Here is a 72,089-nt window from a genome sequence, read left to right as displayed (position 1 = left end):
ATATAATACATCTACAATATCATTCATTAATGTACGTGTATATAATACATCTACAATATCATTCATTAATGTACATGTATACAATACATCTACAATATCATTCATTAATGTACGTGTATATAATACATCTACAATATCATTCATTAATGTACGTGTATATAATACATCTACAATATCATTCATTAATGTACGTGTATATAATACATCTACAATATCATTCATTAATGTACGTGTATATAATACATCTACAATATCATTCATTAATGTACGTGTATACAATACATCTACAATATCATTCATTAATGTACGTGTATATAATACATCTACAATATCATTCATTAATGTACGTGTATATAATACATCTACAATATCATTCATTAATGTACATGTATACAATACATCTACAATATCATTCATTAATGTACGTGTATATAATACATCTACAATATCATTCATTAATGTACGTGTATATAATACATCTACAATATCATTCATTAATGTACATGTATATCATACGTCTACAATATCATTCATTAATGTACGTGTATATAATACATCTACAATATCATTCATTAATGTACGTGTATATAATACATCTACAATATCATTCATTAATGTACATGTATATCATACGTCTACAATATCTTTCATTAATGTACGTGTATATAATACATCTACAATATCATTCATTAATGTACGTGTATATAATACATCTACAATATCATTCATTAATGTACATGTATATCATACGTCTACAATATCTTTCATTAATGTACGTGTATATAATACATCTACAATATCATTCATTAATGTACGTGTATATAATACATCTACAATATCATTCATTAATGTACGTGTATATAATACATCTACAATATCATTCATTAATGTACATGTATATAATACATCTACAATATCATTCATTAATGTACGTGTATATAATACATCTACAATATCATTCATTAATGTACGTGTATATAATACATCTACAATATCATTCATTAATGTACGTGTATATAATACATCTACAATATCATTCATTAATGTACATGTATATCATACGTCTACAATATCATTCATTAATGTACGTGTATATAATACATCTACAATATCATTCATTAATGTACGTGTATATAATACATCTACAATATCATTCATTAATGTACGTGTATATAATACATCTACAATATCATTCATTAATGTACGTGTATATAATACATCTACAATATCATTCATTAATGTACGTGTATATAATACATCTACAATATCTTTCATTAATGTACCTGTATATAATACATCTACAATATCATTCATTAATGTACGTGTATATAATACATCTACAATATCATTAATTAATGTACGTGTATATAATACATCTACAATATCATTCATTAATGTACGTGTATATAATACATCTACAATATCATTCATTAATGTACGTGTATAGAATACATCTACAATATCATTCATTAATGTACGTGTATAGAATACATCTACAATATCATTCATTAATGTACGTGTATATAATACGTCTACAATATCATTCATTAATGTACGTGTATATAATACATCTACAATATCTTTCATTAATGTACGTGTATATAATACATCTACAATATCATTCATTAATGTACGTGTAGATAATACATCTACAATATCATTCATTAATGTACGTGTATATAATACATCTACAATATCATTCATTAATGTACATGTATACAATACATCTACAATATCATTCATTAATGTACGTGTATATAATACATCTACAATATCATTCATTAATGTACATGTATATAATACATCTGCAATATAATTCATTAATGTACATGTATATAATACATCTACAATATCATTCATTAATGTACATGTATATAATACATCTACAATATCATTCATTAATGTACATGTATATAATACATCTACAATATAATTCATTAATGTACATGTATACAATACATCTACAATATCATTCATTAATGTACGTGTATATAATACATCTACAATATCATTCATTAATGTACATGTATACAATACATCTACAATATCATTCATTAATGTACGTGTATATAATACATCTACAATATCATTCATTAATGTACATGTATACAATACATCTACAATATCATTCATTAATGTACATGTATATAATACATCTACAATATCATTCATTAATGTACATGTATACAATACATCTACAATATCGCTACCCTGTAGATTAGGTACATGTATATCTTTAAAAAAATGTATACGTGATATTGTAGTTATATTATGTACATGTACATACATGTGTGATATTGTAGTTGTATTATGTACATGTACATAAATGTGTGATATTGTAGTTATATTATGTACATGTACATACATGTGTGATATTGTAGTTATATTATGTACATGTACATACATGTGTGATATTGTAGTTGTATTATGTACATGTACATAAATGTGTGATATTGTAGTTATATTATGTACATGTACATACATGTGTGATATTGTAGTTGTATTATGTCTATATACATAATCCTTGGTTAGAACAGGCCATCGTACGTGTTTTTATACACCAACTGCCATACAGAACTGTATTATGCCTCGTACTGTATATCTCAGGCTGATAAAGTCGACCCACATCGTCCATAGATAAACACAGCGATAATATTATAAAAAAGCAGCAGGAGTAGCATATGGTGATTCTAAACATGAATGTGTAGACGGTTTGAGGTACCAGGCCAACAGTGGTTGTATTAGCGTAGTTGTTGGCCTATTGCTTTCACGTGATCTTTGGATTTCTGTGTGAATAAACACATAATTAAAACAAACAAACGAGAACACCTACACAAGCAAACATAAATTACTGAAAACGCCTATAGAACACAGACACTCAATCTAGTAATGGCCGGAGTCATGTAGACAGTACACTAATACATGTAACTAATGCCGACACAACAATGACAAAAACACTTAGTAATAGACTCACTGACTGACTCACTGACTCACTGACTGACTCACTGACTGACTCACTGACTCACTGACTGACTGACTGACTGACTGACTCACTCACTCACTGACTGACTGACTCACTCTCTCACTCACTGACTCACTGACTGACTGACTCACTGACTGACTGACTGACTGACTCACTCACTCTCTCACTGACTGACTGACTGACTGACTGACTCACTCTCTCACTCACTGACTCACTCACTGACTCACTCACTGACTCACTGACTGACTGACTCACTGACTCACTCACTGACTCACTGACTCACTCACTGACTCACTGACTCACTCACTGACTCACTCTATCCTCCGTCCGATGATGTGTCTGATGTTACTGTCATCCTCCGTCCGATGATGTGTCTGATGTTACTGTCATCCTCCGTCCGATGATGTGTCTGATGTTACTGTCATCCTCCGTCCGATGATGTGTCTGATGTTACTGCTTTGGTTTATTTCTAAACAACAGCTGAGTCATTTCGGTCGAATTACATTGCTAAAACATAGTATTGTGGTAGCAGTATACAGTAAAAACGCCAAATTCTGAAAACTAATGCATATGTTTTAGGTATGGGAACATAGCCAGTTAACCCTACATTTGTAATCTATGCAACATTGGCAATTCTAATACAGCTCGGAAGGATAAGTAAACATAGTTTATGTTGTTTAGACCTGTGTAAACACATTGTCGGAAATCCTGAAATTTAAAATCCAGAACCAATTGATTTATTTTAATTTTCACAAATGTGAAGCCTGTATGTACTGCTTCATAATGAAAATACCAAATAAAGTGTACATTTATTTTTCATTTTTTTTATGCATATCATAATACATGATTAACAAAAAAAAAAAAAAAACATCAACCATGGCCAGGCAGTCTCTTACTGTGGTCTGCTACCTGTACAGCATTGCCGAACTCGTACACGTTGTGCTCCTCTGATGAGGGTGACAGTGTTCATATCGTACTAGTCATAGAAACGTCACACATTAATTGAGTGTGTAACATAATCCCTATATATACTGTCATTATTGATTAGCATTTGTTTTTATGTTTACAGACTCAAAGGACACATTGCAACAGATACACCGAGATTTCTGGGAGTGGCGCATGCGAGACTCTCCCCAATTCATGACGGCCACGGGATATAATCAATATAACGACCTGCTGGAATCTATGAATGTCAGCATGTTTGCAAAACGCAAGGTAACATACGTTTACGCTTAGAAAAGAAGACTTACTTTTACTCAACAAAGAGCCAAGATTATTTATCTAAACATAGGTTCACATGTGTCTACGAAGAGTTGATTGTAGGAATCTTCTACCTCGAGTGTATGACAGAGAATTCTTCGGTCCCAGGGGTGATATTCTGAACAATCAAAAATAGAATCTGGGAGTTTGAGATTTATGTCACACCTCAAGGTAGGGATGATCATTCATCATATCATTAACGCCAACTATCAATGTTAATAGGACATGACCCACAAGTTTGTTATGTCCCTATTGTACTGTCTACCATACCCTAGAGGTTGACAGAGAAAGCCTTGTCCCGGTTATAAAAAGATGTGTCCGTGCATATCTTTGTCTCAGTTATATTGACATCCTTCTGTGCGTATCATTTTCCAGGTTATATAGATATCCCCCCGTACGAATCTTTTTCAAGGTCGTACTGAGATCATTTTATACGTATCTTTGTCGCAGTTATATAGAGATCCTCCCGTACGTATTAATGTCCGGGTTTTACAGAGATCCTTCAGTACGTATCCATGTCCCGGTTATATAGTGATCCACCCGTACGTATCCATGTCCCGGTTATATAGAGATCCTCCCGTACGTATCCATGTCCCGGTTATATAGAGATCCTCCCGTACGTATCCATGTCCCGGGTATATAGAGATACTCCCGTACCTATCAATGTCCCGGTTATATAGAGATCCTCCCGTACCTATCCATGTCCCGGTTATATATAGATCCTCCCGTACCTATCCATGTCCCGGTTATATAGAGATCCTCCCGTACCTATCCATGTTCCGGTTATATAGAGATCCTCCCGTATGTATCCATGTCTCGGTTATATAGAGATCCTCCTATACGTATCCATGTCCCGGGTTATATAGAGATCCTCCCGCACGTATCCATATCCAGGTTATATAGATATCTTCCCGTACGTATCCATGTCCCGGTTATATAGAGACTCTCCCGTACATATCCTTGTCCAGGTTATATAGAGATCCTCTAATACGTATCCATGTCCCGGTTATATAGAGAGCCGTCCGTACGTATCTTTGTCCCGGTTATATAGAGATCCTCCCGTACCTATCCATGTCCCGGTTATATAGAGATCCTCCCGTACGTATCCATGTCCCGGTTATATAGAGATCCTTCCGTACGTATCCATGTCCCGGTTATGTAGAGATCCTTCCGTACGTATCCATGTCCCGGTTATGTAGAGATCCTTCCGTACGTATCCATGTCCCGGTTATATAGAGATCCTTCCGTACGTATCCATGTCCCGGTTATGTAGAGATCCTCCCGTACCTATCCTTGTCCCGGTTATATAGAGATCCTCCCGTACGTATCCATGTCCCGGTTATATAGAGATCCTTCCGTACGTACCCTTCCCCTGGGTATTAAGAGATATACCCGTTTATTATCTTGTCGGTTTTATGCAAGACCTAAACTGGTTAATTAATTTCAAAAGGTAGAAATCTTTAAAATACAAGTGGGTTCTTATTTTTCTGGCTAAATTCCAGTTCTTTTGATGAGAAATGTGAATCTGGTCCGTTTTATAGGATATAGGTGAAGAAAAGTCTTTTAGTTTCCCTAGTTTCCCTGCTATCTAATCATTATACGCCTTATCGGTTACAAACCTACCTCCCGGGGAGAAAAAGTATATAAAAACCTGAACATATCTAATGGTGGCTTTTAGTGGAGAGATCGTGAGGTTTTCAGAGTTTTATAGTCCAGGATACTTAGGTATTATAATTCTTTGAATTATGTGTTTGTACCCAGAAATGATAAAGGAACTTCAATGTAATGGTGTCATGACCCTAAGGGCAGATATTATATATACATACAAAGGAGACAAACATGAATTCATGATATCCAAAATTTAATGTGGAAATTACATTCCCGCTCTGCTGACAACGTATAGATAAGGTTTGATACACAATGTAACCTTTATAGATTACAAAATCAAGAAAATGTGATTCCACGAAACAAATTATATATAATTATAGGGGGTGTTATTCCACGAAACAAATTATATATAATTATAGAGGATGTGATTCTACAAAACGAATCATATATATTTATAGAGGATGTGATTCTACAAACGAATTATATATTATTATAGAGGTTGTGATTTTACAAACGAATTATAAATAATTATAGAGGATGTGATTCTACAAAACGAAACATATATATTTATAGAGGATGTGATTCTACAAACGAATTATATATTATTATAGAGGTTGTGATTCAACAAATGTACAAAAGAATTACATGTAATTATAGAGGATGTGATTCTACAACCGAATTATATATAATTATAGAAGATGTGATTCTACAAACGAATTGTCTATATACTTATAAAGGGTGTGATTCTACAAACGAATTATATATAATTATAAGGATGCGATTCTACAAACGAATTATATATAATTATAGAGGATGTGATTCTACAAACGAATTATATATAATTATAGAGGATGTGATTCTACAAACGAATTATATATAATTATAGAGGATGTGATTCTACAAACGAATTATATATAATTATAAGGATGCGATTCTACAAACGAATTATATATAATTATAGAGGATGTGATTCTACAAACGAATTATATATAATTATAGAGGATGTGATTCTACAAACGAATTATATATAATTATAGAGGGTGTGATTCTACAAACGAATTATATATAATTATAGAGGGTGTATTCTAGAATCGAATTTTATATCATTATATAGGGCGTGATTCTACCAACGATTTATATATAATTATTGAGGATGTGATTCTACAAACGAATTATATATAATTATAGAGGATGTGATTCTACAAACGAATTATATATAATTATAAGGATGCGATTCTACAAACGAATTATATATAATTATAGAGGATGTGATTCTACAAACGAATTACATATAATTATAGAGGATGTGATTCTACAAACGAATTATATATAATTATAGAGGGTGTGAATCTACAAACGAATTATATATAATTATAGAGGGTGTATTCTAGAATCGAATTTTATATCATTATATAGGGCGTGATTCTACCAACGATTTATATATAATTATAGAGGATGTGATTCTACAAACGAATTATATATAATTTTAGAGGATGTGATTCTACAAACGAATTATATATAATTATAGAGGATATGATTCTACAAACGAATTATATATAATTATAGAGGGTGTGATTCTGCAAACGAATTATATATAATTATAGAGGATGTGGTTCTACAAACGAATTATATATAATTATAGAGGATGTCATTCTACAAACGAATTATATATTATTATAGAGGTTGTGATTCTACAAATGTACAAACGAATTATATATAATTATAGAGGGTGTGATTCTACAAACGAACTACGTATAATTATAGAGGATTTGATTCTACAAACGAATCATATATAATTCTAGAGGGTGTGATTCTACAAACGAATTATATATAATTCTAGAGGGTTTGATTCTACAAACGAATTATATATAATTATAAAGGGTGTGATTCAACAATCGAATTATATATACTTATAGAGGGCGTGATTCTTAAACGAATTATATATAATTATAGAGGGTATGATTCTATAAAACGAAATTTATATGATTATAGAGGGTATAGACTAATACAGGTGTATCACATGTCCCCAATTATATATTGTGGTGGACTAATACAAGTGTATCACATGTCCCCAATTAGATATAGTGGTTAGTTATTACAAGTGTATCACATGTCCCCAATTAGATATAGTGGTGGACTAATACAAGTGTATCACATGTCCCCAATTAGATATTGTGGTTAGTTATTACAAGTGTATCACATGTCCCCAATTAGATATTGTGGTTAGTTATTACAAGTGTATCACATGTCCCCAATTATATATAGTGGTGGACTAATACAAGTGTGTCACATGTCCCCAATTAGATATTGTGGTTAGTTATTACAAGTGTATCACATGTCCCCAATTATATATAGTGGTGGACTAATACAAGTGTGTCACATGTCCCCAATTAGATATTGTGGTGGACTAATACAAGTGTATCACATGTCCCCAATTAGATATAGCATTTGACCAATAAAGACTTATCACCAGATCCCTAATTGATAAAAATGAAGACTTACATTGTATAGGCGTATCTTAATAAATTCCATTATGTACAGAGATAGACTAACAGAAGTGTAACATCAAATCACAATAAGATGTAATGGTGGACTGACACAGGGGTATTACAAATGTTAATGTTACACCATTTCCTAACTAGTTATAAAGACAGCTAACTCAATTGTTAATCCAAATCACTAGTAGTTATAGAGACCGCTAACTCAATTGTTAATCCAAATCAGTAGTAGTTATAGAGACCGCTAACTCAATTGTTCATACAAATGATTACTTGTTAGAGAGACTGCTAACTCAAATGATAATCTAAATCATTACTAGTTATATAAACTGCTAACTTAATTGTTAATCCGAATCACTACTGGTTATAGAGGCTGCTAACTCGATTGTTAATCTAAATCATTACTAGTTATAGAGACTGGATACCAAAAATATACTAATAATTATAACAATAAAAAAAACCAAGTGTAACACCAACTCCTTATTAGCTGTAGAAGCCTATTTACTCCAATGTTTCGTTAAATCCTAGTGCATGTGATTAGTAGTTATCTGAAATATTAATGTATTTTGTGTACGATCGGCCCTTATACAAGTACATCGTTTGTTATTGATTGCAGGCGGCCGTCGAGGGATTCGTTTCTCGCCTTGCGGATTTGTCACCACAAAGCCTGTCTTACCGACAACGTGTAGATTATGACATATTAAAGGATTATCTGAACACTTTCCTCGCCGGGTACAGGTGGAAGGAGTAAGTATACGTCATTGATATTGGTCAGTCATTAGGACAAATCTTTATAATTGGGATGTCGTCTTGAACGGATATTGTTCAGAATGTGTTATGTAGGACCACACATTTGTATTTTCTGTGGAGATTAAGTAATACACAGATGATATATCTTAATGATTTAGTCTCAGATAGTGTCATATGTACGTGAATGTTATTGGAAACTTTGTTTATTATACAACAATTGTGAAACAAGTTGTACCAACTTATATCAATCATTCTACGTGGCCCGGATGGAAACATGCGAGGATCCTTACTGTGTGAAGAAGTCCGAGTATCTGGATGATCCACGTGGTCGGGCAGGTGCTCCCATACATTTTCGCGTCCGATATAGGAACCAGGCCACCATCCATTTGTACGTTCGACTCCATTGTAGTAGTTTCTGATTTTAGCATTGATATAGAAAATACAATCAGGATTAGGACGGATTTTGAGGAGGAAGTACTACCACAAATAATTTCTATAGAAATTATGATTAAAGTTTTCAGTATTGCGGATTTCGTTTTAAGTATATATGAAGATAAATATATTAATATATATAAGTCAAACCTTTTTTCGCATGCCCAAGAAAACACATTTACATCTCATCAACTGGTGAGAGGCTGCCCAGACCCAGATCTGAGACATAGGACACCCAGCACCTGGTCACAGTATACTAGTGGGGGACAATAAAGCACTAGTACTTATACATTTAGCCAGGATACGGATGGAAATGGCATTGGCCACCCGGGTAACCCATAGCAACCCAAACAGACCATAGTGTATCTACATGCAACTCAACCCACCAACCATGTTACGACCAATTTAGAGAAAAAGACAACTATCTTCCTTCGAATGTCTTCCAAGACGATGCCTCACGTTTTGCCTTCAGTCTAGCGTTCGCCCCTTTGAGGAAGGCTGTTTGTTCTGTCGTCTGACCGAGACATACCAGTGTCTCAAAAAATGGTAGCCATTGCTCCTGTATGACGTCACCGGATGGTATTCCCTGCTGGGTATCTTCGGCAATATGCTTCATTAATGTATCACAATAAATTTGGTATCTGTTCCGTGCTTTCACAAGGAGATAAACACGAGAATACCGCAGCCTCCAAAAACACAATCACTTACCACAGGATGCAACTCGCAAAAAGGGGAGGCCATCCTTAATGTCCATAAGACGTGAAACAATACCAAACCAAACCAAACCTTGCTTCATCTCCAGTTCTAGATTGCAAGAGAACACATTAATTACATCAATGATGAACGAGATAATGTAATCAGCATCCAACAAACGATGATTTTGTCTAATCTTTCTAATCTAAACCTCTTTACTTGTTATCGATGAAATCTATTTTTCCTGACAGAAAATGAAAAGAGCAGTCAATGTTTATCAAATTCTGTTTAAATATATTGATCTATTCCTGATGGATAAAGGATCTTACAATCTCTGTCGCTAGGGATCTGAAGCATTTAGTTATCTGAATTCATATATGCCTAGCCAATCCTACGCGACAAAATGTAGTCCAAATTACAGAAAATCCGCAAATATATATATATATATGTATATACGGGTCAAAGAAGTAATATGAACAGTATAATCCAGATAACACTGGATCCTCACATAAATGTATGGAGGATACGAATTACTTGTAATGATTATATGGGGCAAAGAAGTAATTCCAACAGTGTAAACAATAAGGTTTGTTAAATTTTCGAGGCAATCCGCCCCTTTATCAAAACACAAAAAAATACAAATACAATCACATAAGTACTTCTTATATATATTATGTGATTGTATTTGTAATTTTTTGTGTTTTGATAAAGGGGCGGATTGCCTCGAAAATTTAACAAACCTTATTGTTTACACTGTTGGAATTACTTCTTTGCCCCATATATATGTATATATATATATATCAATTGTTTTGTTTAGATATGTATTCAAATTTTTTCCCCTAAGAAATGCTGCTGTATTATTTTCAAAACATAATTATTTCATTTACGTCGCGTCAAAAGAACCCATAACACTACTCACTGAGCGCTCAATCAAAAATGGCGTGTCACACATGTATTCTAGTCACTGTCACTATCTGGGATTACTTTGATTCGTTTAACTTCGTTGAACTTGGTGACGACCCGAACGCTGTCATGTTTACTATTTGACCAGATGTGTTCCTTCCGATCACGTTGTTTGTGTAAGTGGCCTTGAATTAAATGTACTGTTTTGTCCAGAAAATAGTCCTCCTATTACTTGTACCAAAGGATTATTTTGGACGGGGATGCTTTATTGGAGACCGAGGGATTTTCTTGAGACCTGCTAAAGGTGCACATGCCGATTCAATTTTCATTCCTTGTTGGATAATGCACGTGAGATACCCCTACTCTGTTCCGAACTAGGTCGACAGTAGTTGTTGCGACAGTTGACATTCCTGTGGCTTGTTCTTTGTACTATCTAGTTTAGTAGGAAACCAGAGTCACACAGTTTCTGAATAAGTCGCTTTCTTGCACTGAAAGTGAAAGTAAGAAAAAAATGGTTTACAATAACATTTGTGGTCCAGGTGACCTGCCCTTCCCTAGAATTGCTGCCGAACAAAGATATTGTGTAGGCCTACCGTATGCTTAAACACTCTCATCAAAATTCATCGTACTTGATTGCACTTCATTGGTTCCTATTTTTAGTCCAACAAAAAACGCCTGCCATTTGTCAGAGCGACACTTTCTTTCATTTCGGACATGACTGAGTAGAGTTTGTCGATACCATTTGGTCTGATTTGTACCACCTGTTGGCAAGGTTGTCTAAAATAATAACAATTAACACTGATATTAGCTATAAAGTTTGGAAAAATAGCATGACAAAATTCCACAATGTTGAAAACTATTTTATTTTTCTTAATGTTTTATACCAATGGACACTCTTTTTCTTTTGCATTCTGTACATTTTTGATGTATTATACTCTTGAACAGTCTTTTTCCTGTTCATTCCTGTACATTGTTATGGAACTTGTAGAAATGATTCTATAATCTAAAGCTTCTGCTGTTTTATCTTTAATTTGTCGCTGTTATATTTTTTTTTTTTATTATTGACCCTTGCTTTATTTTTAATCTTAGAAAGATTTGCATGTTGCTTATTAGTAAGAATAGTTTGTCTGGATAGTTCATGGCTGTAGGTCCGTTTGTGGTATACATATACCGGATCTTTGTTATAATCCATTGTTTCTGTGACAAAGTTAGCATAGGCCTAAGGTTCAAATGTTCTTATCTCCCGTGGATTTGTTCCTGTACGTGTTTTTGTCTGTCCTGGTTGTATACAATGTATTCTGTTCCATTCTCTACAACTGTCTTTAGTGCAATGTCACGTCATCGCAAATATTGTGTTTCCTTGCCAGGTCGCATTCCAAAATGTGTGGTACACACCATCCACATTGAGTACAGAAGTGAAGCTGGTGAATTATAGCCAAGAGTGTTGATTACAATCTGTCTACCTCCTGATCTGTCAGCTCATCAGCGGTTCTGGGTGTGTCCCTTTTCCCCATACCTCTAAGTTGTTTTTTGTTTCATTTTTGAAGACTTTTCTACATTTTTTAAACCGAAAGTCAGTAGGGAAGAGACAAAGTCGTTTTTTTCCATCAGATATCTGTCTACACTACTGATATAGGACCTTAGATATGTTGGCTCGGATTCTGTGCCATCTTTCACCCTAACTGATAACGGAAATGTTAATATGAAAGTATCTAGGTTCAAATCGGTGGTGGATGGGGTTGGGGAGTGGATTTTTGAGAGGGTTCCATCAGATTTTCTTTCATCCCCTTAAGCTGTACGATATGCATGGACAACTTTAATGTCCTGTTAAGTTTTTTCTTAGTATTCAAATTCCGCTGCTGGGACAAGAAACGGTTGATGTTTTTTGCCCTTAGATTTTCTAATCTTATTCCTTTTTCCATTGGACTGAATACTAGTGCTTGCTCTGATATTCTGTCTCATTTATGACTCCACTGGTGTTGCTGGCCTCAGCTGCATTGTCAAAAAATCCCAAATGTGGCATTTCTAACTCAACTAATTCGATCTATTGATCAAGGATTTCATTTTCCTGATTTAGAGAATACATCTTGCTGTTAATCTGAATGTCACCAGCCGACGACAAAGGCCTCAGACAAGGAATAATGTGTAAACAAAAAGTAGGTCTGCCTGTTCAGGTGCTGACGTTCATGTCGAACTTTTTAATTGGTCGATTATTTTGGTATTTTCTTATCCTTGCTTTGGTTAGTCAAATCAGCAGAAATTGACATTTTTCACTGGTAAAAACATCAAAGATTTGCTATTGTTCACTAGTAAAATGAACCTTTTTTTAATGTTATTGGCAGAAAAGTAATAGTGACCTTAAGTACTGATATATATTGTGTATAAAGTAACTTTAGTCCTGATAGATATTATATAATAGTAATTTTTAGACCTTATAGATATTATATACATATTATTTGTTGTCCTCATAGATATTGTATACATAGTATTGTTTTATCCTGATAGATATTGTATACATGGTATTTTTTGTCCAAATAAATTTTGTATATAAAGTGACTTTAGTCCTGATACATATGGAAAAAAATGTAGATCGCCGGTGGTTATTTTTAAATATACTTACAATTGATTTCAAGATACTTTATGATGGCTTATATTTCTCTGTAATTCTTAATTATTTATCATCTCTATGTTTTGATAATCTATCATTCATACTATTTTCAAAACCTATTATTCTGCTGTTATGCAATGATGTTGAAAGTAATCCTGGTCCGTTTTATAATCTGAACATGGTTCATCTAAATGTTAGATCTATTAGAAACAAAACTTCCTTACTTGAAACCGAATTTGAAAGTAACGATATTGTATGCCTGACAGAAACACATTTAAATCCACTGATAAATAGCAGAGACATTCAAATGCATTCCTTCACTTCTTCTCCACACAGGAAAGATAGAACTACAGGCCCAGGGGGTGGGGTCATAATATATTATAAAAACACTGTTATTGTAAAAAGAAGAGCTGATCTTGAAAGGGACGATGTAGAACTGCTTTGGTCCGAGGTTTTGATTAATAATCATAAATTTCTTCTTGGTTGTTTATATAGACCTGACAGTAATATCGAATACTGGAACAAACTTGATGACACTTTAACTAGAGTCACTGATACTTCTATGGATGTTGTACTTACAGGTGATATTAATGTTAATATGCTAAATGTGCCACTAAATGCTCATTTATCAAGACTCCTTATTAAACATAATCTATCCAGTCTTATTCTTGAACCTACACGAGTAACGCCTGTCAGTGCAACATCCATTGATATTATATTTACCAATAACAGTAACATAATTAGAAGCACCCATGTATCTCCACCATTCTGTAGTGACCATTCATCCGTCCATGCCCAAATTTCCTTTAACACATTTAAACATATGAGCTATAAAAAAAACTATTCTGATATATGATGAAGCTGATTTTGATAGTATGAATAATGCCATTTCTAATTATGACTGGTTAAATTTATCAATAATTCAGGATACTGAGTCATTTAATGCCACCATAATAAATTGTTTAACGGAACAGGTCAATAATTTTATCCCAACCAAAGAGATAACAGTACGACCGAATGATAAACCATGGATAAATAACAACATTAGGCTTAAGATGAGGCAGAGAAACAGAATACACAAAAAGGCTAAAATAAATAATACTCCTCACTATTGGCAAAGATTTCGCTCCCTTAGAAATGAAACTATTGACCTGATCCGTGAAGCAAAGGCAAATTACATAAAAAAAAATTGAAAACTCTCTGAACGATAACTTGGTCTCCCCAGACAAATGGTGGAAGATAGCAAAATCTATCACCAACTTCTCTAATAAATCCTCCTCTATCCCCCCTCTTGAATTAAATAACCAGGTCATTCATCACCCAATTGATAAAGCTGAAGTCCTGAACAATCACTTCACTAATATCTCTACTTCAACACCTAACCTTGAACTCCCCAAACTGCACAAAACTTTATCCCAATTTTACTAACACATATTCAAGTCACTGAACAAGATGTCTCTGATCAAATTAACATTCTTAATGCTAATAAGCCACCAGGCCCTGATGGCGTTATTCCGAAAATTGTTAAAAAACTGAACTCTTCTCTAAAACTACCACTTACACTATTATTTAATAAATCTTTAGAATCAGGGATTGTACCTAACAGTTGGAAACAAGCAAATATTAATGCTATTTACAAAGGAAATGGTTCTACTAATGATGTCCTAAATTACAGACCTATATCAATAACTTCTTGTTTTAGTAAATTGATGGAAAAAGTTGTTTTTAAATATCTTCATAATTACCTTGTTGAAAACTCTATTATAACTAAGCATCAGTCTGGATTTACACCAGGCGACTCTACAGTCAATCAGTTATTATTCATATATAATGAAATTGTTAGTAATATGGATCAGGGAAAGGAGTTAAGGTTTGTATTTTGTGACATCAGTAAAGCCTTTGACCGAGTTTGGCACCAAGGTCTTCTTCAAAAACTGAAAAATTATGGAATTGATGGTAATTTACTTGACTGGATTCAAAGTTATCTTACAGATAGATTACAAAGAGTTAGCACTGAAGGTTATTTCTCTCAATTCAAGGTTATCAATGCAGGGGTTCCTCAGGGATCTGTTCTTGGCCCACTTCTCTTTCTTCTTTACATAAATGATATCACAGAAAATGTTAATACTAATATTAAGCTTTTTGCAGATGACACTTCCCTTTACATAATTATTGATGAAAACCCCGCTCAAGCTGCACAAGCACTAACCTCTGACCTTACTAATATTAGTGAATGGGCAAACATATGGGACATCAAATTTAACCCCAATAAAACTAAATCAGTCATATTTTCAAGGAAACAAGACACAAATCACCCAACATTTACTTTTCAAAACAGCCAGATTACTGACACTACATCACATACACACCTAGGGCTTACCCTTAAAGATGATGCATCATGGAGACAACATATTCAGAACATATATGAAAAAGCATACAGCAGACTTAACATTCTTCGATACATAAAAACAAAAGTCAATCGAAAAACATTAATTAAAATTTACACTGTTTTTATTAGGCCAATATTAGAATACGCTGACATTGTTTGGGATAACTGCACACAACAATCTGCCGATCTTCTGGAATCAATACAATTAGAAGCAGCAAGAATCATCACAGGCCTTCGCTCTGGCACTTCACATATTAAACTATATACGGAACTTGGTTGGGAAACTCTGGCTGCCAGAAGAATGAAACATAAACATATTATGATGTATAAACTTATGCATGGACTCGCACCGCAATATTTACAAGATATATTGATTCCATTTACTAACAATCCTAACGATAATACTTATCCTCTCCGACACATCAGACTTTTTAACCCACCTTTATGCAGAACTAATAGCTACTTTGATAGTTTCTTCCCGTCTATGTGCCGCACAGCTAATAATACAGATACTAACTACTCTGATTATCCCTCACTTGCAAGCTTTAAACATAAACTAAATAATAATAACACATTGGAAATTGAATCTGTTAAAATCTTTAAAACTGAAGGAAACAGAAGGGCGAACATAATTTTAACTCAGCTTAGAAATTATTGCAGTGATCTAAATTTTGATTTAAACCAGGACCATTTAACAGACAATCCTTTATGTAATTGTTCAGATGACCGTGAAACAGTTTCTCATTTTTTTCTAGATTGTCCTCTACATAATGACTTGCGGATAAATTTGTTTACTTCCCTCAATAATTTTAATATTGACCATAACCATATTTGTATTAACATTATTTTAAATGGATGTCCTAGTTGTGATGGAAATATTAACAGAGTAATACTTAATGATGTCCAATATTTTATAGGAAAATCTCATCGTTTTAACTTATATAAGATCTAGAAAGCCATCATACTGTCCATCTTGAAAAATACTACTTCTTAATGAAATTAATAACTTTTAATGTAAGTTAAATATCATATATATATATATATATATATATGAACCCAGTTGAACATAGCTGATATTTATTTATGTATTAAAATATACTTGCATTGATTTTAGTTCCTGTTTTCTATATATTAAATCAGTGTGTGAATAAAGTCATTAACTACAGTATTATTAAAATTACATAAATTATATGCATAGAAAATTCCTATACAGTTCAGGTGGTGATGACCTGTGTAATATAGGCACATGGACTTCTGGTCTAGCCACCTGTTACTGTCTCTATATTAATTAACTTTGATGTCTACAATTGTTGATTTAATTCCTTCGGAACTGAATCACTGTTATATTTGTTTATATTGATATTGAAGTGTGTATGTGTGTGTGCAAGTGCTTTATGTAACATATTCTGTGTTTATCTTGTGTTGAAAAATAGTTACTTCCCTTAATTCCTTTGTTTATATTATGTATTTCATTTCAAAATATTTAGACCAATTAATTTAAAAGATTATAATTATATTCGATCACTCAATCCACCATGGAAAGAATTTATATAGGCTTGCCTGTTATTCGATCCAATTGATATTAACATCATGTCAATAAAATTTGTTGAAATGAAATGAAATGAAAAAAATAGTAACTTCAGTCCTGATATATATTGTATCTATAGTGACATAAAGTCCTGATATATATTGTATCTATAGTGACATAAAGTCCTGATATATATTGTATCTATAGTGACATAAAGTCCTGATATATATTGTATCTATAGTGACATAAAGTCCTGATATATATTGTATTTATAGTGACATAAAGTCCTGATATATATTGTATTTATAGTGACATAAAGTCCTGATATATATTATATTTATAGTGACATAAAGTCCTGATATATATTATATTTATAGTGACATAAAGTCCTGATATATATTGTATTTATAGTGACATAATGTCCTGATATATATTGTATCTATAGTGACATAAAGTCCTGATATATATTGTATCTATAGTGACATAAAGTCCTGATATATATTGTATCTATAGTGACATAAAGTCCTGATATATATTATATTTATAGTGACATAAAGTCCTGATATATATTGTATGTAGTGATCTTTAGTGGTCGTAGAAATATTTCGCATATTAACTTGTAGGCAAGATAAATTGATAATTAGTGTTATACATTGTGGATACTATAATATTCAAACAGATTATCATATCATTCGACGAATAAAGGTCAGCTTTATCTATAAATACTAATATTTGGCAGAACTCCTGCTATGTCGAAGCCCGAAGTATTTTATAGAATTCGTTTTCGTGTAATGATGGACAAAGCCACAGAAATGAATTTTGATGCTTGAAAAAAATTAGTCGTATCTTTGTAAAGAAATTGACTTATCAGTTGAACATAGTTTGGTTTCTCATCGCCCTGATGATGTTACGGGGTCCAATCTGGGCAGACGTCAATTGGTTTCAATCTGCGAAGCTGTTATCAGACATGGCTTAAATATTCGGAGTGTTTGTAATCCTGCCTCTCGGTACGAACTTCTCTGGATTAAAATCCATCTTTACACCTGCTTAGATAAGTATGACATGCATAACGTAAATTTGCTTGTGTTAGAAAAAAATGTAGATAGCGACCTTGTTGAATAATCCCACATGGTGGTACAATAGATCTGTTTGTGGTGCATGCCAAGGCGAGCGTGCACGTTGTTAAAGTTAATCAGAAAATAACGAACCACTTTTGCAGAAAGATAATTTAACTCGACGCGAAAGTGATCATGATACGAAGCAGGAAATTTGATAATAGACGTTCACATCTTGTCAATATATAATATTACAACTCTCAACCCTTGTAACACTTCATAAAACTTTCCCCGTTGTTGATAAAACTTGGAAGGGAACACAGGAAGCTGATTAAAGGATACTTGATCTGTGTTACCACCACATAACGAATTCAGGAAATCCGCTCGATTGTTTGAGGGTCGTAACAGCAGTTAAATGGTATCGGCCTTCGTAGATATTTTTTTTCTGAACGATGAATTCGAATAGTAAATATCTACATTACTGTTTGACTTTTTCATGTTTTGTATCTATATTGGATGCGGTAAGTAATGGACTCACTATACAACATCCAATTCCCCTTTCCGCTGTCTACATAACATGGACACGAAAACTGTAACATTGTGAATGTTTCCCAAGATATAAAAAATAAACATGAATAATACCTTAAAAAAAATAGACGAAATAAACCCTAACACTTAAGAGCTGGTAAGTGGAATCACTAGGACGCTGTAGGTAGCTATATGAAGTGCCAATGGTTGGCCTTTTAATATCCCGTTTTAAAGAAGCAAAGATATGAATGGAAATTTTGTTGGATTTACTTTCAATAATCTGCTTATTGATATACATTCGTACACATACAGAGAGAAGTTCAAACTTGTTTTCTAGTAATTACTTTCGATATAGATGTCTATCAATTTAATGCTTTGGACATTATAAAGTGTCCATAACTTATGAATTGTAATCAATTGTAATATTTTACTGAAATTATCAATCGGGATATTCATCAGCGACATTTCACTGCAGGTCATATCCTTGCGCCCCAAATGATACCATAAACATACCACGAATGCGTTCATTCATATTCGCAAAAAAAACTTGTTTAATCGTGTTAAAAACCATTCACACAAGGTAATTTTTTTTAAATTTGGTATTTGTTTCAATCTCGTTAATTTATGTTCATTCTATAGCCACTTTTTGTGTAACATTTATATACATCTATTACTAAATGTGTGATACAGATGAGTCGAAAACGCAAAGAAAATAAATCACTTGATCTTGAACCTTTGTCAAAGGGATCTAAATATTGTACAGTGTCTTGCAACTTGCCAGAGTCACAGAATTAAAAGATGTGAAATTCACTTATTGTTTGCAACACATTGGAAGTAACAAATAATTGATCGGAAAGTGTTGAATGCGATGTATAATGAAAGGCAAATGTCAAAATAAAAAGAAATATTCGTAAGATAACTTACATGAGAGTGTTTTGCACTGCAATTTCCAGGTGAGGTATGCAAGCCTTCCGAGTCTCTTGATTAGTTGACAAAAATGCTCGGGCGGACAGAGGAAGGATTACATTTGTTTGCGCTCTTATAATTTTGCATTGTATGAAAACATAAAATGGTTTGTTGAATTGTATGACCTTTTTTTCCTACATTTATTATATGATTTTCTTTGCTCGAATGGTTAAATTGGAAGATGTACCACGACTGTAGTGAATCTCAAAAGTCAAATTTTCATTCAAAATCAGTCGCTAGAGAAGAAAAGAGATTAATATTCTTAATTGTACATTTGCGTGTTTTGAAGTCAGATCAAAACTTACTATGTAATTATAAACATTATTTCAGTTTCCTTGCCCTGAACCCAATAAGCTTTATGGAGGGCATGCAGACCAACCCTCAGGCCATGGTAGACTCTGCACCATTCCTCACACATGGCGACTTCATCAATTACCTTACGAGACTTAAGAATTTGCCGATGATGGTAGGTCTAGTAGGTCATGTTTAATAAGGATGAATTCAAAATGTCGCTCAAGACTTAAGACAAGAAATAATGGTATTGACAAAATTACTTAGCGGCAAGGAGAACATTGTGTTTAAATGGCAGTGACAAAATCACTTAGCGACAAGGAGAAAATGGCGTTTTAATGGCAGTGACAAAATCACTTAGCGACAAGGAGAAAATGGCGTTTTAATGGTAGTGACAAAATCACTTATAATGGTATAGTCAGGTAATAACGTTAGAGTCACGAAATAATGGTGTGGATAATGTTACTATATATTGGCAGAGACAATGTTAGGGTAATGACGGAGTCACGTGCTATTTGTACGAAGGACTCGACCTATTGTGGTGCTGTATGGGTATTGGTATATTACAAGCGTGTGGTAACATGAGGGAAGAAGGTAAAAACGTTGCGATACATTTTTGGATGCAGACAATACGTTAGGTACATTGTATGTATATATTACATAAACATATCGTTGGACTGTTGTTGCTGAATTATCCGTTAAAGAGTTGCTTCCCTTGAACCGTAAATATCAGTATTTCAATTTTTCATCTGACCACAGAAGTGATTTCAGCATGTGATCAAATTACAAATTTGATTGATTTGCAGGTCGACGAAATCATTGAAAGATTGAAAAAAGCAATACAACTTAAACACACACAACACCGGACATCTGTGGTAAGTACTGTATCATTTACTGAAGGTAACCCTAACACCGGACAGCTGTAGTAAGTACTGCATCTTTTTCTGAAGGTAACCCTAACACCGGGGTCATTATGTAGGATGAACCAGGAGTTATCGGAGAAAACCTCTGTTGTTGGACAGTTGACCCTTTGCCTCGTCAGAACGGACAATCGGAACCCTATCACCTAGATGAAAGGCAAATGTGCTAACACTGTGCCAATCGAACACCTATCAATCACAGTAACGTTTGCTGTTGGTTATTGTGTATTATTACAAGGAAAATCATACATGTGTCCTTCAACTGTCTTCACATCATAACGCTACATAGACTTATATCTAAATATCATGTTCTGTAGTCCACTGGTGGTCTACTCTGATGTCTTACCAGTTACGATACAATCTAATTGGCATAATCGTGTAAATCTCGTCTTTCAGGAAAAAGTGCCGGCTCAGATTGATGCCTTTTTAAAATCAGAACCTACAGATTTGATAGTGTTTAAACCATTTAATGGGTCCTTAGATGAAATGACGCACATCACAGACGAAACAAAGTAAGTAAACGTCTCATCAAACTTCTATTTATCATGACAGGGAATTAATTAGGCATATTATCAATACACATAACTTAATTCACTGTTGACAGATTACACTGGAGAGATCTCGCTAGAGCCTACTGCTCTGACATCATTGAAGCGTTTCTGAAGTTAAAGAGATTTATATTGGACGTAAGTATTCATTCTTATTATTGTTTCATTGTTTCTATCTGGTTTTCCCTCCCTATATGGTTGTTAAGGTGAGCAGGCAGTAACCCAGAATCCGAGTGTAAATGGTTCAATTCGTAAAATTTGAGGAGGTTTAGGTATCAAGTCATAAATTATACTATATACAATAGACAGTTACATGATCTCTTTAAATAGAAGATATTCCTTTTCTTGATGAATAGCAGTTATATTTCAACGAGTGCGATAGAAACTTTGACATTTCGCACTCATGTAAAAATATCGTTTTCATTCGCGAAGATGACATATTCTGTTATTCATCAATAAACAAGGAATTTTCTATCTATGACATTTTCCAAAGTGATATATACTGTTTTGTCACTCGAGAAATAATAAGAACATGTACATTCTATTGACAAATCAAAACAAAACAAAAACATCTCGCTTCATTCAGAATTCTTTTACGTTTACCCACTTGTTTTAAAATAACAGTCGTCTGCTATCTTGAATTTTCTGATAAATACTGGTATGTATTCAATCACTGTCAATGTCAGAAAAAATAATATTAACAGTTTAAATAAATATGGCAAAATTGACATCAATTTAAATCGCGAGATCTCCTATATTGTGTGATCAACAAATCATTATCAATCCCCTCGATCATATTCCCTTAACCAAGCTGATCAGGGATCGTCTACAACTACAAGTACAGCCTTTACAGCATCAATTTAATTCTACTAGCCTTGGAATGTTCCCTGATAAACCGTAATCCATAATATGTAATGGAACAGACAGTAAAAGTCAACTTGCATGGATAACAATCCATTCTTCAGAGCTCACGTCCAACGAGCATATTTCTAAACACAATTATATCAGTCGCCTGGTAGAAATAGTAAGAAGCGCATGAGGATATTACCTGAAAGTGGCAGTGATTTGATAGACCACACATCATGTATCGTCAGAAACATAATAGATCGATGAATAAAATTTCAATTTAAATAATAATGCACATTATTCTTAGATCAAAGCTAGATGATTTGTGTTTTTGAATCAAGAAGTAAGCATTATGTTTTTTTTTATCAAAAAAGAGTTTACTTTCTAGCAATATATGGACAATACGAGGACAAATATTGGAATTGGTTCCTGGAGAGAAGGTAAGGAGCTGTACCGGGCGTGTCTCAAATTCCATCTGTCGGTGGACATGACACCTGAGGAGGTATATAGGTTGGGACAGGACGAGGTGGCCAGGATAATGAAACGAATGAAAAAGGTCAGATACATTCGTTTTATAAACTTTGCATGCCCATGTTCGTTGAAATATTTAACGTTACTTTTATAATGTAATTATTTTGAATGATATAACGAATTTTATTCATTCATGAGGAAAGATGAATGTTCATATATGTCTTTAAATTGAATCCCGAGAGAAAAGTCTTGGAGTAGTATTATAAAGAGGCATGATGTGTATGTATGTTCAGAAATCGTTTGGATTTGATCTTTCTTTTATAAATCTCGGTGGATGAAAGAACCTCTCCGTATCGCGTTATGTATAATATGTTATAACAAACAGGTTATGAAAAAGCTCCAATACGAAGGAAGTGTGCGAGAATTCTTCGACATGGTGAAACTAAACAAAGGTGTGACACATACAAATGTCGTAAGTATCAAAGTACCGCCGCGTTTTATCTTCGGTTTCTTTTGTTTAGAGTGTGTCCTCTGATCATGTTTTCATCCGGTAACTTTATCGTATACCCTCGATTCATGTTTGTTTTCCGAGTTGTCTTACATACTGAGTGCTGGTAGGATGACGTTTTAATTGGATGTTACATATTGTGTTGATAGGACGGCGTTTTAATTGGATGTTACATATTGTGTTGATAGGATGACGTTTTAATTGGATGCTACATATTGTGTTGATAGGACGGCGTTTTAATTGGATGTTACATATTGTGTTGATAGGACGGCGTTTTAATTGAATGTTACATATTGTGTTGATAGGATGACGTTTTAATTGGATGTTACATATTGTGTTGATAGGACGGCCTTTTAATTGAATGTTACATATTGTGTTGATAGGATGACGTTTTAATTGAATATTATATTTGATGTGGTTGTGATGACGTTTTAATTTAATGTTACTTTTTTGTAACTGTAGGATGGCGTTTAAATTTAATGTTACATCTGATGTGGTTGTGATGACGTATTGATTGAATGTTACATTTTATATTGACAGGATGACGTTTTAATTGAATATCGTTCAATGTATAAATATCGAATCCAACCAGCGTTATCAGAATATTTTGAAAAGTTACCAAATGCACCTTTAAGGTGAGTATTAGAATACCAATAGTCCTTGTCAGTAATGAATATATTTAAAAGCTTAAAAGATTAACTCTAGATAACCTAATATATAAGGAGTATGACGTCGGTCGTCATATTTTATTACAAGTTGTCGATTACGTCGTTCGCACATACTTACAATATAAACACTAGTTTACATTGAACTCAAACATTTCATATTAATGTTGATTTACTGCATTTGTCATAAGTGGAGGTCTAATATCACTTTATGATAAATAGGAAACTACTTAACACGAAACATATCAGTTCCATCAATCAACCTTCCTACTACACTAACACATATCTCCGTAGAGTGTCTAATGATTAATCAAACTATGGCGCAGGATAAGCTGGACTGGAGGGTCTAGCCTGAGATTAATTTTCCTTTGAGGTAAATCAGTTGCTTGCTGATATAACTTACATTCTAGTCACTTATTGATTTCATGTACAGTCGACCCCCATTCAACCTGTTTGGCACGAAGTACGTTTAAGTTGTAAGCTTTGAGTTCCGACGAAAATAATTCTATGTGAAATTGGTTACTTCGAATACTTTGGATCGCTCGGAAGTTTTTTCCGTGGTCGACGACAACGTATTATCTTTGATGTTAGACTTTGTAACACAGAGCGCCATTGTTTATCCTCTGATATATTTCGCCACTACATAATTATTTGATTATTTTGTCGTTCCTTTTACACAATACACACATGATCAATTCAACAAGACATGCTTTGGAAACGTGTACAGTTGAGCATTTGTCGCGTCACTGAGATTTGCTATTTCTTCGTTTATTAGTTATATTAGTCGCGCATCAATTTCTACAAGAAAAGCAATATAATGTATAGGATAAAGAATACGTAACATGTGGTCATGTCTGTATCGAGTCCTACTTTATATTGTAATTCCTAGGATAGTGTCGCTGCCATTTGATGGCCCACAGGGTGTGTACATGACCGGTTCGATGGATGGCGAGAGACCTGGGACATTCTATGTCAATACAAATCGACCTCAGTCACAGTAAGTTTTACCGCATGAAAACATACGAAAAGATAGATAAAGATACAGAAACATACAGAAACCTTGATGTCCTTGATGACTTGGGTTTTCACTGTACATATTTTATATCTCACTGTACACATGTTATATCTCACTGTACACACATTACATCTCACTGTACACACATTACATATCACTGTACACACATTATATATCACTGTACACATGTTATATCTCACTGTACACACATTACATCTCACTGTACACACATTACATCTCACTGTACACACATTATATTTCACTGTACATATGTTATATATCACTGTACATACATTATATATCACTGTACAATGTCAAATCTCACTGTACACACATTATATTTCACTGTACACACATTATATCTCCCTGTACACATCATTTATCACTGTACACACATTATGTATCACTACATACATTATATATCACTGTACATATGTTATATCTCACTATACACACATAATATATCACTGTACACATGTTATATCTCACTGTACAAACATCATATCTCACTGTACACACATTATATTTCACTGTACACGCATTATATCTCACTGTACACACATTATATTTCACTGTACACACATTATATCTCCCTGTACACATCATTTATCACTGTACACACATTATGTATCACTCTACATACATTATATATCACTGTACATATGTTATATCTCACTGTACACACATAATATATCACTGTACACACATTATATCTCACTGTACACATATTATTTCCGCAGCGCCATATTTACTTTCATGGCCCTGACTTTGCACGAAGCGGAGCCGGGACATCACTTCCAGGTTTGTTGTTAACAACGTATTGCCATTTTCACTGAAATAGGATATAATAGTTAATGCGTTCATTGATTTCAATTGGTGGTGGTGAATTAGTGAAGGACAAATGCCATGTTTTTATTTAATTCTTAGGTTAGAAATCTTCACTGTAATGTGAAATGACTAGTAAAACAAAAATGTTCTTTAAAAGACTTTATTCCCAATATATATCTATCTATCATATATTTGTAAATTGAGTCTTTTGTTGCAGATGAGTTATGCGGCACAGTCAGATATTCCAAAATATAGACGGCATTTGGAGATCAGTAAATATTTCCAGGTGCCATTCAACTTCCCGTTCTATACTGCTTATGTTGAGGTATGCCGTTAAAAATCTTTATTTTGTAAAATATGATTGTGATAGTCTCTTAGCTATTTTTATTCTGAGATTGCTAATGAATATACCATCGGGATAATATTCTTGATCGTCTTACCCGAAGCCTTGGCTATCAAACCAAAGACGTTGCCGAGGGAAGGATTGTCATGAATATCAACCTCAGTGGTGTTAAGGCAGGACATGATGATCTGTATTCAATGATACAATCTTATCTACAATGGGGATGCGTTTAACAAATACTCAAGAAATCTTGCAATGCAACACATTGTGGACATCTTGTGATTGAATTGTGGACGTGACGTGACTTCAATGCGTTGTTGTTCATTATCAATATGACGATAGAACAACGAGTTACTGATCGATGTGACGATATTACACCGAATTACTTATCAATGTGACGATAGAAGAACGAATTACTGATCAATGTGACGATAGAACAACTAATTACTGATCATTGTAACGATAGAACAACGAATTACTGATCAATATGACGATAGAACAATGAACTACTGATCAATGTGACGATAGAACAACGAATTACTGATCATTGTGACGATAGAACAACTAATTACTGATCATTGTGACGATAGAACAACTAATTACTGATCAATGTAACGATAGAACAACGAATTACTGATTAATGTGACGATAGAACAACGAAGTGATTAATATAACAAGAGAACAAAGGATTTTTCATTATTGTGATAGAAAAACAAAAGATCGATAATTGGGTGAAAGGATAAATGACTAATTGACTGATTCTAAAATAATATGAAATAGGTGTTATTACCATAAGGAAGCACTCTTCAATGGCATCACATCGTTATTACCGATTACCCATGGATATCCCGGTGTACGTTCTTCTATACCATCTTTTACTAATCATGGTTTTATATACCATAGTAACACAAATTACGAAGGTTGACAGCTTTATGACTTCTGCCCTGACCCGGCCTCGAACTCACGATCTACGACCCAAAAATCGCCTAGTCAGAAATACCCGCAGCTTATACCGCTGTGCCGTCATTGAATTGAATTTCCTGTCGTAGTTGTACTGTGATGAATATGAAAATATATATTATAGTTTTATTATATATTCGGCTATATTTTTTTGGTAGGGCTGGGGACTGTACGCTGAATACCTTGGAGAGGAGTTGGGCTTGTATCAAGATGACCTTGAAATGTGAGTTGATCCGTCCTATTGAATCCATATGAGACAACACTAATAAATAAAGGCACTGACATTCCATTCACGTTGTAAAAGGTGTATTTTCGATGATTGTAAAATATGGTTTGCATGTATAAATAGCACGTCACTTATCCCCTCACGATGATTCTACAAGGGATAGAAGGGTATACATAACACGTCATTTATCCTCTCAAGATGAGTCTACAAGTGATAGAAGGATATAAATATCACGTTAGTTATCTTCTCGAGATGAGACTACAAGGGGATATAAGGGTCAGCTAATACGTACGAACCTTACAACGTAAGTATGTAATGACATCTTTGCCTTACAGACTTCTTTCATTATCCATTTGTCCTGAATCTTCATACACTTCCTCAATATAATGGAATGCCGTAGCTATTACAAATGATATAAATATGCTTAATGAATTGATATAGGTAAATTACAGGATTTACCGTTATGATATATGATGTCATCATTATATGATTCATGAATAATCTATTAATGCGTTTTGTTTGGTTGGGACATTTACCTTTAACCGGGAATATTTCTTAATCATGTGATTCAATGCATTTTCAGTGGCTAACACTTGAGGGCCGCTTCATAAGGTCCCGGAAATGATAACGCGCAAGAAGTAGTTCACAGTTGTTTTTTTTATTTATTTGTGTCATACTTTTAAAAAATATGTATGGATTACTATCAATTTATTGCTTTCAAAATATAAACTTACTTTTTATTTGTTTTGATTTTTAATATTTCCACACATTCCGGCATTTACAGTATTGCATATAAATTAGCGGCATTTCACTTTAGGTCATATCCTTACATCCCACCTGATATTATGAAAAGAACACACGTGGACACAAAACAGGTCAATTCATCATCAGAATAACTTTTCTATTGCGGTAGAAACAGGTCACGCAAAATCACACAGTTTATTGTATATATGGTTATACTATCATAGCATATAATGTTACCGTTATATAATTTATTGTTATCGGTTTCACCATTATATAATTGATCTCACATGTGGTGAAAACATTTGGCCCCAACTTCAATTTGTTTTTACACTTTGTAGAGACATAAAAATGAACCATGACCAAATTATTGATTTGTCAGTATTACTACTGAATGTCGTAGTGGACCTTGCATAACATCAGGCGTAGTGAGGGGGTACCTTAACAAAATAGTTATTAATTTTTACAGGCTATTGTAGATTTGGAAATCAATTATAACAGTTTTCAGTTTAACATTAACCATTATTTTGATACCAATATGTCACATTGACGTTCACGAGCCTATACTCATGAATATTTGATTATTATTCATTATTATTCTAAATACCATTGAATAAAGGTGAATATGGTATTATGAACAAAGATATCCATATATACTAAAAGCAACAACTTAATTATCGTAATAAAACTAATAAATGTGAGATTTTTGTTTTATCTAATGTTCCCGTTCATCAATCAAAACATAATGGGATATTTCATAATATCCCGTATATCATCAATTAAATGATTCTATGTTCAGAAAGCTCACTTAGATGTAAGATGTGGTATAACTTTACCTACTACTACGGATCACCCTTTAAGCTAACCTCCTCTATAACCAAAGAAGATTTGTGATTGATTATGGTTGCAACACAAAATTGAAGGCGAACTTACATACACGGAAAACAACTAAACATTTGTATTTTGTGAACAAATTATAAATTAAGATTCTTGATGTGAAAAAGTTTTCTTTTTGTGTTTTTTTTTCTTTCAGTGCAAGACTTATTATATCTCCTTGATAATCAAATCTTCATGATTATGAGAATTCATGCAGTGGACATGCTTGACTTGCTTAGAGATGCAATATACCAGTTTTGAAATTTCCTTAAATTGATTTTGTAGAAAATGTATACGCAGTTGGATACATTTTACTTTTTGTTAAATGTTTTCATGTTTTCCTAATCAAATTGTTACTGCGCCATGCGCTTACCTCATGTATGCCAATATGACATAATGAGTATTAAAATAACAGTTAATTTATACACTGTAAATTGGTATAATTAATATCCACATCTGCATTAGCTAGGAGATATTATTCACCATTTTGTTCGGGCACCGCCTTCACCCAGCCTGGTGTTATCAGTTGATATTATGACTAATGATGCGACTATGGTTCATTTTGATGTATTTACATGTTGTGAAAAAATGAGATACATTGAAGTGGGGGCCGGCGCTAATGTTAGATCTCCATAGGCGTTGATTGCACCTTTCGAAAATGTTTTTAAAAATGGAATATATATGAGGCAAACATTGTCAATGTAGTTCAATGCTTAACATCTTTATTATATGATGACAAAATGTTCAATTTCCTCGATCTACCGACTTTACTGATAATCCAATTTTCCTCAATATTCATAACCTAACAACCATCATATCATTTACAAGTGGCCTTTCTGGACACCCAGGGCAAGAAAAGCTTGTTTTTACAAATTTCAGATTTTATCTTTCTATTTTTTTTATTTTTTTTTTTTTCATCAAACTTTTACAACTACACGCATGTATCTCTTGTCAATGCGCATCAACCTTTGACATGTCCAACACCTGATTTCCAGTGACACGTTATGCATTCGACTTGTGGGGTTATTGAAGAACAGATGCTATATAAAACATTATACTCATTCGAATAAAGTGGGATATGGTAGGTATTTCTCTCAATCAAAACGATTTACATCAGTGAATGCATTTTGGTGCGAAAGTATCCGTAAAACCTATGATGTGTTACTAGCCGTATACCTTACAATGGAGTCACCGTCTAGAGGGGAATGTGTCGTATATTATGTACCTAGTGAAATACCAATTGATCTGTTAAACATTGTTCTTTCGTTTCATAATATTGTGTTGTCTGGTATACATTTATTGTCCTGGTTCTAGGGAGATATAACGATTTATTTACCAAATCATTTCATATTAACATGTCAATATAATTCTGGCGGGTAAACCAACTGGTCATATCGCCCTACAGCTACGATGATGACTTGTTTCTTGATATTATACCGAAATAAAGAATCAATAATTTTGATAACAGTAAATTTATCTTAAGAGATATTTCGTATATATATATATGTTTTTAAAATTAACTTTGCACAAAATCATCTATTATTGTTGTAATGGAGATCGTAAGCCTCAGTTTACCATATAAACAAACATGATGTTTAATTGGTGGAAATACGTTATATATTTAGCAAATCACAAATGTCCTCGTGACTCTGCCTACGTCAAACCAGGCAGACGTAGGCGAGGTGTTCCGATTGATTTGCTTTGTTTTTCGAGCAGTATAAACTTGTTTGATATATCATAAAAAACGACAGAAAAGTTTTACGAAATATTGGAATTTCCACAGCAAAAAAATATAATTGAATCGAGTACATATCTGTGTATTTTTCCGGCATTATACATAATATTCTAAAAATTATGGAACAACCACACAATTTGCAAATTGTTTTACCCCTGACGTGTGACGGCTTGGCGTCTTTTCCTACCTTTGTTAACTTTACGAGATATGATAGTAATATCACGCTGTTACCCGAACTAGCGTTTCGTATTGCATAATATCATGTAATCTGTTTTAACTTGCAGGATTGGACGATACAACTTCGAGATATTCAGAGCATGCCGACTTGTTGTAGATACCGGAATTCACTACTTCAAGTAAGAATGATAACGATGATTCGGTATATATTGTAAAATCATGAATATGTGATATTGAAATAGCCTTTCATTTTAAAGAACATTCCGTCCATAGTCAATGATATGTATCGAATGCTCCTCAATACTAAAAACTACAAGTAACATAATCTTCTATCCTAATCATGTTTATGTTCCTAACATCTCATTCCCCATTGTGAGCGAGTAGGAGGGAACACTGTCATCAACATATGTGGTCGTGTACAGTAGTAGTAGAGCTCAATACTTGACGTACTGATGCTAAACATGAATCGCAAATTAATAGATGAGTTATGATTAGGGCCAGCGGTACAAATACATAAATACTATCCTTAGAAAGCATTATAAGAGCATCGACATCACCTGATTTCTAACACTGTTATTATACCATTTTTATGTATTAACGGTTCCTATGCCGATTTGCTCACGATACATGTCATATCGACTATAACAACAATATAACCACTGTTCGGTACTTATTGACATTGCCCTTACCATTTTCATCAATTATGAAAACCAACAAACAAATTGCCACTTGTCACATGACTAAAAATTCACCTGAAAAAAAAATCGGGGTTGTTATGTGTGGATTGTCTGTGACCTGGGAAAAGGGAAAAAAATTGACTCGAAAAAAAGCTGTTTTAAAGACTTTCACTCTCAGACTAAATGACCGGGTCCATGTCCAGAAGACGACATAATGAGATTTTCGGTACATTTGTTGACGAATATATTACTTATCAATAGGCCATGAAAGTGTACTTGAAGTATAATACATTTAAACTAAGAAAGAGTAAACATTTTTTATGGCAGATTTAATCAGGTTCAAGATAGTGCATGTGTAAAGCTCAATCAAACGAGACCTCGTTGTAGGCGGCCATCATGTTTGTTAATATAAAACAGCTCTTTGTGTTCATACACCCAATAGGTGTTATAGCCTGTGGTAGTGAGTGTTATAGGCGTATGTAGGCAACTACATCTTATTGTATTAATTGGAAAATGCGGAGCAAATGTAAATATAACATCAGAAGATTACAAACTCTTACATTACCATTTCGTAGGTCATTGTTGAGTAAGTAATGATTTGTAATATATATTATGATGATGTTATGATTGTGGTAATGATGAATGGTTATGTGTTTCTGTGTGGTAGAAAGGACGGATGAATGAATGCCTGTGATGTTTCATTTTGTATTTGTTTCAAATTAAAATGCTTCAAAAATAGAATACATTAAAAATCATGTGTATCTAACATGTTGTTTTAGCTGGTCAAAAGAATATGCAATCAACTACCTGATGAACCACACCACTCTACCCCTGGAGGCAATAGAAACGGAAATCGATCGGTACATCATGTTACCAGGGCAGGCGTGTGCATACAAGGTCGGCGAAATCAAGATACGAGAGATGCGTGATAGGGCGAGGCGGTTATTAGGTAAATAAACGAGACGTTATAGTTCGTATTTCCTTGTGCGATATTTGAAAACTAAACGATCTTTTTTTAGGGGGATATTTAATATTCGAAAACCAATACTTTTAACTTACTTTTAAGTTAAGACTTAAAATTGAATAATGTTCCATTCGAAATATTTCTGATTTTTATGCAAGACATTGATAATAAAGTGGCATGTTATTAACCTTGTATAAAGTTGACTCGCTGACAAATTAATTATGTTACAGGTAGTGCCTTTGACATACGTAAGTTTCACACAGTGGTACTGGAGAATGGACCGATGCCGCTGAGAGTACTAGAACGCGTTGTGGACAAGTGGGTTAAGATCACAAAGGAAACTGCTCAAAACGTTATGTCCCATACTGACTGTACTACTCAAAGCTCTTCCGTCCTCTCTATACACCATTCATTGACGTTTATCATCGTTTTTATTTTGTTGGTGTTTTATTAAAATATATTTCACTAAAATGTGTATTTATCTTTTACATAAAACCGTAAAAAAACATGAGGTAAATAATTGAAATATAAAATTTACTGAATGTGTCTATTATAAAACAGATATTTAGGGACGTTTCTTTCCGAAACAATACGATTCATGGAAATTATACTTGGAATAATGGGTTGTGTTTTTAGTTCAAGAAACGAATAAAAGTGTGTCATAGGTACAACATAAAACAGAACTAACGCAAGACGCATCCATCCACCAGCTCAATGTCTGCAGCAACGTTTTTAGTTCCGTATTGCTTTCTTGTAACCGATTATGGATATAACCTTTTCTTTCACCGATTTTGTCCATTTGGCAAAAGCCGCTTCTCTTCTTTATTTTAGAGTGCTGCCTCGTCGATGAGATCAAATGAGACCACAGGCGCTTGCATAGAAAAAGAGAATTTGAAAAAAATGTTATCAGTGGTGTGTGTACTGTGCGTCCTGTATATGCACCTGTAAATAAAGTATGCCGAGATGACCTCAAAAATTGTACCTGGCGACAGACGATGATATAAACGCATGACCTCTGTATGTAAATGAGGAATCTAAACAGGCTGAGGGATCAGTTTGTAAAATGGTGTCCTGATAGAGGAAGTCGGCGATGTTTTTACGGATTATTGTTTTGTGGGGGTAACAATTCGTGTTGAGTGACAGGGTAAGTTAAAGATGAATGTTTCCTGATGACGGTCTCATATTGTGTGCACTGTGTCAGTTTGAATAAATGTTTTTTAGTAGATTGTTGGGGTGCCGTTTCGCTCGTGACGGAGTTGCCAACCTTGTGATTTCCACAGTACACATTACCACTGCCATATCATTGTTTTAATTCACATTTTCTATAAAAGCGAATAAGACAAGTCCTTGGGTACACGACCCGATATAGTCAGAGAATAGTAGGACTTATAAAGAATATCCTTGAGTATCTCCTTCAATACGAGGCCCACAACATATCAATCAGCCCTCGTATCTGTGTACATGTTGGAAAAATGTTAGGATAATTGATATGTTTTAAGTATGCACAACTTATATAATAACAAACACAACAGAAACTAGGCCACTTATTTATCATGACACTATTCGTCGGTAAAACACTGTGTTCATCGGGGTTTACTTTAGAAGGGCAAAACTGATCAATATGAAAATAGATAAAAAATATACGACAAAGCATTGAATACAAAAATTGGCAACAAAGCGTATAGGCAGTGTAAGAAATGTTTTCTAGGAATATGTCTAATCAGACTGATAACGCCACACGTAGTACAGTCGACTCGCGTGAACGGAAAGTCTTATTGAAGGCAGGACTGTACGTAGAACATAGGATCTAACTAGCTGTCTTCTGTACCTGCTGTTAATGAGTGTTGTCCCAATTTGTTAGTCCCTTACCGGTGCCGTCTGTCTGTGTGTCAGTCCGTCAACTCAGTTTTCCGTACATTTCTCAGTAATGCTTTAAGGTACGCCGGTGAAAATTGGTATATAACTTCCTTATGCGAAACTACATATCATGTCTGAGGTCCATTGGTTTTAGGTCGAGGTCGATGTTACTATTTTAAGCAGGGACAGGTAGGAGACATGTATTGCTTTAGCTGTACCCGGCATACTTGTTTTTCATGTAAAACAGATATGGACAATCAATACCTGCTCGAAGGAAACCCATACGTATGTGATTTTTGATATGAACAGATGGAGTGGACCCGATAGTCATCAATCATTAAAGCAAATAACAAAAATACGACAAAATGCTGCAGTCATTATCCGTATTCGTAGTTATTTGAATGACACGATAGTGACATCTAACAGAGGCTGAATACCCGGGCTTCCCTTTTCCCTGGTAGCCACAGAAGTTTGTCTGTGTCACTCGGTACACATATTGTCGCCAACAAAACAAAATAACATATTTTAATCATCCCACTTACCTTAATGGCGAATTCATATCCCAAACACAAAAATATAAAACTATTTTAGAATACTTTTCTCCTGTCAGTAAAGTGCTAAGAGACTTCATGTAAACACACTGACACATGTGAAGTACACACATTCCTCGACACTCAAGCCTGGTTTCCGAAATATCTTTTTAAAATTCGTGTTACTTCAATGTATAAATGTCACTCGTGAACTTTTAGCATAACTATGAACAATGATAGCATACTTACCAAGTCCAGGATAGGACTCATAATTATATTCGAGAGTGAGTAGTCTAGAATTCAGCTGTACCGTTCGACTTTGCGGTGTCGTCTTTGAATATTTAACATTGAACATCTAAACAAGTGTTTTATTAATAAAAAAAACACAACACAAGGGTTTGCATGCCAATATTTAAATTCGTTAAATGATATAATTTACAAATATATTACATATACTTTTAATAAGTCGTTCTCGAACTATATTTTTTCGCGTAGTGATTCAGCTCACATAATTTAGTTGCTACATTGGGAGAATTTTAACTCGGTACTTGTGTAAACAGATATTGTATAAAGCATGATGACAATTGTTTATCGTGTTAATCTAACTCTGGTAGGTTAATTTTGAAATTCAGAATTATCTAACTCGAGGGAATTAAACATGATAAACAAACGTGTTAGGAAATCTCTATATCTACGTGACAAGTCTTTTGTTTACATGGTGCGTTATGACCAGTAGTAAAATATAATGGGGATGCCGTATGGAAGTAATGGTACCGCCAGAGAGCATATAACATACTTGCCAGAAAATACCTCATACGTGTAAGCAGACGATGTTTTGTTTTGATGACGTAATGCCAATCCAGTCGGCAGTTCAACATGTGCGAAAATATAAATTAATTATATAATGACACCCCCATTCTGGCGCATTGTTTATTTTTTCTTCTTTATGTTAAAACACACACAAAAATGTAGTCAAATGTTTTACATGTACGTAAACAACATTAAAACACGATAAACAGGAATACCATTTATGAACAAAAAGTAGTTCCGCTAGGGAGCGCGTTGGCATTATCAAGTGGGCAGAGCTTTTTTATCCAGAGAAGTATGAAAAGAAAATTTCGACGAATCAGAAAGCAGCATTCTGCTTACAAACAGCGAAACATTGGTTATTAACATGTATTACTTTACCCTTCAGCATTTCCATATAACTTCCTATATCAATATTTCGAATATTTAAACTCATCTTGCAATATTACTATAACAATAACTCCGCTAGTTCGATCTTCTATTATTTGTTTTATTTGTTTATCGCGAAAATATATTCATATTAGTGCAATATTACAATAGCAATGATTAATTAATAGATCCTTGGCATAATGTGAGATATCAATATCAGCCTATATACAATGTACATCATATCATTGACAAATCTGCCTCGCAATGTTGAGGGCTGTCATTCTCTTGTCAATCTGTCTCTCCCCATGCCACAGTATCGCAATGAACCTGCTATTCATATCCAGAAATTAAAATCACTTTTTAAGATACATCATCTACACAGAAGAGGTCGTCCTAAATGACCATAGCCGTTGATCGGACGAATGCAAACCAAAAACTCACGTCTGACCGGTTTGTCTGTACGAAGAGGCGATTAAAGTCAGTTATAGTGACAAAAATGACATCATATCTAATGTACAATGACATTGATTAAAGAATGACAAACGGATCAAAGAAAGAGCAATACAAATGTTCATCCTTTTTATTTTCCTTAATTCTGTTTCCTTCTGTAGGTGAAAATCGTGTACTTAATGTCAAAGCCACACCAGATCATGTTTGGCGTGTAATAAAGATTGCCTTTCAGATATCATCAATTCTAATTGTATTGAATGCAGAGCGATATTTGTAGAAATTACGAAAACTATTGCCATCTTACTTTTCGAGAAAATCAATAATTTAATCGATTGTCTTCATAACGAATCCTTCGCGGCTAAAAAGTCTTTATCATTAACATGCTTTAATCGTTTAATTTTTAGGATCAATTCAAACATTCTGGAGACCTTCTCGTGATTTGAGATTACGAATTTACATATGACTCCAGAAAAGAAAAGAAATTATATGTTGTATTTTACATCGCATTTATTAAAAATTAACTTCAGATCGTATTTAATGGAAGGTTAATATATAAATATATATATTTATATGACAATGTTAATTTATTTCTAGCGCAACCAGTTTACTGATCACGTAGCATTTTGAGTTAAGAATGCATATCACCGATTTGAAACAGTACTGCCAACTAATGAAGTATATTTTCTGAATTGATTTACTATTCTTTTATATTAGCTTTCACTAAAATATCTACAAGGAAGCCAAAGTTTTCTGTTGTCCGACCACTGTATTTTGACAGAAATATCGCATATACCTGTGTTTATGTAAATTTCTGTTTTGTCTTTAACTTGAATTTCCTCTGGCCCCAGCACCAGACTTGAATATTCTAACAGTTATATGTCTGGTTTACATCTAGCTGTCAAAATGTGAAAGTCTGATTTCGGGGCAAGAGTAAACTCGGCCTATTTAGCCTATTTGATGTATTTGCCGAAGCCAAACTGTTACATTAGTCACTTTTGACGGATAATACTTTCCTTGATTAGTCTCGACACCTAGTGTACATTTTCCTTTAATCTACTGTCCGTTCAAGAGATAAAATTGAAGAGTCTCCAAGTTGCGCCATAACATCCATTACCCGAATTGGACTTCGCTAAGACCGATCTCTTCGAATCGATGTCCAGATTAGCTGATCGACAACAGACTGAATTACTGTGATGTTCTATCAAAGGGAACGATGGAAGGAAAGCATGGCAGGAGATATGATGAACATTGGACAACTGAAAGTAGATAAAGTTCACTCACTGTCTAAAACAAATACTTGAAATTGTATAATGAATTGTAATTGAAGGAGACTTCAGCATAATCGCCCTCCATTCAAACACATCCCATCTGTATTCTTCTTTAACTCGCATTTCCAATAAAATCTCTTTACTTAAATTCTTATTCTATCAACCTTTCTTATATGTACATGTATGTTGGTCTGATGTTAATCGGTTTATCGACACCAGTCGCCAGGCGGACATAATAAGTTTACAGAAGGACAGCATCATACGGATTCCCATTGCATTTTATTGTTTCGTTCACTCCTGTCACACTGCGTTTCCGACCGATTATAAAGTTACAGCAGAAAGTAGTATCTAGGTGCTAGATTAAAATAGTGTATGTTTAGCATTGAGTTACAAAAAAAATATCTGAAATTCTATAATATAGTCAATTCGATCAAATATAATGATTAAAACTACGTACATCAATTAATACAATGTGATTATGATGAGCATACTAATTTAATACAACTACGAGCAAACTTCAGTTGATTAAAATTTGGAACACAGTATAGATATATAACTTATTCATGTACTCATTTTCAACCTAACTTAAAAGGGTCCACCAAATTCATGAACTGTATTGAAAATAAAATATCTAAATATAACTCATCTTGATGGCAGAGTACTAGTAAAGATAGTTCTAGAATTATAATATGCCGATGGTTATTCAACTTGTTTTCTATTATACTCTACTGTTGCTTTATGCATTGTCTATTGATAAACAGAAATTAGATTTCACTTTGGTAATCATTTTTCCTCAAATAATACTGTTTCTACCTACCAACAGGATTATTGGTCAATGTCAAACTCACACCAGATGTAAAACTTCAGCATTAACTCTTAGGACAGATGTCAGGAAATCGAGTCCGACCTCCCTTAAATAGTACGCATACTATACTGATTGTTATTCATCAGGTTCTGATTATATTCTACTTTGTTCTTTTGTACAATCAGAAAGTTTTCAAATTATTGTTCATCTTTTTAGCCAATACAATTATTTGGTCAATGCCAAATCAGCACCATTATCTTAGACACGTCAATCCTCAAATAGTCTAACTTCCGGTGTTTGGACAAGAAATAACACTGTTTCATTATATGAACATATGACGGGAATACACTTGATGAAACCTTTAAAGCATTTCAGGGGAGGGGGGCAGATGAAACTCGGACTAGTACAAGACATATAACTGTCAATATATCCATGTCTGGTGTCAGGGGCCAGAGGAAACTCGGACTATACACCACTATAAACAGGCATTTTAAACAATTATTTTTACATTAAATCTAAGAAAACATATTTATTACATCTTTATAAAAACTATGACGACAACGACAGTTTGACGAGGGATCTCTATGTATGTTTGAAGTACTATATCAACACATAATGTTTGTAGCGCGTTTGAGTGTGTAATGACGTACATGAATCACGAATGAAATAAAAAGGGGGGATTTTTAGTTTCGCTTTCATTAATGACTTCATGCAAAAAGTATCCAAAGTTGAAATCGTGTCATACTGCACTGGAATAATCATAACTGCATTTGAATTATCCATATTCTGTCTTGTGAAATACACATCTTTATGATATATTCATCTGAAAGTCATTACATATGCTCTATCTGTTGTTTATAGGAAATGTTAGTTTTCATAATTTCACTGACAGGTTTTGATAAACATGATGAAAATACCACCTGGATACTCAACATCGGTTGGTATTTTGTTTATGTTAATATAAATCTGTTTCAACATTATCGAAATGCTATCACGGTATGATGATAACAAGTCAAAGGCAGTCCTCAGATAACCCCAATATAGGTATAGCGGTAGAGGACTGATATCTCTGTTCTCTATAGCGAGCCCTATATCGACTAGCGATGTCATATCACGTCGCATTCAGGGGTTGCTTGGAAATTCGGAATTGTACTGCCGGCTAGATATTCAGTAGCGAAAGATGACGCTTTAATGATAGCTTTGTTATATAAGTTAAACTTAAGCTGTTTCTGTAGTGAGTTCCCCGGCGTCCGCGCCGGAACAAAACATGGCAGTTTAACCTTTTACGGATAATTTTTACAGGTTTTCTTCGTCTATGAACACTTTGGAAGTAATGAGTAAACGTACGTTAATGAATATTGTGACATGGACACATGCTCGCTCGTGCTCCTGTTCTGTATTGTCAATCAAATTTGGGTCTGTGGTCTATAAACAAATACAAAACTGTATTGCAATTTGCTAAAGTATTGAAACGCAAATATATGAACTATTCTTATTTACGCATTTTTCACTATAAACTATTAACCAATATTTATACTGTATAAATTATCCTCGTCATATCAATAGTGTACGTAAATATTGTATTATTGTATGTTAATTATATTTAGATAGTGTACGTATTATTGTATGTTAATTATATTTAGAACACTACTGATCGATAGTGTACGTATTATTGTATGTTAATTATATTTAGAATACTACTGATCGATAGTGTACGTATTATTGTATGTTAATTATATTTAGAACACTACTGATCGATAGTGGAGGTATCATTGTATGTTAATTATATTAAGAACACTACTGATCGATAGTGGAGGTATTATTGTATGTTAATTATATTAAGAACACTGCTGATCGATAGTGTACGTATTATTGTATATTAATTATATTTAGATAGTGTACGTATTATTGTATGTTAATTATATTTAGATAGTGTACGTATTATTGTATGTTAATTATATTTAGATAGTGTACGTATTATTGTATGTTAATTATATTTAGATAGTGTACGTATTATTGTATGTTAATTATATTTAGAACACTACTGATCGATAGTGGAGGTATCATTGTATGTTAATTATATTTAGAATACTACTGATCGATAGTGTACATATTATTGTATATTAATTATATTTAGAATACTGCTGATCGATAGTGTACGTATTATTGCATGTTAATTATATTTAGAATACTCCTGATCGATAGTGTACGTATTATTGTATATTAATTATATTTAGAATACTACTGATCGATAGTGTACATATTATTGTATATTAATTATATTTAGAATACTGCTGATCGATAGTGTACGTATTATTGCATGTTAATTATATTTAGAATACTCCTGATCGATAGTGTACGTATTATTGTATGTTAATTATATTTAGAACACTACTGACCGATAGTGTACGTATTATTGTATGTTAATTGTATTAAGAAAACAGCTGTTATGTTTCCATTGGTATCTATATATCATATGACCGTCCACGTTGTCAGTAACTACGCGCCTCAGCCTATGCAGTATGTTACATAATAAAGATTTCGATCCTTTACATAAAAAACTCCTTGTTGAATCACATTTTTACACCTTTTAATTATTTTAGGGAAACAAATCACGCTGTCAATATCATGTGACATGAACACCGCTTTATCGTTGATAATACTGGTATTGTTATCAGCCCCCGGCCTTTGGACGGTCTGACAAGGCATATACAGGGTTGGCTGATATACTTAATATTCAAACCTAGGCAGAATGTTTAATTGGATTTGTGTGTTTTTGTGGGTGTGTTTAACGGACAATTACAGATCTTCAAGTAAGTAAAGTTACATATGTACATTAGTGGGTCAATGTTCTAACACTCTCAAATATTTAATTCTTTAAAGCCTCCCTATGCTTTCATTACATATAAAAAGTATGAAAAATTAAAAATAAATAAATAAATGTTAGAATATATACCCAAGTGGTTATTTAATGTAAGAATCAATGTCATAGTTCTTTATAACTACTACTAAAAGCAGGAAAATGCCAACGATTACGGGGAATATCTAATGCTGTGCTTCACTCTCTCTATGAACATTGTAAATGAGCCAGGCATAATGGTTGTTGTCGTCAAAAATCAACGATAGGCAGACGTGAAAAGCCACAATGAATTGGCAGTAAATCTTTTCGACCTTTGATAAACACACTTTATCATACGGGTATAGAACTCGGCACGCGCAGGGTTTACTAAAGTTCTATTTTGAGATAATTATAACATATTTAATGCATGAAATGTTGGCGTAACTAAGCAGGTTTAATTGAAACTAAATGAAGATCAACCCAAACAGGATTGGGAAATTTAGCTTGGTGAAGTTAAACATCTTTAAAACATTGGGAGGCTTTAAATTCATATCTTTATCCCTTCAAACAGCAGGGTTATCACCTAAACACAGCAGGGTTATTACCTAAACACAGCAGGGTTATCACCTAAACACAGCAGGGCTATCACCTAGACACAACAGGGTTATTACCTAAACACATCAGGGTTATTACCTAAACACAGCAGGGTTATCACCTTAATACAGCAGGGTTATCAACTTAATACAGCAGGGTTATCACCTAAACACAGCAGGGTTATCACCTGAACACAGCAGAGTTATCACCCTAACACAGCAGGGTTATCACCTAAACACAGCAGGGTTATCACCTTAATACAGCAGGGTTATCACGTAAACACGGCATGGTTATTACCTAAACACAGCAAGGTTATCACCTTAATACAGCAGTGTTATTACCTAAACACAGCAGGGTTATCACCTAAACACAGCAGGGTTATCACCTTAATACAGCAGGGTTATCAACTTAATACAGCAGGGTTATCACCTAAACACAGCAGGGTTATCACCTGAACACAGCAGAGTTATCACCCTAACACAGCAGGGTTATCACCTAAACACAGCAGGGTTATCACCTTAATACAGCAGGGTTATCACCTAAACACAGCAGGGTTATCACCTTAATACAGCAGGGTTATCACCTAAGCACAGCAGGGTTATCACCTTAATACAGCAGGGTCATCACCTAAGCACAGCAGGGTTATCACCTAAACACAGCAGGGTTATAACCTAAACACAACAGGGTTATCACCTTAATACAGCAGGGTTATCACCTTAATACAACAGGGTTATCACCTAAGCACAGCAGGGTTATCACCTAAACACAGCAGGGTTATAACCTAAACACAACAGGGTTATCATCTTAATACAGCAGGGTTATCACCTTAATACAGCAGGGTTATCACCTAAACACAGCAGGGTTATCACCTAAACACAACAGGGTTATTACCTTAATACAACAGGGTTATCACCTTAATACAGCAGGGTTATCACCTAAACACAGCAGGGTTATCACCTCAACACAGCAAGGTTATCACCTTAATACGGCGGGATATCACCTTAATACAGCAAGGTTATCACCTAAACACAGCAGGGTTATCACCTAAACACAGCAGGGTTATCACCTTAATACAGCAGGGTTATCACCTTAATACAGCAGGGTTATCACCTAAATACAGCAGGGTTATCACCTAAACACAACAGGGTTATCATCTTAATACAGCAGGGTTATCACCTTAATACAGCAGGGTTATCACCTTAATACAGCAGGGTTATCACCCTAACACAGCAGGGTTATCACCTAAACACAGCAGGGTTATCACCTTAATACAGCAGGGTTATCACCCTAACACAGCAGGGTTATCACCTAAACACAGCAGGGTTATCACCTTAATACAGCAGGGTTATCACCTTAATACAACAGGGTTATCACCTTAATACAGCAGGGTTATCATCTAAACACAACAGGGTTATCACCTTAATACAGCAGGGTTATCACCTTAATACAGCAGGGTTATCACCTTAATACAGCAGGGTTATCACCTAAACACAGCAGGGTTATCACCTTAATACAGCAGGGTTATCACCTTAATACAGCAGGGTTATCACCTAAACACAGCAGGGTTATCACCTTAATACGGCGGGATATCACCTACCACATGACAGGGCTATCACCTAACTACTTCATATTGCCACATAATCAATTCCAAATAGTTTCGATATTATAAAAAAAACATAACATATATTTAGAATACAAATGATTGATTGCAACTTTGCTATAAATATTAATGAGAAAAAAGCAGGTAAACATTTTTCCTTGGTGCAAAAGTTCTATAAATATCTTAATAAACAATTCCGAAATTTCATTAAGACAGTTATCCTAAAGGTAAGTTTTGCAATATTTAGACGTCAGTTGTGACAAGCTATATCCGATGTCACAGCGTATTGTTTTGAAGTTTGGAACATTTTTGATAGCAACTAGATATACATGTAGTTGAGGATTGGCAGTATCTCCTGCCTAAATTATAAACATCCGAGCCTCGATAGGTTAACACTAAGATATACTGATAAGTACACGCTGTTATCGGTCACATGACCACACACTACTTTAAGCCATTTGGAGGTCATGACCACAGATAAAGAGTATAACTGATACATTTCAACACTTATCGGTTTCCTGACATGTACTGAAGTTATTTATTTGTATTTAGAGTAAAACTATTTTTCAAAGGGAATTACACAAGGGCGCGTCCCTAGTCTATAACGTACGGTTGTTCACAGCGGATGTCGTGTGATATGTATGCCTTATATGAACTCTTTTTAATATCTATACACGCACACCTTATGCAAATTAGCCTCCATTTCGTGATAAACGAATTTATAATAAATTTACAGTGACACAGACACCCCTTAGTGATACCATAGAAATCGTATTGACGATAAACAATTGTCAATCTCCATAACAATTGGAAAACAAATTATTTTATTTTAGTTTTCCTTATAACACACTGAACTATGATAGCATTTATAAGATAAGAATCTAATTTAACTGTAACAGGAAGTTTTATGTTGTGGATTTATGAATTTGTATTCGGGCTATATGGATTTCAACATGTTTATTAATACACTTACATTACTCAATTTAAATTTTTTTTATATGAATGCCGGTTATCCTCATAGTTAATACAAATCTATACAAAATACACAATAATTACAGTAATATACCATTAATACAATACATAATTAACCTCTTAATTAAAAAAAACTATCAACAGGAAAAGAAGAGTGAAAACGAGGTTGACCTGTAAGGTAGGTTAACCGGTGTATACAAAATAAACTACTGATATAATGGTACACGGTACCATACATAATACACTTCCGGTGTATATGGAAATTAAATACTGATATAATGGTACCAGGTACCATACATTATACACTACCGGTGTATATGGAAATTAAATACTGGTATAATGGTACCAGGTACCATACATGATACACTACCGGTGTATATAGAAATTAAATACTGATATAATGGTACCAGGTACCAGGTACCATACATTATACACTACCGGTGTATATGGAAATTAAATACTGGTATAATGGTACCAGGTACCATACATGATACACATCCGGTGTATATGGAAATTAAATTACTGATATAATGGTACACGGTACCATACATTATACACTACCGGTGTATATAGAAATTAAATACTGGTATAATGGTACCAGGTACCATACATGATACACTTCCGGTGTATATGGAAATCAAATACTGATATAATGGTACACAGTACCATACATGGTACACTACCGGTGTATATAGAAATTAAATACTGGTATAATGGTACCAGGTACCATACATGATACACTTCCGGTGTATATGGAAATTAAATACTGATATAATGGTACACGGTACCATACATGGTACACTACCGGTGTATATAGAAATTAAATACTGGTATAATGGTACCAGGTACCATACATTATACTGGTATAATGGTACCAGGTACCATACATGATACACTTCCGGTGTATATGGAAATTAAATACTGATATAATGGTACACGGTATCATACATGGTACACTACCGGTGTATATAGAAATTAAATACTGGTATAATGGTACCAGGTACCATACATGATACACTTCCGGTGTATATGGAAATTAAATACTGATATAATGGTACACGGTACCATACATGGTACACTACCGGTGTATATAGAAATTAAATACTGGTATAATGGTACCAGGTACCATTCATTATACACTACCGGTGTATACAAAATAAACTACTGATATAATGGTACACGGTACCATACATGATACACTACCGGTGAATATGAAAATTTAGGAGCATTTCTGTAGTTTTACCATTCTTGATAATTTAGAGTTCTTGACAGGCAAAATTTTAGGTCTCATATGCGTCCGTTATAAAATTATATCACACATTATAAAATAATAAACATATTCAATATTTACCAGTGAAATAACTTAAGACAAATATCAGATTTGGTTATGTATGCATTTATGTCTATGGTTATGGCGAAAAATAAATTTATCATATTCAAAGAAAATTTTGATATTTCTCTAACTGTCAGCAAATAAAAATAAGCCAGATGTTTATTCTGCGAACATTATGATTAAAATCAAACGATATAAGACATATAAATGTGAAAATCATTTTCGTAGCAACTGTAAAAGGTGCATATGTACACATTTTAAAAATTGTACAAGTCATATTCGTATTACCATGACAAGTGACGGTCGTTATCGGCCATGCTAACGGCCCTGTTGTGTTTTACAACCACATTGATATACACATCATTGTCCTAGAAAACAACGAATTGCCTACAGCTTATTAATGTATATCCGGCCAAGGCCAAGCGTCCCCCAGGCACAGTTCTATCTATAATATGTGAATTCGATAGTGAAGACGAGTTGACATTGTATCGCTGTTTGTAAACTCACTTTCGGCGTAATAGCTTCTATACAATGGCTGACAAGAGCCTGGCAACATGAAATGAAAAAAATGTAACACCTATTTTCCTGGTGGTACAGTTTTTCATATATTTTTATACCATAGAAAAGTGTACCATGGTACAAAAAGATGTAAAAATTCAAACAATTTCGTACTATATGCGTTACAGAAAGATTATAAACTACTTAGGAAAAACACAGCTTACATTCACATGTTTATGTACCAATAGCCGGTTGTTATTACAAAGTTGGTATATTTATTGATACCATGAAACTTGTACCATATAATTTAATGCTACTTCCTGCTTCTGCCTACTTTTTTCTATATATCAGTCATATGGTTGTTTACTATGGAGAGTGTGGCTTGGTGGTCAAAGTATATATATTTCTACCTACATGTAAATATTGTGAGGCAGCTCCTGTTAAATACTATTCTCAGTCAAATAATCATTTCAAACTTTATATTTAACATTTAACCCAAACAATATAAACTATCTGGTGATATGGAATTTCTAAATTTCATCAGTGGATGGCCAGTGTGATGATGAAATGGACTATGTGGCCTGTATCTGTTGGGATAAGGATATTCATATCATCAGATGTTTATTCCATACAGTTTGTATGTTAAATTTTATTCAATTAGGATATAAATGCCTATTCTGTCTTTTTGCTTTAAATAACGTTTTACCTATTTTAAAAGGTTAGAGTGTTCTCTTCATAAAACAAAATTAATACTAATCTAATGGAGCTGCCTCTTTGTTAAGCATTGAGATTGTAATATGCAATGTGTTATATTATGTCCATGTTTGTACCATTGTGTATGTTACTGTTTTGGGAGAGGACTTATGTAGGCTTTGCCTGCTGTCCAATCCTATTGTCCTTGTGTCAATAAAATGTTTTGAAATGAAAAAGTTACAGTTTTATTCATATTTTTCTGTACCATCTTTGATACAAAAAAAAACAAATGTGAAAAAAACTGTACCATGAAAAATAAGGTACAATTATAGTTTTTTTCATATTTTTCTGTACCATCTGTGGTCAAAAAGATGTGAAAAAACTACCAACAGAAAATCTGAATGTCGTTTCCCAACTCCATGACCAGGGCTGGCCCTGAATAGCAAAGGTTAATTACACCGTCACCACAAGCCGCCAAGTCTATTAATTACTTCTGATGACACGAACAAAGTCCAGACTTCAATGGAGTACTGGTGTTCACCTTGAGGCCAGAAACTATTAAATAAATCCTGTATATTGTCGCCATTCAACTTTCGCGATAAACACTCAATGATTGTAGGCAACATTATTGCATTTTTCAAATGGTTTTAAAAAATGATTGCATATATATTCCTCGAGGGATACAATTGTTCAAAATTGACCCCATCAACGTTTACAGGTTTCGGAGTTTCTTTCGTTTTATATGTTGGGTGTATAGATAATAGGCCATTCGAAAATTAATTGAAAACGTTATTCATTTAAAATGAAGTTATTTTAAAGTTGAAATAAACAATAGATATATTTGTTCCATATTAGTATATACATGACATGAGAGTCATCCAGTAGCTATAGACATTTCAGGATAATAATTGGTAGGCTATGTGATGGCAACTTTATCAAGGAGTCATTTTTCAAACTCGGTAACCTTTACTATTTTGGTACGGACAGATACAAAAACGAGCGACTCATTTCACCTCTGCTTTAACATCTTTTTGCACCGTATTATGGTACAACAAGATGTAAAAAAAAAAAGCAAAAAAAAGCACCATGATAAAAAGTGTTACAGCTTCTTCACTTCACTTTGCCAGGCCCTTGTCGGCCATCGTATTTCTAAGAGAAGGGAGTCAATCGATAAAAGTGGATATCCACATGTACATGTATTTCTACTTTGATTTTAGTAATAGATAAATTATATATTTGAATTTCATTCGATATATACTGACATTTCTTTTTTTTTTACAGGTTACTGACATCTTAAACGGTAATGCGAATTGCATGATCATATCTGGATAGAACTGAGTAGAAGAGAGAGTCTGTCTTACTGGAAGTAAGGGGATGCACCCTGGCTAACATATACTGGAAGGTTGCATAACTATCTATAGATTAACGTTATAGTGAAAGAAATTAGACAATTCACGTGTACCTAACAGAACGTGGAAGGGGCCACAAGTACCTAGCTAGAGATGGCGGAATCATATGTTCCTAACAGGAAGTGAAAGTTGTCGCTGGTACCTAAAGTAAGTGGGAGGAGCCACGTGTACCTAACAGGAAGTGGGAGGAGTCACATGTACATAGCACGAAGTGGGAGTAGTCACGTGTACTGACATAAATTAGGAAAAGTCAAATATATTTAACAAAAAGTGGGGAAGTAACGTTTACTTAACAGTGAGTGGGAAAATACATTTGTAGGTAACAGCCATTGGGAGAAGAAATATGTGCCTAATAGATGTGGGAGAAGGCAATGGTAGCTAACAGGAAGTGGGAGGAGTCATGTGTATTTAACAGAAAGTGGGAGGAGTCATGTGTATCTAACAGATAGTGGGAGGAGTCATGTGTATCTAACAGGAAGTGGGAGGAGTCATGTGTATCTAACAGGAAGTGGGAGGAGTCGTGTGTATATAACAGGAAGTGGGAGGAGTCGTGTGTATATAACAGGAAGTGGTAAAAGGCGAATGCAATTAACAAGAAAATTGGCGAGTATCGTGTACCTGACGGGAAGTGGGAGAAGACAATAGTAGGTAACAGGAAGTGGAAGAGGAAACATATTAACAGGATTTGTTAGGAGGCAATTTTAAAGAACAGCAAATGGGAGAATCACATGTACCAAACAAGAAGTAGGAGGAGTCACATGTACCTAATAGTAGAAAGAAATAGGCAATTGTAGCGAACAGCAAGTGGGAGAGTCACATGTACCAAACAGGAAGTGGCTGGTTATCCAATATCCTCACGATATCGGTGTGGTAGTGATGTACGAGGTCGACACTTCTTTGTTACGATATCAACAGTGATGCAGCCGAGAAAATTGAGATCATTTGTAGTTGTGCCCCTTTGTACCATTCTGGTATATCTGATGGTTGGTGGCATGATAGATTTTTTCAAAGATGTTCCTCACGACATTTTTATTCTGGGTGACTCAAGTGAGGACGCTGGATCCTCTTGCGTTTTACCGAAACATGATCCCTTCGACAGCAGCATAATGCGATATTTCTACAATGTCGAATCACCTTGCAATCAATTTCCGGATGTTGTTTTTCTCGACAGTGAGTTTCAGATACAAACCAATTCATCGGCTGTAAAGGAGACTGGCTGGCGACATCTGTCGTGCGAACGCGAGATTATTAAACGAGTAAACGAGAAAAACATTGCGTTTATCTCAACCAGTTCTAAAAATTCATCAAGGATTCATAGCGACTGTTCCAAAGTATCATGCAAGGACGAGACTTCTTCGTTAGTATACCAACAGCTGTTGTTCCACACAGATAGTGATCGTGTATTACAAACCAAACAAATCAAGGATGAGAGCCCAGACAGCCCTAGCGTCGTTATATTTGGCATTGATTCCGTGTCACAGCTCACAGCCAAACGACTGCTGCCCAAAACACTGCAATATCTGAAACATTCGTTAGGTGCCCATATTTTCAATGGTTATACCAAAGTAGCAGAAAACACGTTTCCTAATCTCATTTCATTGCTTTCTGGATGGAAAGAAAAAGAAGAAGCATTTTACCGCGATAAATATCTAGATGATATAGTACCGTTCATATGGAGGAATTTTTCAGAAAAAGGTTACGTGACTATGTATGCTGAAGAACAACCAGTATCGCCTTCGTTTAATGCTGTATCGAAAGGCTTTATGAACCCCCCTACAGACCATTATTTCAGGCCATGTGCGATCGCTATGGATGCTACCAAAACTGTTATTAATTCTCCAAAATATAAATACTCCTCAACAGCTTACGACAAACTACTATTGTTAAAACCATTTATGTTTTGTCATGGAAATAAAGCAAAACACGAAATCCATATAAACTACCTAAAGTCGTTTCTATCGTCATATAAAAACAAAAGGAAGTTTTCTCTTACATGGATAGCTGCTTTGGCGCATGATGATCTGAATTATCTCCGGTTAGCGGACGACCAAATTAGAGAGTTCTTTGAATGGTCGAGTAGAAAAGGACATTTTAACAATACCGTACTAATGTTTCTCAGTGATCACGGCTCTAACTTAAATGCTATCAGGAACACGGTGATTGGGCGGGTAGAGGAACGAATGCCTTTCTTCTCTATTGCTCTACCTCCACACTTGAAGGAAAGATATCCTTTCTTGGAAACAAACTTGCGTGACAATGTAGATAAACTGACATCACATTTTGATACATATAATACTCTAGTGGACATTCTGCGGAGCTCGTTTAAACGACAAGGTGAAACAGAGGCTGGACTGATAGGTAGGAGTCTGTTTGGACGTGTTCCCTCGGACCGGACGTGTGGCGACGCTGGTATCCGAAGGGAGTACTGTCCTTGCCATAAATACGACCTCGTTGACCTATCCGAACATGAACTCGTTAAATTCGGCCGGAAAGTTGTACAGAAAATTAACTCAAAGCTTACACCTGCCTATCCACAATGTAAACCGTTAGAACTGATCAAAGTAGAAAATTCTCAGAAGATTGTATCAAATTTTATTCCCGTCCCTGAAACGAAGTACTTTACGTGGTATAGTCTTTGGCATAGTAGACAGAGACATATAGACAGTCAGCAATATCGGCTGCTGATTAGTACGACTCCAGGCTTAGCAATGTTCGAAAGTTCAGTAACACTTCATTTAGATGGCAGAATAGAAGTATGGGACCACATCAGTCGGGCCAACAGGTACGGCAACCAGTCACATTGTGTACATGTAGCGGAGGTCAAACCGTACTGTTTTTGTGGCTAACATCCGTAACTGTGACATCAATATGTATTTCGTAATAAATACTTTAATGAGACAAATATTTGTTGTTATACATCAAGTTAGGGTGGGAAAATACTGGAATCAAGATGTCATTCCATCCGTACGTCCGCCGTCCGTAGTCACAACGTTATATGGGCTATTCCTCCTAAACTAACCAAAACAAATAGATTAATTGCATCTCTTATCGCCAATAAATAGTTACAAAATTATAAGAAGCATTGAAATGATGATCAATTATTATCTTTATTATAAGTGAAGCTAAGATTATTAGATTATAATTCTAATATGCAATGCACGTTGACTAGTTTTTCCGTTTACAATTTTGGTTACAGAATGGTAACGGACAGCCGATAACTGCTGTACCATTATATTTCAAGTTACCCTTTACCATTTTTTTACTAAATGGGATAGCCCACAACAGTTTGTCATTAAAACTGATTGCCTCATACTACCACACCCTTATATTTGTGATTTAGAACATCCGTTAATTTTGGTTTGATGTTGTTTGACGTCATATCGACAGCAAATGTCATTTAAGGACAGTTTCCCAGAACTGATGCTGACATTATAGTGCTACCTCAGTGAAATTTACTACCGACGACATCCAGCAGGACACCCCGCCCGTGGCGGGCGAACCAGTCATCCAACTTAATCAAAGAAGAAAGCACAGATGAGAAACACATGTTGGAAACACTTCAGCACACCGAATTTTTAGCAGACCAATCACTTCCAAATTGCATTAAGTTGTACAAATGTGAATACATTTTTAAATGTCTTTGATTTTTGTAGGTGATATCTGAGATTCAACGCAAGTTAAATCATGTCCTAAGTATGAAATCCCAGTGACAAGTAGGGCAGGAGATCACGCTCGAATATATATTGTCTGAACGATTCACGTATCAATCTGTATATGGGATGATGAATATGTATTAGAATAGATGGCAGTAGTAAGTTATTTAATGAGATTTTAAACTAATATTACATGATTATTAAATGTTTCCATTGTAAGCATTAGGATATGTGATAATTCTTTGATTTGTTCAGTTCTTTTCCACAGGTTTTACAATTTCATGTTATAAAGTTACGTGTCAAGGGAGACAAGCCAATTTGTGCGAATGGATGTGACTTTCATTGCTTTTCATCTTTCCAATTGTATTGATTCAACAGTACTACATCAGGAGAGTACAAATTCACACACATTCTAACTTTGTATAAATGTATGTCATGCCATGATCGGGCCTCGAACCTAATATCTACGGCACACGATCATATAGCGGACTGAAGCTATTAACAACGGATTCGTTATTCAGGATCCGCTGCTAACTTCAGTCTGCTGTTTGTTGATTAACATTATCAAATAAATAAAGATGTCTTGTGAATTCCTGTTAATGTTCGTGTAGAGCTGTACTGTCCCGACTCATAAAGTTGTCTTCCTTCGTCATTTGTGTTACTATGCTATATTAAACAAATATATCATGGGTATCTGTGCAATAGTCCAGATTATCACATTATGCGTTTTTATTTTCCTCAACTATACACATAAGCAATATTTTGAACTATTGTATGGCTAAAATGACTATTGCAAGGTCACGTGCGAACTATTGAACTATTGGAAAATCAAATGCATTATATATTATTATACATAATGCGTTTGATTTTTTCCTTAATTATACACATTAGATATGTTCTGATGTATTATACCTTTCCTTATTCTTCGCTATTTAAAAAGTATACAATAGAAATGATATCTAGACCATTTTTTGCTATTTGTCCCCGTAGAAGAAAATATATTTGAAAATGGTAAAAACCAACACAGACACACATCAGCCCTTTCGCTCCATCATGACAGCTCTTCAGACTGTTTATTTTTTTTAAGAATGATATGACATCATAATTAGTATGACGTCATAACAACAATGATGTTATAAAACAAAGACATACAACTACATAAAATGGATACACATTTAAGCATTGAACTGTTACCAAATGGTAATATACAGTCGATATGAATACAATTTGGGTGACAGAGAAATAGAATGTCGCCCGTTAGGGCGATATGAAATATTTATCTGTCACCCGAATTGTATTCATATCGACTGTATACTAACATTTGGTAACAGTTCAATGCTTATATTTACATTCATAAAGATTTTTGATTTACTGTAGGTTATGACGCGTTTAAATTTGCCGCTTACCCTATCACTGACGTCATCAAGTTCAAATACCGGAACAGCCGAAACTTCCAGAAGGAATAATATAGTCACTAATGACGTTATTAATAGCAAGCACATACTATCGTTTTTGTACAAATTTGGCTTTATTTTTTATTTCATATACGTTTGTAGGTATCGTCAAATTGTTCACAATTGCATTATTTCTGATTGTTTAAAATCGAAACCGTTTTTTCTGCGCAATGATATACAGTTAACATTTCGAAGTGATGCGGCTTTGAACGGGCATTGCCCAGGACAGACTCGATTCCTCGGAAACACTTATATTTCTATCGACTGGATTTACGTTATTTTAAGAAGAATACCAGCGTTTAGGTTCTAAATGAAAGTCGTCTTGACAGTAGGGGAAAACAATTCCAAGGATTATTTCGTTTCGAAACAGATTCCAGTCTAACCGGTCAACTCAGTGTCGCTAACTTAGCAGAAGATTTTCAACTTCACGGGGACTCGATTTTGTAAGGTAGGCCTTTGACATCAGTGAATAACCACAAAACTAAAATCCAGTATGCCTACACATACACAACCGGAAACCATGTCGACACTCCCGATATTTATACAAGATTTGTTTTTTTCATAAAAACTTTACTTTCATTGTTGTCGTGTCTTGTATTTCTGAAAATTCGGAACGAGCACCTGGGAGTGTGCAGACATTGACAATTTGATCATGTTTCGTATAGATCAAGAATGGCACTTACAGTAATTTTGCAATTTACACATCACTTCATTATATGCCTCTATTGAAGACTTTATTTCAATAAAACCAAATCTAGAGACAAAGGTAAAAAAATATATGAACAATAAGTATATACATGTAGTTATCGTTTGCGAGTTAAAGAGAACGGTTTAGTGAGGAATCGAAGTAGGTATCTCTATTCAATGGTTTATTTCAAATATATGGGATAAGTGTTGAGCTGTTTTGTTGATTTTATCAATAGCTTTGAGGATATCAACAAGAGGCCAAGGGCCTCGTAGCTCTCTGGACGTTGATACAGTAACGTGCCAATTTTAGTCTTTTTTTTTTTTTTTTTTTTAATTTTGCTATATATTCTTTGTATTTTTAACTTTTTCAATGAATTTTCCTGACTTTGTGTATTGATCGTTTTAAATGAAATTTGTACTCTTATAGAGAATTGTTTCCTGTTTCATCTCATAATATTTTCACTGTTTTCCGATGTATATGACTAGAGAAATCATATATTTTTTTTACAATACCTAATTTTTTTAACGCCATTTTGACGTTATTTTAGTAACGTCATATAGAGAAATGGCGTCACACGGAAATTATCAGTGTAGACAATTCTGTATTGCTCCATAAATACTCAACGGAAAAATAAATTAATATTATGATAAGAAACTATGGACATTTCTTCATAACATGACGAAATATTGTCAAAATCCGTTCACATAGTAATGTTTCATATCAGTGTGTTTGCCAGGGACGTATACGTATACCTCGCGAGACACTCTGTACACTGTAGCAGACGACATAATGTGTATAAAGTAACACGCATAGCAGCATTTTTTTGCAGCGGCACAGGGATACGTGTGTTGCAGCACATTACTATATACACATTACAGTGGGTTGATATAGGAACTTTGCCTCATAACTCCTCAGAATAACGTTCGGCATGTCCCTGTGACACCGAATATGTCCAAAATGACACCGTAAATTGACGATTACTCGAAAATGAAAACATTTAACAACTCAAATTTCTTGTCAAATCTAGTTCGTGTCGACCCCAATCATGTGTCTTGAAATCCATTCTGACAGTCCCACTGTTTCTGATATCCTCTGTCCACAAAATTTTAATAATTCTACTTCCGGCAAAAACATGAGAATGACTGCGTAAGCTCTCCTGGACTCCGTCCAGAGAGCTAAAAAACAATAAAATAGTCTGTTTCACAAAAGTCCCATGCTAGAACAAACGCCACTACGATAAACAAAATGACGGTTTGGAAGTTGGCATATAATATGACAATCACAACATTACATTCAATAATTTAAGATTGATCAGCTACTTACAGTTATGTTAAAATACATCTATATACATATTAACAAGTACTGACGTGATTGGCCTACTTATTTGATAATCTCGTCGGTTCTTTAGTAACATACAGCAGTGGAATAAGGCATGGAAATAAACAGATTGACAGAAAGGTTCAACTACATTGTACTTGATATTTCCATTTTACATAATGTATGTACGTATCTAATACAATGGGCTAACATTTTGGCACAAAACAAATCTAAAAATAGATTATCGGAATGATGGGATTAGCGCGCCAACAATGAACTACAGCGCAATCATGATTTAGCGGAATCTCCCATCGTGCAAATGTTAAATTATGTACAAATATAGTATAACATTGCCCTTTGGCCATGTGCCTCTTTTCAATTCTTTATATCGTAGTCTAAATATGCACACGTCCTGGTAAGATTCGTGTTTTCACCGTTTTGTCGGTTAACGTTACCGAAGAATGGACCTTACAATGCCTGGTCACGCTGGGTAAATCCTGTCTTTGAAGGATTAAGTACCCTATTCCAATGTTTTAATATTTTGTTACATCTAAGCTTATCACCAACAATATACAAGTCTTTATCTACGAGTGCCAGAGTGATGAGAAGGGCACTATTATCAACGTGTCAAGTGACGCTACATAGATATGTAACCTTTCTTGTCATTAGCTGATGTCGTAATGGTTCACAATATCTACGTGAAACCATGTTGTTGAATTGTTCGACAAGTTCACGGTTATAACAGTTCGCGTACCCATTATTGCTAGAAGTAAACCATCAGATTCAGTATGGCACCCGGCGTACACAGAGTCCAAAATCGACGACACAATTAACGTTGGTAACGTAGAGCAACAACATTATAATTTGGTGTAAATTAGTTAGAGCGATCATTATCCCACAGTTGTGTATTGCAGTATGACGATTATCCAACTTTCAGTGGCTTATACATTTTGGATTTGTCTAGAATATTTCATACGACCATAGCTTAATGCACATAATCTCAATTTCTGCAGAAACGGAATTATGATGTTTTAAATTAAACTTGAGAGTTGAAGTACGTCGGTGTTAAAGAGCGTACTTGCAATATATAAATACTCTGGATATACAGATTGTACACACGCAATGGTCCAGATCGCATATTGTCGGTAAACATTCGTTTTCTGCTAAAAAGACGAACCTCTTCGGGACAATATGTTACTATATATACAAAGAAAAAAAACAATCGACAACACGTTTTCAGTGCTTTCGTCGCACCTCGTCAATTCTTCAGATCAATGGATTCAGACTAATGAATTATTTGTTCGTCATTGACATCTCCTATAGTCTCTCCTGAGTATTGGCACAAGTTTTTGACGGAGATCGTCTGGATTAGAGTCTGAAAAATATCATATACAGCCATTAGTGAATGATGGTTTATGTTTTGTTTACTTTTATCCGTGGTTTAGTTATAATGTGGTTGTATAACGTCGTGTATATGAATGTATGTAACGCTTGACTGCCTATCACGATTAGTTAATGTCTTTTTTGTTTGTGTTTATAAATCAGCGGAAATGCGGTAGTTAAAAATAATAAAAATATATCAAACGAAAATATAGCTGTTGGTATATCCCTAACAAATGTGTTTGGAAAGTTGTAGATACTTTTCCGCCTTAAGGTGATTAATTGAAATTTAACTTAATTTAATTTAAGTTCTTTGTAAAATTAAGTAAATGTATCACGACAGTTCCGGGATAATAACGGAAGGGAGGCCCAACAATATATATGCCTTACCATCAAACTCGACGATTTCACATTTCTTATGCAACCCATTGCCAACCTTTCCCTTCATTAAGCATTCAAACGTGTGTCGGAATCGTTCCGCCTCTCTCTCCATGGTATGATCTGTTATGCTAGCGATTCGTGATTCGTTCATCTCCCATAGACATAAAACGGGAGCTGGGTACTGACCAATGAAGTAGTGTTTCTGTAATAGTCAAACTAGTACTCAAGCAGGTGTCAACACTTAGCGGTACATGTGATAAGTCAAATTCAAGCTAAAATTAGAAGATTTTAAGTTCGTACGATATCTGTTAAATCTATTCGGAACATTATCGTTTTCAACACTTAACAACAGAGTGATATTTTTGACAATGACTCCGTCAGTAAATATCCTACTATACATACCTGCGGCCGAATGTTATCGTCATCAGTAACAGAATATATATCCAACGATTTCACCATGTTAGCACCGCCTAGGTCTTCCTTTATTCTGGTAAAAGAACAGATGTGTTCAACATACGGCCAATCATAGCTTATAAGTCCTGTGCATTTACAGCTTCTCGGCATCAACACATACATTTTTTCGGGACAAGATTTCATGATATCCCCTTTTTTCTCCATCATGAACAACTTCTTCAGATGTGAGCCAAATTCTACAACAATCAACACACTATCTCATAAAATGATTGGGTAGCTTCGTGATACGAAACACATATATGTCACGATGGGCAGTGTATTTGGATGTCACTTCGACTTCATACAACTGAAACTCTTATGATCTTTACATTTGTCTATTCATAAATATTGACGTCAATTGACGTGTAGTTTAATAACGGACACATAATCAGCTCTGTACTTTGTCTGTTCTAATGACAGACAAAATAGCGGGTTCAGTAATATCTAGTAGCTTGTATAGTTGATCCTTTTAAGGGACTATTTTATCGATATGCGAAACAGAACACTAGAAACATTAAGTAAAACCACAGATAGCTGAAAGCAATATAGACTAAGTAATGAACGTGAATAGACTGCGCGATACAGCTGTTTTATTCTAGAGACTAAGAAAAGTGTTACATCTAATAAGAAACTTCGGATAATCGAACTAAAAACACAGCGAACGAGTTACATTGACCTCTTAACAGTGATTGAAGCTGTAAATTTCATAATCATTTTTCGTTTACGACGGTCGATATTTGGAAGCAATGCTGAACAGCCGAATGGGTTTTTTTATTTTTATTTTTTTATTTTGCACTGATGAACGTTTTTACAAAACATGTTTCCGAAAACTTCATTTTTTAATTAAGGGAATGATAAATGTATAGCTGAACAAAAATCGTCCAATGTTTTTTGTCCAACAGTGATTTTTAAGGTTATGGTCATTTTAATTTGAGTGGAAGGTTATATTAAATGTTAAAAGGTGAAATGCGGTTAAATCTTCTCCTTCCGCTATTCTGGGAATTAAAAATTAGTATGCTGTTATATCGAGAATCTTACAAACAACTACCATGGGTTAAGACTTACCAGTAAGAGTTCATTTCATGTAGTTTACAAGTAATCCACTGGGTTCTAGACTTACCAGTAAGGACTGTTTTCATGTAGTTTACAATGTAACCCCATGCTAATCCATAGCCTAAATTACCAGCTGGAATGTGAGCTGTTTCCAGGGCCAAAGGGATTCTCTCGTCTGGAAAGAAGAACTACAGGTGGTAAAAGATATTAACTATTTGTGAACGGATTCTTATGGTGTTATACGAATTATATCCGATTATATACACTGCCTTCATCAAGTTATAAATATAATCGAAGTAAAGAATCATACCAATCTTGTAATGATTAGACAGTCATGTCAGATGAATTTGTTATGTGAAATTGTCAGAAACATTGTTACTCCATTAATATTTGGTTATCCTCCATGTGCTCTAATCACAGCCTGTACACAGTCAGGCATACTCCTAATCTAATTCTCCTAGCAGGTATACCATCCAAGCAGTAAGACAGCATACGCTCACTTAGGTTTCTGCTCTTGTTACGGTGAACTCTCACACCCACATCTTTCCACAAGTTATCTATCGGGTTCAAACCGGGTGACAGAGGGGCCAATCTAACGACTCGCTTTTCTTCCCTCCATTCATTCACAATTCTTGGTCGGTACCATGAGGCAGCGTCATCCTGGAAGTAATAGTTGTTTTTAAAGCCCAGTAGATGTGCTGAAAGTTTCGCGCTATTTTCGAAAGTATCAATTATTTGATTCCGTTGAGATTTCCGTTCAAATGAGTGAGGTATCCAGTCCCTCGGTAGGATATTGCACCCCAAACTGTAACACCACCACCACCTCCACCAAAGTCACCAAACTTCACTGATGGCACTATACAGTCTTGTCGCAATTGTTCATTTCCTCTTCTTCTCATATACGTCCTGTCTTGGAAAAGAGTGACCCTAGACAGCTCAGTTCATAAAACCGTCGATCAGTCCACCAAGGTCCAATTCGCATGGTTCTGCGAGAATTCCAAACTCTTCTGGCGATGATTATAAGTAACAGGTGGTTTCCTGACAGCACACATACTTCTAATCTGGCATTTTTTAGTCTCCTCCTCATTGTGGTATTGTACACCAATATGGATCCACATTGTTCTAGGCTCCGGAATCCATGCGATGTCTCAGACTTGCCCGGCCAGAACGTTCTCTATCCTTATAATTTTCAGTATCTTGGAAATATGGAAATACAAATAAATTCACATTCAATTACCTGCAGGTTCCAAGCATCCTTGCAGTTTGAAATTCACATTCAATTACCTGCAGGTTCCAAGCATCCTTGCAGTTTGAAATATTAGGATCATGATTTCTCTATTGCCTTATGATCTCTTCAAAACGGATTTGATGCTTAATTTGCGACTGATAAGGGACACACTCAATTGCCAACATGTAACCATCTTGGAATTTGGGAATTGTAAGTTCCTTGATCTTTTCTAGATTACATACACATGATCTCTGTTTTATCAAATGAATAATAGGAAACGTAACGAAGGGAAAAGAAGAGAAAACAACCAATAAAGATAATTCAATGTTCGGGGCTATCGGATATCTTGTTAATTTTATGCAAATTTAAAGCCGACGTCGACGTTTTGGTGCTCTCATCAGTCCCTCATGACAGGCTATTTCCTGGACTACTTTAACATAACAATTAATGTTTACAGTTAATTACCATACTACACTAAACATAAGAAATGGGTGGGTTACAGTGAAAATAACAGTGAAAATAACAAACATTTGTCTCACTGCAATACTTTCACGAATTGTAGTAAATACATTTATCAAAAGTGTAGTTCCCGGTGTTTTCATGTATATAACTTAATAAGGACGTACATTCTGATTATATTACGAGTGTGGATGAGAAAGGATATTAAGAATCCTACATAAATTACCTCTCAGGGCTTTACATATGCGTTCCTTGTATCCTTTTGTACGCATATCGATGTAGGTGATCCACCGTAGTTGTGAAGGGATTCGGCCAGAAGTCAGGTCGTCAACAATAGGGATAATGCTGACATTATTCTTGCTGATACTGTCTTCTAGCATGGAAACCGTGAACAGGTTGAACGCCTTCTCCTTTAGACTTCTCTGTGTTAGAATCAAGATGATCCAACGACAGTGCTCAGCGGCGTCCCCGAGATCTGTTTACAAAGCATACTGGTAAATCGATAATACTGGAGCTGTTATACTGTAAACTTAGTTATTTCCGCGGGGGTTTAATTTTGCGATTTCGAAAGGCAAATTCTACAGGTGGGAGTAATTTCATCGCTTTTGTTTCTTTTTTACATGTACAATTTATTCCATATGGATCACAAATTAATACGCGTGGGGGAAATGCTCGTGTACAAAACGTAAATTTTCCTCTGCGTAGATTTCCATGCTTACAATATACAAGCTTACACCGAGGTAAAATTAATGTTGTCGTCTGTTCAAACTAGAATTGTTTTATCCTAATTTCGTATTGAAATTGAAGAGAGTACTAGAGGGAGCAGCATGCAATTTGGACAGAATTGTCATTTGGACAGATTTGCATTTGACCTTAAAAAAGAACTGTTGCCTTGAAAATGAAACATGCTAAACTTATTTTGGTAAAAAGCATGTGGTGAGTTTCATCTAGTCATCCTCAACAACGAATACTTTAGGCATGCATGGAACAAAGGTTTAAATGCAAAAGTCGGCTCTTCACATTGAAGAATTACATCATGTACTTGATTTGATCTGAAACAGTGATTTTGATTTCTGGTTAAGGTTATCTCGTTTATGAGCCATATCTCTATACGAAAACCTGCTATCGATAACTAACATCTATCACTGTGATTGTAGTTACATACCTCTTAAAATACGTTCTCCTGCTAACAGAGGTTTAACTTTGATTCTTTGTTTGACCAGAAAATCCTCTATTTCGTACGCTCTGGCTTCATCACTTTCCCCACAAATGATGACGGCATCGAATTCTTTGACATGATCCTCGCAATCCGTCTCTAAATCATTATAAAAAGATGGTGCCGTTGCCAGTTTTCCCGACCAGAATTCCGTCAAAACATTTGAATCTCCCTGTAAAAACAAATGCAGTTGTTGTTCTGTGTGTATTCCTCGGAAGGAAATAGTATTTTTACAGTTCTGGTAACACCAAAATTTATAGGAATGGAATAATATAAATAACGCAGATTTAGTTGTATATCGCTTTGTCCTTATATAATAGATAGTATATATGTAATGAACAATAGAATCATAATCAAGATATTAGTTTAAACACCAGTTCTGGTACAGTTGTGAGTCTAAGACTGGCTTTATGTTTGTTTTACATCACTTACCTCCCTAACGTCTGTTTTGATTGCGTTCAATAACACACTATGGGGTTCCTGTGTACCTGCAAATCAAATTAGCGTTTCCTTTTTATTTTCTTTGGTACACTGTACAGTGTATAATTTATGCAGAGGTCAGTAAGAAAACTAATATCTACATAATATCGGTATCTTAATCAATACACTATTCGAGTCATTGATTTTGTGTTTTTATAATCTTTTACCTTTTTTTTTTGCTTTTCTCCTTGACGGCTTACAAATGATATCGTAATACACAATGTGTGGACTTGATATTCCGGTATTAACAGACTTAAACATAAACCCTTTATTATTTTGTTCATATACTTTACATCAATACAAAAATATTACTTTTTATAACTAAACACGAGAGCGGCAAGTCCGGTCATAGAGTTTGACAATGACAAACAATCATCTATTGTCGTTTAACTCGATTATTTGAATGCAATGGAAACTTGCCATTAAAACCAGAAAATGTTAATAGATTTAATATAACAACGGTACTAGTGGACATTCCTCAATACCATTAACATGCCAGTATGCTGACGGACCGGCTTATTGATTAGAAAGCTACGACGGCTCATTTGTGCCATTTCGCCCTTTCGTCTTTTCGCCCCGAAAGACGAAAATTAAGATTTGTCAATTTTTTCGTTTCTTCCTGGCGAAAGTTGGGAAAAAAAGGTTTGTTAATATTCGTCTTTTCGGGGCGAAAAGTCGAAAAGACGAAAATAATGAACCCGAAAAGACAAGAATTAAAGTCTTATAAATCTGTGTGCATTTATTGCGTCTTTCCGCATATGTTGTTTCGTCTTTTCTGGAAAAAACGCAATTTAAGTGTTGCTAATTTAACCCCGAAAAGACGAAATGACGAAATGGCACAAATCAACCACCGTAGGAACCAGCTACATACAGCCGTGGAACAGTTTGTCTGACTTATCTGAAGGTCATAACGATGTTTATTTGCATAAAGGAACTCAATCATAAGATTTCGCCCTTTTTCTTTGGGCATTTGCTTTCGGGCAAGGAGTGTAATATTTGAATACACAACTTTGGTATTATCACCTTAAAATTGAGGATAACTGTGTTATTATTGGTAAAATTAACGATGGCTGTTAGACTTTTGATAAAATTGATGATTATTGTTTGGCTATTGATACAATTGACGATAGCTGTTTGATTATTGATAAAATTAACGATAGCTGTTTGAGTATTAATAAAATTAACGGTTATTGTTTGGCTATTGGTAACATTGACGATAGCTGTTTGGTTATTACGTCCAATAGTTCAAGCAATACATCCTCTGGTACCGACAAGGTTGAACATACCCTCAAACTCCAACAGACGGGATTGGCGATGACAGGTTTTATTAACATCATGGTGTAAGATGGCACTTAGCGTGAAGTTGAATCGTGCAAGTTGCATTTCTTTTTCATACGCTTCCATCTGTATGTGAGGCGACTGTTCCATCTTCAGAATGGCGCTAAGTACGTTGGGGTACTGTGCGATACAGTAGTATTTCTACAAGGATGAGTGTCTGATTGTAGTATTTCTACAAGGATGAGTGTCTGATAGTAGTATTTCTACAAGGATGAGTGTCTGATAGTAGTATATCTACAAGGATGAGTGTCTGATTGTAGTATTTCTACAAGGATGAGTGTCTGATTGTAGTATTTCTACAAGGATGAGTGTCTGATAGTAGTATTTCTACAAGGATGAGTGTCTGATAGTACATGTAGTATTTCTACAAGGATGAGTGTCTGATTGTAGTATTTCTACAAGGATGAGTGTCTGATTGTAGTATTTCTACAAGGATGAGTGTCTGGTTGAGATTTCTTGATATCACTCTTACACAACAAGATGGAATACATTGGTGGAAAACATCGATCTGTGAAAACTCAAAATATTTGCATTTACATGAATATCGAAAATATCCATATAGCCATCTAAAGTTAAAGCGAAGGATGGTGTTTTGAAATGCCTGTAATATTACTAAGCAAACTGTTGGCGAACATGACAAAATGTTACATCAATTCAACTTCATAAACACATGATAATTATCAATACTGTATATTTCGGGATTGTCACTGTCAGAGCAAAGTCGCGCAACACTTCCTTTACAATAAATAGTTTAACATACATTTGTAGTGGATTATACACGATAGTCGAGGTGTATCTATCTTCACGCTATATCTGATGACTTAGAATATAGTAACATTAAATCTTACAAATGATATAAACTATATGATTACCTGTCCTCGGTCCTGTATACAGTACACATTTAGGTAATACGGTCTGGTCTTGTTACCAGCTCTGGTGACAACTATTGGGTCCAGGCATCCAACCTTAGTTATTCTGGTGTCACTGGTGAACGAGGAGGAATCACAACATTTCGATATCAGCTCGTAGATTTTGATAGGGAAGTTGGCTGGGTTTTCCTTATACCATTTGGATTCCCTGATCCTCTGTTCGAGTACTGTGAACCAAACAAATAGCTGATTAAACTACGTGAATTTAACGATTGCTTGTTAATGTTAACTTGGTAAAAGTGAAGGCGTTACATATATATATATATATATGTAATACATAAAATGTTAAGGTTCAATTAGTTGTACAGAGACAGGTAAAATACTCAGGCTTTATGAGATGTACGTAAATTATGGGTGGTTGATACGTTCATTGTAAATGAAATGCACCTCAATATAAAATGGGTAAACTATAAACATGAACAACAAATTTTAAAAAAATCAATGAGGTAATTTGTTAACAGCTTATGAGATATAAATGTATTTAAAGCAGACGGGATAGACAACATAAATATTCAGGATTTCCAATTTGGCTGTCAGACAAACACTACGCATGTCATCACTTAGGTTCTTGCGATAGAACTTACGTCCGTGTACCACCTTGTGGAAGCCAAAGAAATGAGACCACGCTTGCGCATGCGCAACGTTTCCAACAGGAAGTGTTCTATCGATTGGAATATCCTCTACAAGGAAAAAAAATAACAAATACATGTACAATTGATTCAAAAACTCCAAATTAATTCATACACTTTTTTTATATTTAATTTTAATGCTTGGTTAATTCAAATTAAGAGGAATCATGATGATATTGCTTAACATTCGATAAAGTAGAGCAAACATGATTTAGCATCATACAAATTCTAGAACTCGCCGTTGAAGCTTAGTGTCCAAAGAACTTAAACCGAAGACAAAAAAAAAGACAAAAAAAGAGAAATTCGAAAATCTTAAAAGGGAGTTACAATTGCCCCGTTTTTAAATTGATATTTCATTATCTTCCAATATCAAATTTCATGAAAAATATCACGTATATCACATTCAAATTCTGAGCCGTGTCAATCAAAACTGGGCATGCAGAATACGGCAAACACCGGGGACCAAATGTACCTACCAGCTGTAATCTCAAAGGATTGTACAAAAGACATATTGAGGTGATTGATTAGAGTAATTACTTTGAATTAATTGGATGACGTCACAGATCTGATCTTCAACCCAGCTGCCACTAGAGTCCAGTTTTATCTGTATCTTTGGCATTATGTCGAACAATGCAAAATGTGGGAGCTACATCAAAAAAAAGGAACGGTGTATTATAGCGGTTACTCATTACAAATCACTGATACTAGTTAACACTTTAACTAGTTATCATTCATTTTAGTCAAAAATCATACTAGTCAACACTCATATCAGTCAACACTCATACCAGTAAACACTTTTACTAGTCAACACTCATATTAGTCAACACTCATATCAGTCAACACTCATATACGTCAACACTCATACTAGTCCACACTTTTACTTGTCAAAACTCATACGCATACTAGTAATCAGTCATACTTTATGACGCCACAGTAACGTAATTGTTCTCTATCAGAATCCTTGCTTCGTTTGATTCATTCGTAGCGCATATATAGAGAATACATGGTCAGTGTCTTAAACTATCAGCTGTATTTTGGCGGAGGTAAAGAAAGACAAAAGTGGCGAGCCTTGGCGGGCCACTTTTGTCTTTCTGTGCCGAGTGTTGCAGCCCAGATTAATAATGAGGAGATGGGAGACTGTGACACTAAATGTAAATATTGATAATCAAACATCAAAGTGTTAATGATCAGACGTCACTTATTTATGCGCTTATGGATAAAAAAACTAAAAAAAAAAAACTCATACCACCCAATTCGCCATCCATTTAGTAAGGAGTCTATGGAATATCTAAAAGTCCTATGTCATCAAATTGTAACGATTGAATCATGGAATGGTTTGTGTTCCGGTAACTCTAAAATGTCTGTCGTCCTATACAATACGATACGTACCTTAAACATCACAATAATGATTCCTTTAGCCAACCTACCTCGTTCACAGTTACTCCGTATAAGATCATCACGCTGCAGAATCGTCCTAATTGTTCCGACCATTCTAAAGATAATGTCGTTTCAAAAGCAAACCATGAGCTCTTGAGAGAATTTTTTGTAACCAGAAGTAAGCATTTCGAACTGCGATGGATTCCGTCGACAATGCCGTCTATTGTTGACTGGCCTCCGTAGAGGTCGTCTGTCGCTACGAACACCTTCAATTCTGAAAACAATTCACACGTCAATTAGCCGCAGGAAAACAACATCGCCAAACTACTACATCGGATTCAAAATTGTAGATCCTCCGTGTAACATATCCATGCATTCCAACAAATAAACTTAAACATACGAAATAGCACAGGGGACGTAAACAACAATACATAGACGGAGAGGGACGTTATCACCAATATATAGACGGGGATGGACGTTATCACCAATACATAGACGGGGAGGGACGTTATCACCAATACATAGACGGGGAGGGACGTTATCACCAATATATAGACGGGGAGGGACGTTATCACCAATACATAACGGGGAGGGACGTTATCACCAATACATAGACGGGGAGGGACGTTATCACCAATATATAGACGGGGAGGGACGTTATCACCAATACATAGACGGGTAGGGACGTTATCACCAATATATAGACGGGGAGGGACGTTATCACCAATACACAGAGGGGAGGGACTTTATCACCAATACATAGACGGGGAGGGACGTTATCACCAATATATAGACGGGGAGGGACGTTATCACCAATATATAGACGGGGAGGGACGTTATCACCAATATATAGACGGGGAGGGACGTTATCACCAATACATAGACGGGGAGGGACGTTATCACCAATATATAGACGGAGAGGGACGTTATCACCAATACATGGACGGGGAGGGACGTTATCACCAATATATAGACGGGGAGGGACGTTATCACCAATACATGGACGGGGAGGGACGTTATCACCAACACATAGACGGGGAGGGACGTTATCACCAATACATAGACGGGGATGGACGTTATCACCAATACATGGACGGGGAGGGACGTTATCACCAATATATAGACGGGGAGGAACGTTATCACCAATAAATAGACGGGGAGGGACGTTATCACTAATACATAGACGGGGAGGGACGTTATCACCAATATATAGACGGGGAGGGACGTTATCACTAATACATAGACGGGGAGGGACGTTATCACTAATACATAGACGGGGAGGGACGTTATCACCAATACATAGACGGGGAGGGACGTTATCACCAATAAATAGACGGGGAGGGACGTTATCACCAATATATAGACGGGGAGGGACGTTATCACCAATATATAGACGGGGAGGGACGTTATCACCAATACACAGAGGGGAGGGACTTTATCACCAATACATAGACGGAGAGGGACGTTATCACCAATATATAGACGGGGAGGGACGTTATCACCAATGTATGGACGGGGAGGGACGTTATCACCAATACATAGACGGGGAGGGACGTTATCACCAATACATAGACGGGGATGGACGTTATCACCAATACATAGACGGGGAGGGACGTTATCACTAATACATAGACGGGGAGGGACGTTATCACCAATACATAGACGGGGAGGGACGTTATCACCAATATATTGACGGGGAGGGACGTTATCACCAATACATAGACGGGGAGGGACGTTATCACCAATATATAGACGGGGAGGGACGTTATCACCAATATATAGACGGGGAGGGACGTTATCACCAATACATAGACGGGGAGGGACGTTATCACCAATATATAGACGGGGAGGGACGTTATCACCAATACATAGACGGGGAGGGACGTTATCACCAATACATAGACGGGGAGGGACGTTATCACCAATACACAGACGGGGAGGGACGTTATCACCAATAAATAGACGGGGAGGGACGTTATCACCAATACATAGACGGGTAGGGACGTTATCACCAATACATAGACGGGGAGGGACGTTATCACCAATACATAGACGGGGAGGGACATTATCACCAATACATAGACGGGTAGGGACGTTATCACCAATACATAGACGGGGATGGACGTTATCACCAATACATGGACGGGGAGGGACGTTATCACCAATATATAGACGGGGAGGGACGTTATCACCAATATATAGACGGGGAGGGACGTTATCACCAATACATAGACGGGGAGGGACGTTATCACCAATATATAGACGGGGAGGGACGTTATCACCAATACATAGACGGGGAGGGACGTTATCACCAATATATAGACGGGGAGGGACGTTATCACCAATATATAGACGGGGAGGGACGTTATCACCAATATATAGACGGGGAGGGACGTTATCACCAATATATAGACGGGGAGGGACGTTATCACCAATACATAGACGGGGAGGGACGCTAACACCAATACATAGACGGGGAGGGACGTTATCACCAATACATAGACGGGGAGGGACGTGATCACCAATAAATAGACGGAGAGGGACGTTATCACCAATACATAGACGGGGAGGGACGTTATCACCAATACATAGACGGGGAGGGACGTTATCACCAATACATAGACGGGGAGGGACGTTATCACCAATACATAGACGGGGAGGGACGTTATCACCAATACATAGACGGGGAGGGACGTTATCACTAATATATAGACGGGGAGGGACGTTATCACTAATATATAAACGGGGAGGGACGTTATCACCAATACATAGACGGGGAGGGACGTTATCACCAATATATAGACGGGGAGGGACGTTATCACTAATATATAGACGGGGAGGGACGTTATCACCAATACACAGACGGGGAGGGACGTTACCACCAATACATAGACGGGGAGGGACGTTATCACCAATACATAGATGGGGAGGGACGTTATCACCAATATATAGACGGGGAGGGACGTTATCACCAATACATAGACGGGGAGGGACGTTATCACCAATACATAGACGGGGAGGGACGTTATCACCAATACATAGACGGGGAGGGACGTTATCACCAATACATAGACGGGTAGGGACGTTATCACCAATACATAGACGGGGAGGGACGTTATCACCAATACATAGACGGGAAAGGTTAAAGTGGATATATCAGTAAGATGGTACCTTAAAGAATTGTTAAATGCGCCTAACAAATGTTCATACGTGTAACAGGGATATGAAACACGTCTAAGATTATGATACGATACGTTATGGGTATTATTACTTGTACATAATGTGTTTGATTTCTATGAACTATTGCACAACTAAAATGTTTGAATAGTATATGACGGGTGTACACAGACTTACCCGGCTGTTTCCATTGTAAGCCACGCTGAATTTCCCGTACTAAATCTAAATCTTTCGCACTATATGAGATGAACACTTGAGGATCTAATTTTCCGGTCATGTCGGATTAGGACATCTCATTAGATCTTTATATAATAAAAAGGAAATGTCAATGATTAAAATAAAAACACAATGTATCAACAAAATAAAGATGTATAAGTCTACAACCAAGCCAATAACGTAAAAAATAGGATATTGTCATTGATAACGCTGCTATTGATTGGCCGACACAGAGGCGTATTTTTGTTTGTTTGTTAAAGAAAACATGATCCATCAATGATACTAGATTTTCAAAGTGATTATGATCGTGCATTATACTCAAGCTTAACCTAAAACACACACTGTAATACTCAACCCTTAACATAAATCATTATACTCAAACTTAACCTAAAACATTATACTCAACCTTAACCTAAAACATTATACTCAACCTTAACCTAAAACATTATACTCAAGCTTAACCTTAAACATTATACTCAACCTTATACTTAAACATTATACTCAAACTTAACCTTAAACATTATACTCAACCTTAACCTAAAACATTATACTCAAGCTTAACCTTAAACATAATACTCAGTCCTAACCAAAAACATAATACTCAAACTTAACCTTAAACATTATACTCAACCTTAACCTAAAACATTATACTCAAGCTTAACCTAAAACATTATACTCAAGCTTAACCTTAAACATAATACTCAATCCTAACCAAAAACATAATACTCAAACTTAACCTAAAACATTATACTCAAGCTCAACCAAAAACAAAATACTCAAACTTAACATTAAATAAAGATACCGTAGAACAATTTAACAAAAATATTGACGTAATCCAAAAATAGTCTACAACTTTGTAAAATCCAGTGTATGGCCCATATTTACCTTGAACCCTGTAACTGATGTCAAAAACAGGGGCAATACGCTACGTGTTATCATCGGACTTGTCTAGGGTATGTACGTGTGTTCTATTTTTAGATCCTGTACCGTAATTAAGATCCGCTATAAATAACTGCGATATGATGTCATATTAGACTAAAATTAATGAAAACAAGATAAATTATAAACCAAGATGAGATTCTAAACATGTAATCAACGAATTTACATTTTTGTTGTTAAAACACAACAGACAAGTATACAAACACGTTCACACAGATATACACACATACCGGTATACACATCTACGTCTCAATCAGTAAGAATGGAACAATACGTAAATAACACTTACCAGGCGATAGGACACATCAGGTGATGCCGGTAAAGGATGTCGCCAATGTATATCGTGATGTTGTTCCTTACAGACCAACTTCCCTTTTCGTTACTCTAGGCTATATATAGTAATTGGTTAGCCCAACTTTCGTTTTACAAATCTGAGTTGTTTAAGCGTTTGAAGTAACAGGAAGATACGTTCGAATCAAGATCGATTGTAAAGTATTTAACAGTACGTGCATTAAAATCTTATGTAAAGAGATTTTGCAAGTACAGTTTCGTTAATGATTTTCCTGTTAACATGAACGTATAAAAACAATATAAAATTGTCATCTTAATGACCGTAACAGGAGGAAATTTAAAGTCCATGACGAGTGTTTTTATAAGGTCTAGACATCACGAGTATGAGTATCAGTACGTGTTGTAGGTGTAGACA

The 72,089-nt window shown here is 35.0% G+C and overlaps 3 protein-coding genes across 4 annotated transcripts; 2 read left to right on the top strand and 1 right to left on the bottom strand.

The window, feature by feature from the left end:
• Positions 1-4,061: 4,061 nt before the first annotated feature.
• Positions 4,062-33,463, top strand: LOC117342761. The gene is made up of 16 exons (XM_033905003.1): positions 4,062-4,198; positions 8,966-9,096; positions 20,532-20,667; positions 21,299-21,367; positions 21,809-21,924; positions 22,017-22,098; positions 23,195-23,362; positions 23,663-23,749; positions 24,326-24,420; positions 25,340-25,447; positions 26,206-26,266; positions 26,511-26,618; positions 27,755-27,819; positions 31,459-31,530; positions 32,808-32,977; positions 33,223-33,463. The coding sequence occupies exons 1-16, from the start codon at positions 4,103-4,105 to the stop codon at positions 33,444-33,446; spliced, it is 1,788 nt and encodes a 595-aa protein (XP_033760894.1). The 5' UTR covers positions 4,062-4,102; the 3' UTR covers positions 33,447-33,463.
• An 8,319-nt stretch (positions 33,464-41,782) lies between these two features.
• On the top strand, positions 41,783-52,059 carry LOC117342515. Its single transcript, XM_033904694.1, has 2 exons — positions 41,783-41,891; positions 48,889-52,059. Exon 2 carries the CDS (start codon positions 49,934-49,936, stop codon positions 51,860-51,862), a length of 1,929 nt encoding a protein of 642 aa, XP_033760585.1. The 5' UTR covers positions 41,783-41,891; positions 48,889-49,933; the 3' UTR covers positions 51,863-52,059.
• A 3,998-nt stretch (positions 52,060-56,057) lies between these two features.
• Positions 56,058-71,782, bottom strand: LOC117342363. Of its 2 annotated transcripts, XM_033904513.1 has the most exons (14): positions 71,673-71,782; positions 70,406-70,530; positions 67,102-67,325; positions 66,212-66,320; positions 65,630-65,725; positions 64,989-65,212; positions 64,065-64,257; positions 62,731-62,786; positions 62,248-62,470; positions 61,309-61,557; positions 59,463-59,570; positions 58,292-58,539; positions 57,899-58,091; positions 56,058-57,503 (listed from the first exon to the last, which is right to left on the bottom strand). In XM_033904513.1, exons 2-14 carry the CDS (start codon positions 70,503-70,505, stop codon positions 57,433-57,435), a joined length of 2,094 nt encoding a protein of 697 aa, XP_033760404.1. In that variant the 5' UTR covers positions 70,506-70,530; positions 71,673-71,782; the 3' UTR covers positions 56,058-57,432. The 2 variants fall into 2 exon arrangements, 1 of the variants encoding a protein (XP_033760404.1); XR_004535798.1 differs by lacking the exon at positions 56,058-57,503 and having other exon boundaries at positions 58,075-58,091; positions 58,292-58,376.
• Between the last annotated feature and the right edge of the window lie 307 nt (positions 71,783-72,089).

The sequence above is a fragment of the Pecten maximus genome, chromosome 14 (genome assembly GCF_902652985.1).
Source record: "Pecten maximus chromosome 14, xPecMax1.1, whole genome shotgun sequence".
NCBI lineage: Eukaryota > Metazoa > Mollusca > Bivalvia > Pectinida > Pectinidae > Pecten > Pecten maximus.
Note: the sequence above shows the minus strand (reverse complement) of the source record. Positions and strands in the feature narration are given on the sequence as shown.

What these genes read in the sequence shown, in the direction of transcription:
- LOC117342761 (XM_033905003.1), top strand. Translation starts at nt 4,103, where the DNA reads ATGCGAGACTCTCCCCAATTCATGACGGCCACGGGATATAATCAATAT. An exon ending in GCATGTTTGCAAAACGCAAG is followed by an intron (nt 4,199 to 8,965) that starts GTAACATACGTT and finishes TATTGATTGCAG; the next exon opens with GCGGCCGTCGAGGGATTCGT. An exon ending in GTGTGACACATACAAATGTC is followed by an intron (nt 23,750 to 24,325) that starts GTAAGTATCAAA and finishes TTATATTGACAG; the next exon opens with GATGACGTTTTAATTGAATA.
- LOC117342515 (XM_033904694.1), top strand. Translation starts at nt 49,934, where the DNA reads ATGCAGCCGAGAAAATTGAGATCATTTGTAGTTGTGCCCCTTTGTACC.
- LOC117342363 (XM_033904513.1), bottom strand. Translation starts at nt 70,505, where the DNA reads ATGACCGGAAAATTAGATCCTCAAGTGTTCATCTCATATAGTGCGAAA. An exon ending in CATGAAAACAGTCCTTACTG is followed by an intron (nt 58,540 to 59,462) that starts GTAAGTCTAGAA and finishes TGATTGTTGTAG; the next exon opens with AATTTGGCTCACATCTGAAG. An exon ending in TGAAATCGTCGAGTTTGATG is followed by an intron (nt 57,504 to 57,898) that starts GTAAGGCATATA and finishes GATATTTTTCAG; the next exon opens with ACTCTAATCCAGACGATCTC.